This window comes from Dryobates pubescens, chromosome Z (genome assembly GCF_014839835.1).
Source record: "Dryobates pubescens isolate bDryPub1 chromosome Z, bDryPub1.pri, whole genome shotgun sequence".
Taxonomy (NCBI): domain Eukaryota; kingdom Metazoa; phylum Chordata; class Aves; order Piciformes; family Picidae; genus Dryobates; species Dryobates pubescens.
The window spans coordinates 58,223,719-58,295,807 of NC_071657.1; the positions used below are offsets into that span (position 1 = coordinate 58,223,719).

Sequence of the window (72,089 nt, forward strand, 5' to 3'; positions counted from 1 at the left end):
CCCCCAACATCTCCTGCAGCACCTTTCCTCCACAGACTCAAACTGTCCTGGGGTGGTGCTGCGAGGGGTGTGGTGATATAATTCCTTTCCTCTTCTCTCTCACTCCTCTCTCCCCTTCTGATCCATCCACTTTATGTAATAAAGAGTCTAGCTGTTAGTATTTTGGCCTCGTTTGTGCCTTGAGAACAGTTTAGCAGCATGGGGATGCAGGGAGGGGAGTAGGAAGGCAACTATTACCACTGCTTGCCCCCAACACTACCTCATGTCTTTCCTTTGCCACCAGGACTGCAGGAATGAAAGTGTTAAGACCTGGAGACTGGAGAACAGTTTGGGAAGTTTTAAGGGTTTGAAGATGAAGTGTGAGAATGGTGTTTTAACTGCAAGTATTTGTAGGTACTTTGGTGACTTTAAGAAGTAAGAAAAAAAGTCACAATCATCAGCTGATTGAGACATAGGATTTAGCTTGCATTCTTGAAATAAATGCTGCTTCTAAACTGTAATACTCACCTGTATCTGTAGTCTTAAAGAGTACTTCAAGCCAAGGGACTTGAAACAAATTTCAAGTCAAAGCCTTACGAGCTTTCTTCTTTGTGAGGACACTCTTGCCTCTCAACCTTTGAAGAGGGAAACATTCAGACAAAATCAAAGATTCAGAAGCAAAAGTGCAAACAGGTTTCTGATGGGTTTTTTTTGCATTTACAAAAGTTTAAGGCTAGGGGTGGTCAGATCCTGCATTCAGTGGGCTAAGTAGCAGATTACAGAGTCCCAAAGTAGTTCTCTTTGGAAAGGACCTCTTGAGACTACTGCAAGCAGTCACACACAGCAGGTGTGCAAGGGCCCTGTCAACTCAGATTTTGGTATCTCAAAGGATGGAGACTTCACTACTCTGATCCAGTGTTTGCTCTCACAGTTCAAAATATTTTGTTTAAATAAAATGTTCTAGAGTCCAGTTTGTGCCCACTGCTTCTTGTCTAGTTTCTTGCTTGGCCCCACTGAGAACTTCTCCATCTTGATAACCTCCCACTAGGTACCTGTACACAAGGCAAGATCCTCTCCCACTTCCCCTTCTCCAGGCTGAAGAATTGCAGCTCTCTCCAATCCCTCAAGCATCTTCATGACCAGGTCAAGTTTCAGATCTGCAACTCTGGAGTGGAAGTCAAGCTAGCAGCTTTTGTATTCGTTTCCTAACTTTGCTTACTTTGTCTGATAGAGGCTGTGCTTCTAGATATACCAATTCCTCTCCTCTTAGAGGCTATTCTGCTAGTTTACCACATTGCCTCATCTAGACTTAACTTACTATGCTTTCTACTTCTTTGGGCAGTGACAAGTGGTTTTAAACCATGAAATGGTCACAAGCCTGTAAGCTTGGAAGGAGACCACTTTGTCAAAACAGATAAGCCACCACCTAATTTCTTGTGCAGTAAAAGGTAAAGTAACAAGCAACATGAATGGAACGCTTCTCTACAGCTGTCTCAAGAAGATTGCTACCTTTTGTGACTGGTGGGTTGAACAGAGTTACTGCACTTCAGATATTTTAATGTCCACACTATGGCATTTCTAGCTGGCTTTTCCTCAGCAAAATGTGTTAACAACTGCAAAGTTTACATCATCTTGCAGAGTCAGTATGAACAGCAGAATGCATGCTGTAACATTCAGCATAACCTGTGCTAGAGGCTTCTTTAATAAAAGTCTCAGCAACAGGCTACGTACAGGAAATTGTTTCAACTGAGAAATGATTTCTCAGTTAACTATTTTTGAAAGCTCCTTGGTAAGAGACAGACTGTAGAATGATGCCAGTTCTAGAATGAACTGGACTACTTTAAAATCCATCTCACGTATAGCACAAAGGACTCCATATATGAAAAACACACCAAAAATAATCACAAAATAGAAGTTTAATTACTACTTCAAAACATTTTGAAAGCAGCCAAGACAGTACCAAAAAACCCCGAGAAACCTAACACAGTAACAAGACTGAAGTACAATATTTTAGGATAGCAAGACATATCTCATTTATAAACAGGGTATCATTAGTTTATAAAACATCTAACACTACATTTGTGGAAAAAAAAATCTATAAGTATATCCCCTTGTAGTAAGATTTTAGAATGGTCACTTAAAGCAGAGAAGCTGAAACATAGGCTCATTTGTTGCTATATTTAACTGAGTAGCATTGATGACACTGTAAATGATAGTCTGATTACTGACATCTACAAATGAAATGGCAGAGAAAAGCAACAAAGCAAAGTCAGACATGATTTTCAAATAAGTTAAAAGCACTTTTGAAATAAGCCATGTACACAGCTTCATGTAGAGAGCTATGAAACACTGATAACAGCAAACAAGGGTTTGGCATGAAATGGAAATGGACCAAAACAGGATGGAGGGGAAGCAAAGCAGCTCCTGGTAGTAATTAACAAGCAGTACAAGACATACATTGCAACAAATGCTGGATTCAAATACAAACCCATCTGCCGTTTGAGTGCAAGACTGAAGTCACAAATTAATGTTCTTGAAATTCTATTCCTAGGCTAAATGAATCTCAAAAATAACACTGCTTGCCTTCGTTGTATGCATGTATAGCCACAGCCTGTGGTAATAGTATTTGGTACAAACTTGTATAAAGTTGATGTTTCAATCATTGGTTGCTGGTGCAGTAAGAGCTTAAAAATCCTTTTAAGAGTTTGGTGGTAATAAGAGACTCTCCCAAAAAAGCTGTCCAAGCCTGAAACCCCGATGGTTTTGTCAAGGCAAAACTCTTCAGCCAATACAGTTGTCATCTATGTTGCCTTGCATGAATGTAACAAGAGGTACTGACTATTCCAACGGGACACTCAAGACAGGAACAAAAAATATCATTGGAAGTCAGTATTTTGATTTTTGCTACTCTGTGCTGACTGCCAGATGACTGATGCCAAAGTCCTTAAAGAAATAAACATCACCCTTCAGTACTGCTGTGAACAAAATTAGAACAATGTCCAGTTTTCAAGACTGCACTGCTTATCACAATTGCCAATTGCACCCCAGCTGCCTGTATTCTGCATGTAACAGTCTTGTCACCAGTTACTATCTCAGGTACCCTAGATTTACAGTCTACCCTAGGCTGTACTTAGAGATGTGAATTAAGTTCAGTATCTAAACCTGACTCCCTGAAAGGAGATCAGAAAGCTGACTGTTCTCAGTAGACATCAAGAGCAATCTAATCTAATAATCTTGTCATATTTATGGACTCAGTATGCAAATATCTTAAAAGATACTGACTGAAATCAGTTCCGACTTAGCCATGAAAAGTAAAAGCCCAATGAATGACATTGCCTTCTCACAAACACTTTTTTCCAGTCTCACAGGGAATAACATCCATAACCATACATACCGAAACTCCACCTAGAAGTAATTGAAATAACTGGACTCACTTTTCATAAGCCAAAGAATCCAGAACTTTCTGCAAGTGGGTGTATGATTATCAAGTGAAGCATTCAGCAGATTAATCCTTAGTAAAGATTGCTTTAAAAATGGAAGAGAAGTCAAGTGTTCTGTATAGAAGCCCCCTCAAGAAAACCTGAAGAAAGGTGGTTAACCCTAAGAGGAAGTCCAACCCAGAAGTTTGAACACGTGTCCCGTATCCCATATGGTTTAATTACACACTAGTGTTCTGCACAAAATAACTTTCTTATAAATAGATTAATTAACAATCAGTATTGCATTGTTAAGATGGCTTTCCTTTTTTCTTAGGTGGACCTTTGTAGCCTTTGGCCTTTCTTCGCAAGTTTCTCCGATCCACAATGGGTACCTCAATTTCCGCTTCCTCAGAGCTGCTGTCAGCAGCCCTCTCCATTGCTGTCTGCGTGTACTGATCCATGTACTCTGCAGACTCCTCTGAGTGCTCTTCCAACTGGTTCTTCTGCCCTTCCTGTCCAGAAGGCTGTTGAAAAGAAACACCCGCGACTTCAACCATTGTCAAAGAGCTCTGACTTAAGGCACCAGGGGGCTCCTGGGAGTTGTACCCTGCTTCCTCATTTTGGTCTTCTAATGATGAAGCTGTTTTGGGTGATACGTTTTCTGAAGCAGATTCTTCTACTTCAATTCCCGTAGACTTGGGCAGATCATTGTCAGAGAGCTCTTCCTTCGACGCCAAAGCAGCTGCACTTTCAGTAGTGCTCTTTTTGGATTCTTGCTGTTCTTCAGTGCCCTCCTTCTCCACTGACTTACCTTCTTCAGTCACCACTTCCGAATCATTTGCGTTTAAAACCTATAGCGGGAGGGGAAGGGTGCCAAAACAACCATAGGGACAATTAAGTGAAGACTGAAGAGGATGAATAACTCCTCCCCCTGGCTATCAAACTCATGATATTCTGGCATTCAGCAGTTTTTGATACTGTATGTCCAGGCAACAAACAGTTCTTCCCCCCTTTCCATACAAGACTTTTATGAATTGCATTTGATACCTGGAGTCGCTCTCCTATTTCCAGTTATTCAGAGTAGTTTTTATTTAGGTTATAAACATTCTGAAATTAACCCCAGGGGATGAAAAAAACCTTGTGGTTTTTTTAATTCTATTTTAGACACGCACTGTTATTTTGCAAGCATACAACAATCTATTTTTGCACTATAAACATTAAAAACCCCAGTAAGGTCTATGCTCCGGACAGGTATTTTACCACTCATTCATTTTTTATGCACTTCATCAGGGCAGAATTAGTAGACAAACAAGGAGGTGGCTTTCACTCGCATCCAAGCAGTATTTTAGTAAGAATGAGCTGTTTCATTCCTGCCAAGGCAAACTGGTGCAGCATTACCTTATACACACCTGCCCTGCTTCTGCATATGACAACAGACACGTTAGTATATTCTCTTAATGGATTTACATCATTGCTTATCCCAAGAGTTTCCTGTGAAATTCTACTTTCTACCTGTTACTTAATAGAAAAAAACCACACAGTATGTATACTCTGAAGGCAAGATGACTCCACATTTTGTTTCAGTTCTCACCTTCTCTGAGACAGTGTCTTCTGAAGGTTTTGCCTTAGACTCGAGGATTTTTGGTAAAAACAGCATCAAGGGTTTTTCTGGATTCTCAAGTTGCAATTTTGATTCACCACTTAGAACTTCATTTGCTGTTTCCACTTCATCTGTAAGCACGGTCTTACCAGTGTCCTCTATCACCTCACCATTAAAAGGTTCTGACGGAGTTTCCTGGAAGATTACATTAGTAAGTCAAAATTATGCCCAGCTATTTTCCCCCAGCACGAGTGGGTGTATATCTGTGATCTAACTTTGCAGCTTCAAGTGAGAAACAGGTAGTTCAGGTACCCAGAAATGTGTATTAAGAAGGCAGACTGTAGTGCAGAGTAGCAAACTTAATCAGCGTTACTAGCTTGGTTTTGTCATCTGCACTAAATGTCTGACCATAGTTTACATGGTTAGGAGCCAAGCTATGCAGTTTTTGTGCAGTTCACAAAGCATACAGGATGCAGTCATTCCAATGTTTCAAAAGAGTAAGATTCACTTTCTCAATAAGAACATAAAACCCTGGAGAAGGTCTTTAGGCACAAAGAGAACTCACAGATTTAAACTCCACCAGTTAACAAGCTGTAGTTAAAAGCTGGATTGAAAAATCAAAGAGGCAGCCTTTAGGTGAAGAAGCAGAAAGAGCCAGCAGTAGTCACTATAACATAGCAGTTACTGGCCTCTTCAAAGAAACCTATCTTTTAAAAACTTAAGAGATACTGGATCAGATCTTGACCATACGCCAGGCCTCCAGAATATTTGAGCAGAAGTCAAGAAAGAAAATTGGGTTGGTAGGCAAGCTAGACATTCACCTTATTGAAGACCCTATGAACTCTCTTATCCCAAGTACATCCAAAGGAATATTCCTCACAAGTAGTTCTATGTTAACCATAACTTCTTAGATACACTACTCAACAAAACATTGCTATGAAAATCAAACAGTTGATAGCCACATGGGTCAAGGCAGCAAGGACCAAGGTTATAAAAGAAACTAACGGCATTCCAAACGTATCTGCTATTGCCACCACATCCAGCTCACCTCCTTCTCACTTCCTTTCTCAGAAGATGGTACAGGTGGCTCCGCTTCAGGTACAGACTGACTCTCATTTGCAACAAGCATTTTCTCATCCTCCAGAGAAGAGCTCTCCTCAGGTACTTCTTCTATGGCCTCTAAGGCTGGAGCACGAAATTCCAGCCTGCAGCAGGTATTAAGATACATCCTTTACTCTTAGAGTAACACATACATTTGGTCATCTAAGCAGGGAAATTCTTTCATGACAAATTATAAGCGCTCTATCATAAGCTGGCCACAATAAGAATACTGAAAACTAAACACATCTAAAATGGCTAACTCCTCTCTAGGAAAAAAACAGCAACTAGGAAAAACTGTTTTGGCAATTATAAAATGCAGACATCCATCTCACTTGCATTTTGTGGCAATGAAAGTAAAAAATGGGTTATTTTAAATTTAGAACGCAGTAATCTGTTGCATATTTACAAGTCACAAAGGGGTGAGGAAAAGTAACTTCCTCCACCCGGGCTATAGAAACAGTTCACAAGTATGGAGTTACAAAAGCAAATCTGTTTGTGGCATCATTAAATGTATCTATATAACGAAGACCACAACTGGAAAAGAATTGAAGGCAGTAAATGCACCGTGCCTGAAGAAGACTCAGTCAAGTAGAAATTAAATTAACAAACAGGTGAAGATGAAGCTCTGATGCCCCTGAGAGGTAGCAACAATCTCAAACGTTTAGTTTATAGAACCACAGAACATACTGGGTTGGACAAGACCTCTTGAGGTCATCTAGTCTAATCCCCCTGCAGTAAGCAGGGACATCACCACATAGATCAGGTTGCTCAGAGCCCCATCAGGTCTGACTTTGAATGTCTCCAGCAATAGGGCCTCCACCACCTCCCCTGGCCACCTGTTGCAATGTTCCACCATCCTGAGAGTAACAAACTTCTTCCTAATGCCCATCACTAGTTTAAAACCATTGCTCCTAGTGCTACAAGCCCTTCTAAATAGTCCCTTCCCCAACTTTCTTGTAGGACCCCTTGAACTGCAAGTACGGGATACAAGCACAGAAGAGTACATGCAATAGATTTGCAGAAGGCTGCCTCAAGATCTCATAGCAAAGGTACTATTGGAAGGTTTTACCCAGATGCCAGGCTTGAGATGAAGGCACACCCTAGCAGAAGGTCCCTGATAGAAGACCCTGCTGCACTTGTTAATGTTCATGGAAGGACGGAACCAAGCTGATATCCTGTCCTGTTGACAAGAGGATTCCCCTTAGCTCTGCTCACAAAACCCATGGTGTGCATCTTGTTGAAAGGAGCAGTGGGACCTTGCTGTCTTCCATTTTGCAAGGCCCCAAAGTACTGCTACTCGGTAACAGGCTAGTACCCTCACAGCAATTAGAAAGCACCAACAGTAACAGGGCAAATAATTTCTCAATCTGTGGCAGCAGTAAACCATGTCATTTAGCCTGACTGAACCAGCTTGGGGTAACACAAGGACAGCGCAGAACAGCAGTGCTCTCTCTCTGTAGCCCCACAGTTCAAACACAAAAATCAGGCTGTATCTATCTGGTTGACCTCCGCTTCTTGTGGAAAAAACCCATCTGAACAACAATATGATAAAATGAAACAACCCATTTGTTCAAAAGAAACCTAATGGAACAAGTTTGAGAGATTTCCTAGAAATCATCAGGTTATCTTCAGTGCTTCAAAAGAGGTTTTTTGGGATTGCACTGAGCTTTTTGGAAGAGAATGAGAGAGGAAGAGAGGCGTGTAAGAAGAGAGGGGCAGTGTGTGTCTATGTGCATACACATGCTCACACACAAGAAAGGGAGGAAGGAGCAATTAATTTTCTAATTTTAAATAGCTACAGCTCCAATTCCTGGGAAGCCAGTGCAAATTAATACTTCAGGCCCTGTCTTGTATGAATTGTTATGACATGCAAGGGGTACAGTTCTTCACATCCCCATCTGACAATTACTAAACAAAACAGCATCCTTGAAGTGGAGACAACTCTATTTTCAAAATGTTACCTTTGGATATAATGTTCTTAAATTAGAATCTAGCTAAGCAAAGTGCTGTACTTTGAAGATAGGTGGATCCATATAACTCTTCTCTTATTAAGTGACAAGCAGTAGCTAGCTCCCAAACTAAAGGGTCAGACTATTTTACTGCAATATGCCAGCATAACAAAGAATCAGAAAAGACACCTCTCCAGTTATATTGTTGCAAGACAGTGTGCAGTACGAGGACCAATGTTTTACACTCATGCTGACTAAGTTATAGCAGAACATCCACAGCCCTGACTATTTTCTTACTATTATTTCCAGTATCTGCTGAGCTTTAAGAGATGCTATATTTTGCTGCAGTCCCTCTTCAGGTGATGTCTCAATTTTCCTTCTAAAAATCAGGCTTGATTTTTAGTAATTTTGAAATCAAACAAGTAGGAAGAAAGAAGAAATACCAGGCAGCACACTATGAGGCACTGATATAGTCTGTGACAGGCCCAACAAGAAAACAACACATTAGTAAAATACAGGCTCCTTTACCTGCTTTTTGACCCAGGAAGACTTCTTCCCTCATCTCTGTAGAAAGTCTCACATGGATATTCCTGGGTTTTTCCAGTCCTGGCACGTTTGAAATGACTGAATCGCATCCAAGAGGCAGCTGGACTTACAACAGGGTCGTTGGGTAAAAAAAACAAACAAACCGACATAGACACACATGAGACTAAAATAGATGCATTGAACAAGTACAGTTTAAGATCCACGTATGATTGCCCCCTCCACCATGTCACTAAAGAACCTGAGTGAACATAAACTGTACCTGAATACGGCGCCCAGTTTGAGCACAGGCACTTGTACCTCACTGCGGCGCCCGGTCTGAGCACAGGCGCGTGTACCTCACTGCGGCGCCCGGCCTGAGCACGGGTGTGTACCTCACTGCGGCGCCCGGCCTGAGCACGGGTGTGTACCTCTTTACCAAAATTTAAAAATAAAAATAAAATATTATCCAAAGTTCTCTAAAAGGCTTCAGTCAGCCTCAGCACTTTAGAGAAGGGCATGTTTTTATATACTTTGCCATGAATACACTCAGGGTGAAAGCAGTCAAAGAGCCTGAGAACCTATTAATTCACAGCAATGACTATACTGATAACCAAGCTTTAACTTACCTTGAGAAGTGCTTGCCTGGGGAGCTACTGATTGCTTAGCTTTTTGAGAATCAGTCTGTGAAAGTACAGCAAAGATCATGTTATTCCAACACCTCTGAATGACTGAAGTATGTTTGTTTCCTTATCTGTGGCTACATTTTTCTAAAGCACTAAATGGCCAATGCCAATGGCATCCTGGCCTGGATCAGGAACAGTTTGGTTTGGGAAAGATTGTTTTTCTCAGCTGGGAAGAGGGACAGTTGACTTATTTTGAATCTTAAATTTAGATACTAATAGTTGGGAACACCTCTTCAGCCCTTATGTCCTATTAATTAAAGCATCAGCTTCTGTGGAAGTATGGTCAATAGTACAGACAGTCCTGAATTACACAAATTCACGTTTCAATGTATTTGGAGCTACGAGCTACCCTCAAGCACCTTGTGTGGCCTCAGAACACAAATGAGAAGGAATACTATGAACTTGTTCCTCCAAGACACAAATGTGCACAAACACATACGTATGGAGCTGAAATCTGGTTGATATTTCAAATACATCAAAAAGATGCTTCAGTTCTTCTGAACACAAATTCAACACTTATACTTCCATAATCATTCTCTCCCCGCTTACAATGACACTGCTCAACAGCCTTTCTAGAGAGTTTGGTATCTAAGTCAAATGAAATACTCTCCCTTTTCTAATCTGCTGGCAAACAGCTCAAGTTGTAGACCCTGAGGGCTGTGGCACAGACCTATACATTCACAGGGACAACCTACCCACGTCTCTGAATAAAAGGTGCTTTAAACCCCAGCTCAGTCATGGGTGTTACATTAGTGAGAAGTGTAAGGTCCACTCAAAAAGTAACAAAAGCATTTCTATTTTGTATATAGTGCACGCTTGAGCCAATTTAATTGTCGTGACATAGGCAGAAAGCATCTCCCAGACCCCGTCTTCTAGAAAGTTAAAAAGCCGTCAGAGCTACTTAGCCTTGGGGACGCACGTTTTGTGCTGCTTCTAGCTCGACATTCTGTCTGCTGGTTCCAGCTACAGCTGCAGACTGCTGAGAATCATCCACTGCTTGTCCACTCCCAGTTTTGTCTTCTGAAGCCTCTGTTGCAAGATTTAAAGAGAAGGAAAAAACTCAAACCAACCAAAAAACAGGGAAATGGTTACTAGCTTTAGATAACATTTGACCATTCTAAACATGATCTCAGGACAAATTAAAAAAATCATCTTTCTGCGAGTTTCCACAGGCAGTGTTAACAGCACTTCTGTTATACTAACTTCTAAAGTGTCAGAAGACAATGAAAGCACATGTACCTTGTTTTTTCAACAGATAGTGAATAGATTTCCTCTGATACCAACGTCCTGCTCCTTCCACTTCCCACAAACGGTTACAATCCTCAGGATACTTCTTAATATATTGCTTACAAACTGAGTAAGGAGAAAAAAGAACACAAACCACTGTACTGTATGTACATGCACAATATACTTGAATGGACCTTTAAAGTTTATGTGAAACCAAAACCAATTTGCAATTATCCATCATATACAAAAGCCACCAGCAAAAGAACTGTTCGACAAATAGTAGACTCTGCAATAAGCATGATGTTGCTTTATTCTACTGATGCTTCTCAACAAATCCTTTCTTTGGGATCAAATACTTTCTATAACTATCTTAAACTACAAGCAAAAATGGATGGGATTTTCTTCTTTAAGCATCCACTTGAGTTATATAGCTTTGCTTCTCACTGTCCCCATCAATCGCAAGCCCCAGCCCAGGACGGAAAGGCTCATAGGCAGAGGACAGTCAAGGGATTTTGGTCACCCCACGCTATTATAGGTTCTTGTGAAAAGCTTTGGGAATGTGACTGTGTTACCATTGGCAAGAGGTGCTCCCCTAGCTGAGAAAGAGAATCTGGGAGGAACACACCACAGCACACTGTGGTTTTCCTTGTGTGACTCTGGGGAAGACATGAGTAAGAGGGATGGAAAGCCCACTTCAGTCCTGGCTGCCCAAGTCTGTGAATTACAAGGACATTCTTCCCTGAAGAATGCTGCCTCCGTTTGCAGTACAAAGTCACTCCGAAAGATTAGACAAGCTGATACTGCTTCTGATGCTCCTTAAGGGACTCCCAAAGCATCTGCACAAGATGCAAATGATTCCAGTCACAATTAGAGGGGCCCTGCCTCCAAAGACATGGAGAAGAGGGACAACTGGGCTTATTGGACTGTATGCAACCAATGGCTTCAAAAGCTGAAGGGGTGGAACTCAACTGTATTTCTGGTCTGACAGCTAGATATGGTGGAATCTGAGCACTGGAATGCTCTAATCAGGAATTACATCAGCATCTTAAATTAGGACTTTTCACCCTTCCCTGAGAAGCAGAATATTCAATACAGAAAAACAAATAAAAGAGCTTGCCTCCGAACATGAAGGCCGACAGTGGGTATCGTACGCCAAGGCTTTTTTCATTAAATGAATCCACAAAGTCTTTCAACATGAGTAGTCCAGAGCCTTTGTCACGATATTGCTTTCTTACAAAGAATGAGTCTAGCACTGTCACATAATAATTCTCATTAAGAGGAGCATAAAAAGTACTTCCTGAAATAGGAGAGGAAAAAAATACACATCAGTACTTGAGCACTGACATGCTGCAGCACAGATGTTAGCATTATTGAAATACTTTTAATTTATAAAAATTATGCCAAAGTCATAAAAAGTTCAAACTAATTTAGAATGTTCATTAAAAATAATTGTTATCAACCATTTATCAGCTTTGGGCAATCTTCATAAAATTGCCACGATACATGAATAGATATGTTAGAAATAGACATTACATAAACAGATACACTAAGACATGTGGACATGGTGCTCAGGGACGTGGTTTAGTGGTGGTGGTTTAGCAGTATTGTGGGATTCTGAGCCCTAAGAGACTGGTTGGATTTGATGATCTCAAAGGTCTCCTCCAACTCTAACAGTTCCATGATTCTATGAAAGTCTGTAGTACCAGAAAGGAATAGGATAGAGGAAAGGCTCAATCTAACAACACACTGTGCAATTCCAGAAGGAAAAGTATACTAAAAATCAAGCTGAAATAGGGAGGAGAGAAAAGGAGAAAACAAAATCCTTAAATTGCAGTTGTGTAGATTCCATCACTCCGCAGGATAAATATGAAGACTACAATTCAGCTCTTGTTTAAAAAAAGAAACAAACATTCTGAATTGTAAAATAAAAATCTACAAAAATCCTAGAACACTTGACACTGGAATCCTCACAAACAAAACATTAAAGATGAAACAGATTGTCAAAGCACACAGGTACTTCAGTGTCAGAGGATTCAAAGCATAGCTATAAACTCAGTGGTTTCAAAAAGATGCTATAAAATGGCATTAAGATAGACCATCAACTATCCAAATCCATTTTCAGAGTCATTTTGAGAGTTGGTGTAATCTATGCTCAGAAGTTGCCTTCTCTTCTAAAAAGACCCAGGAGGAACATACAGCTCTCTATATAACATAGGTTTTGCAGCCCTTTACTTTTGGAGACAGTAAACACACTTTTCCATTTTTCAAGCACGGAAAATGTGGGCAGAGGTTACATTACTTAGGTACCTTTTAGGACAACAATCAAGCTTCCCCAGTTTTAACTAGTTATCTATTTCCAATGCTGTCTTTCTCCATGGAGACTACTCATTTGGAGAATATAGCACACAAACACAGACAAAATATTGTTAATGCCTAGAAATATCAGCCTTCAGTGTTTGCTAACTCAATGTAAATAATGAAGTCATGAGAAGGATTCAAATATTGGTATTATACAAAGTGCTATCAGTGTGCTAAACAGTCTACCAGAACACTAAATTTTATTCAGCAACAAACAAAAAGCACTGTAATTTCCTTATAGTTACTTTGGAATTTAGTATGTTTTAGAAAGAAAACCAGAAAATCTGTAACACAAATTAACAAAGGTGTGAAAGGGAACTGTTTTTATCACCACCAGACGTAGCTGTATCACATACCTGTAACCAAAGTTTATGCTGTCACGCTATAAAATGTTTAACTTATAATGAGACCTTATTCTACAATAATTTCAGATAAAAAAAGATTTCTGTGTTCTGGAGCTAGGTCCAAAAAAAATTTTAAAGAATTGAAAACCCACCAAGAACGGTTCAATCCAACTATCAATAGCTCTATGGAAAAAAGAAATGTGCTTTTGAGGACACTTCATCTCTACAGTTTAAAATACCTTTTGTAGAATATGAAGAAACCTGAAAACTTTTAGGTTGGTAGAGCATAACCATTTAAGCTAGGAATTTTAACAGCAATCTGACCTCTTACATTTTCAGGAAAACACCAACTCAGTAGGGCCTGCAAGAGTTAAAGTCTACGAAACACAATATTCCTAAAAGTTCCCTATCTACCCACCACTACCCTGCCAAACCCCACAACAGTTGCATTTTACCTTTAGGTTTAACAGAATAGAACCCAACAGCTTCTCCTCCTTCCCACAAAATCTTAGCATAGGCATTGCTAGTATGACAGAGAAATGGAGTCTCATCTTCTTCTATTTCTTGCTTTCGATAGATAATCCGATTGAGAACATAGAGGACAATCCTCTCTCCAATAGAGTTTACCTGAGGAAACAAAGAATATTTCAGAGGAGTTGTCATGCTAATTAATATTCATACATTAGGGACCTTATTTTTCAAAGCTGTCAGTTAAAACCACTCCAGAGTCAAAAGCAGCAGTAAGTGCTAAAGCAGGACAGAGATCAGAGTTCGAGGGCAAAGAAACGCTTGGAAGCCATAGCAACAGGTTAAGTAAAACGCTACCAGAGGAAGATGGTATTTCATTACTTCAGTGTTACTCATAATCCAACGGCTAAAAGCTGAAAGCAGTGCTAGGAGAGGGGCAGTGGGAGAAAGTTTTGATTTTAAATCTGGGGTTTAAGAAACATTCACCAAACAATAGCAATACAGCAGCCTCAGACTTCCCAGCTAGCAGGTAAATTGGAGTCCTAAAAAGGGTTCCTCCTGAACGGAAGTTGTAGTGAGGCTGCTATTGGTCTCTTCTCCCAAGTTACTAGCAATAGGACAAGAGGAAACGCAGATACCAGGCAACTTAACTTTCCTCAAGCCTCATGTACTTCAAGTGAAAGCCACCAGCCCCAACACACCTCTGTCAAACAGGTTTTCCAACACAGATTTCAGCTTACTAGCCTCCTGTTTAGATAATAAATAGTGCTATCCTACAATGCACCACTCTGTTTCAAGACAACCAGACATACAGTGTTCTAAAGAGCAAAGAAAAAAGAACTAACATCTAAATGGCTTACACATGAAGCTACTGTATGAGGGTCACCCTAGTTCTAGACACTGTCTTCATTACAAGTTGCCTTCCCTCCAGTACCTATTCTTCTATTCCCACTGACATTATCTTTGACTTGAGACAGCCAACTCATTTCTGAAATGAAAACATGTAGTATCTCACAGAATAGCTACTTGCCACTACTTACCATTATCCTGAAGGGTAAGAATAATTGCTAAGTGAATATTTCAGCACTTTACCTGACAAATCCCTTGTCTAGTGGGGACAGATGTTCTCACAATTTCATCTATTGACCACCACTTGTCAGCAAGATACAGGGCTGCAGCTTGAAAGAAGTAGAAATAAAAAGTTAGCGAATGTTTCTTTCAGAATGGGAAGAATAACTAAAGCTGAAAAGTCAACTAGGAACAACACTGTGGTTATCAGGTTAAGCATCTTCTAATTGGTACTACATTAAGGCAGCTCTTACTATCCTTGCACAACACATGTTGTGCTATACACCCCATCATATGCAATGTTCTCTAGCCCAAAACTTGTTCAAAAGCTAAGAATGATAAAACAAAGTGTAGTTTTTTTGCATGGTATGACACATAGGAACAGTTTCTCAGACATAAGCACTATCCTTCATCATTGTGCTCTAGCACATGTTTCCATTAATAACTGGGCCTGCCAAAAGGAGTCTTATTCATACAGGTATTTCAGTTTGGGGTTGCTAATGGAAATTGATGATATACAAGTTTTAGGGGAGTCAGATAAATATAGAAAGACTGATGGCCATGTGCCTAGCAATCAGGAAGCATTTGATCTATGGGCATTTGTGGCAAACTTGGCATTAAATGAAAAAAGAAGGAAACAGAGAACTCAAAGGGAATGAAGAAAAAGAGGGGAGAAAATTCCCAAACAGGGATACATCATCTTATTCAGAGCTATGTTAGGATCTAAAGCTAATGACAAGTTTACAGTTGACGGTCTTTATTAACAGTGACTGATAAGCATCTAAATTCATGGGCAAATTAATGCATTCAATTAATTCCCTCTGGAGAGACATGTACATGAAGAGATCAGCAGATATACATCATACTTGGATTTAGACAAGCATCATGTTATTTTACTAGATAGCTTCCCAATTCAGTGGGACTGGTTCTACTCTGATTAGCATGCAAAGCTCTATCTCTTGTGTATATGAATCCACAAGAAACAGTATGAAAACAAGAACACAGTGAACAAATGCAAAAGTGGCAAAGTTAAGAGTTACACTAGCATGGAAAAAGCAAGAGCCTTTTTATAAGTATTTGCTACATTAAAAACAGCAACACAGAAATTTAAATCTTAAAATGGAACCTGTGACGAAGTCCTGTGGTGAAAACAAAGCAAGAACTTTGTATGACTGATCTTCGCCATAAAGGGGAACGAAGCCCACAGACGACAGTTTAATAGGAACCTGAAACAAAAGTGTACAATACTTCAATAGTCTTGCTAAAGCAGCTTTAGTTCAATATTCTGAGACTGTTTAGCAGGGTAAGCAAGATGAATGTCAAAACCAGAGTACTTAACTGTAAGGAGAAGCACTGGACCTTGTCTTCCTAAAGACAGACTACATTAGAAGTTCTAGTAGATTTAGCTACAGTAATTTATACTGTTACAGCTCATTGTTATAAACAGTTTCCATTTATATGTACAACTGAAGTAAGCTGTGCAGAGAGGGAGTAGTATATTCACCTTAACCATCTCAGCTATGCAAACTGTCAAAGCCAACTAAAGAATGAAGCAGACGGTCAGACACAAAAACAAAGTGGCACAGAACAAACAGGGCTCCCATTAACAAACAGCAGTGTGCTGTGGTGGGAAGGTTGGATTCAAAAGTGTTTTCTTCCCTTGAATTGTGCACATTTTAGAAATGCCAAAGTTATCCACAGGATTTCCCCTCAGGACCAGTCAAATCAATCCACCTTTCAGGACTTCACTACCTTTGCAGAAGTGTATTTTGATATTTAAATTCACGTGTTTCCAGTAATTGGTACATAAAAACTAGATGTTTGATTTAACATCCTTATTTGTGGCATTTAGGCATACAGCACCTGCAGAAATGCACAGAAGTACTCAAGACTGCTTCTGCCAGGGAATCTTGAAGCAGCAGCCATTTGTTCCCACAGAATCCTCTTAGCCTCACTTACTTTTCATTAAAGCTATATATCATAGCTTTTTGGGGTACTAGTTCAAACAGAAATGTTCATCTAGTCAGAACCAACACTGATCAACTTTCATTACACACAGAGTAAACATTTTAAACAAAAGGGTCACAGTAAGCCTCTGCAAGAGCTCCGAACAACAGCAGAGAATCTCTATCAGAAAGAGCACAACTAGACATATACAGTCCAGGAGGCTCCCACAGAACATTGACTTTGACATAAGTGGTGGAAGAGCCAACAAGGAGGAATGTCCTGCTGAATCTTGCACTAGCAAACAAAGATGCTCTGATTTGGGATGTGAAAGCTAGTGGCAGCTTTGGCTGCAGTGACCGTAAGATGCTGGAGTTCAGGATCCTGCATGGAAGAAGCAGGGCAATAAATCACATTAGAACCCTGGATTTAGCAGAGCAAACTTTGCCTCCTCCGAGACTTGTTTGATGAAATGCCATGGATTAGGGCTTTAGAAGATAACAGGATCTAAGCGAGATGGTTAGTATTCAAGAACCACTTCCCCCAAGTTCAAGATCAGTGAATCCCCATGACTAAGAAATAAAGGAGGCAGGAAACCTGCATGGATAAGCAAGGAGCTCCTGGAGGAAAAGAGAATTTAAAAAGTCCCAAACTCAGATGGAGGAATGGAGTTTACAGAACATGGAAAAAGGGACTGGCCACTACGGAGGAATACAGGAACACTGCCACAGTATGTGCAGACAACAGGAAAAGCCAAGGCCCTCTTGCAAGTAAATTGGCAACGAATGTCAAAGACAACAAGAAGGACTTCAAGTGACGGCAAAAGGAATCCCAGACCCTGGAGGTAAGAGTGAAAGACTGGAGGAAGGAAGACTTGTCTTTGGTTGAAGAGGGTTGTGTTACAGATCAAGACAAACTGGATAGCCACAAATCCACAGGCTGTGATGGGATACAGCCACAAGCACTGACACAGCTGGCTACAGTTATTGCTAAATCACTAACATTTTGTTAAAATCATGGAGAACAGGAGAGGTGCCTGAGGACTGGAGGGAAACCAGGGTCATTTCAGTCTTCAAAAAGGGCAAGGAGAACCAAGGAAACTACAGGATAATCAGCCTCACCCTCCATCCCTGTAAAGGTGATGGAACACTTCATTTTGGAGCTCATCTCTAAACATAGAGAAAGAGAAAGTTATCATGAATACTAAACAGATTCACAGAAGGGAAAATTGTGTTCAACCCATTTGATAGCCTCCTATGATGGTAAATGAAGTGAGTGCAGCCGATGTTGTCTACTTTGACTTTAGCAAGGTTTATGATACTCTCTCATAACATCCTCCCAGGAAAACTAACGGACTTTGGATTAGACGAGTAGACAGTGAGGTGGACTGAGGACTGGCTCAGAATTGTGAGCAGCACTGCAGGGTCCTGTTGGAGACCTGTAGTTAGCAAGGTTCCTTGGGAGTCAGTACTGGCTCCAGTCTTGTTCAACATTTTAATCAACAGTGAAGCAATAGAGCATACACTCAGCAAGTCTGCCAAGGGTACAAAACTGGGGGGAATGACTGATATGGCTAAAAGACTGTGCTGCCATTCAGCAGGACATGAACAAGCTGAAGAACTGGATGGAGGGGAACCTAAGGAAATTCATCAAGGGCAAGTGGAGGGTCCTACATCTGGGGAGGAATAACCCCCTGCAGCAGTAAGGGTTAGGATTTTGCCTTCCAGAAAGTGATCTGCAGAGAAGGACCTGGGAGTTCTGGTGGATAACAAGTTCACAATGAGCCAGCAATATGCCCTCATAACCAAAAAGGGCAGTGGTATCCTGGGCACACTAACAATGTGGCCAGCAGGTCAAGGGAGTTTCTCCTCTCCTTATTCTCTGACCTAGTGAAGCTCCATTTGGAGTAATGTTTCTAGTTCTGGACTCACCAGCTCAACAGACAAGGAACTACTGGAGAGCGTCCAGTGGAGAGTTACAAAGATGAGAAGACTGGAGCATCTCTTATGAGGAAAGGCTGAGAGACCTGGCAAAGACTGAAATGAGATCTTTTCAAGGCTTATAAATATCTCAAGGATGGGTGTCAAGAGGCTGAAGCCAGACCCTTTTCAGTGGTGCCCAGTGACAGGACACGAGTTATCAGCTGAACATAAGGCAAAACTTCTTTACTATAAAGGTGACAGAGCACTAGAACAGGCTGCCTAGGAACATTGTGAAGTCTTTTCTGGAGGCACTTTAAAACCTGCCTGAACATTCATTCATACCTACTTTGGGTAAACCTCCTTTAGCAATGGGATTGGACTAGATTATTCCCAGTGTGATAGTTACAGGCTGCAAATTCTCTAGCTGAATAGTTGAGTGTAAAAAAGAAAACAAGACAGATAATTCTAAACAAATTTCATTGGTCAGATGAGTGGGATGTAGTTTTACGATCTTACATTTTTGTCTGTCTCACTCCATCTCTTTCTGCTGGCATGCTGGCTGCTTTACTGAAGCACTCTTATCAGCAAAAGTAGAGATAAGCATTACTAGCTTTCTAATGATGCTTCTGAACTAGCTGAAATTCCCCTAACATCTCTCCTTTTCTCTCTTCTTCTAATTAACCAGAGGAAAAAGGGAGGGAAGAGGTTGGGAGGGATTGGGGCAGAATCCTCCTGCCCTGTGCTGTCTTTTTTTTTACAAATACTTGTATAATATTGTAAATAGTATATATTTTTGTACATATTCATTGCATCCCATTATTGCTTGTAAAATACAGCTTTCCATTTCACTTCCAAGACTGCATTCAGCTGAGCTTTTGTTTGATGTGGGTGGGTTAAACAATCACATTGCACCCAGACCTCCCTTTCAACCCTTAACATGCCACTGTTTCAGATAAGAATCACTGAAACTTGGTCAAGTGTTGAATCCAACAATGAAGTCCATAGGAGTGAGGTACAAAAATAGCCAGTGAGCTTCAGTAAGTCATGAACCTACAGAACGTAGTTACTGATGCCCAGATTTAAACCCAATTTAAAAAATAAAATAGTAGACCTTAGCACAAACAGGAACTCAGGAGATACAAAAGCTTTGCTAAAATAATTATGCAATTAAATACTTATGGACTGGGTATAGCAAGTCTTTTACATCTACGAGTATATTGAGAAAAGTGGGACTAAATAATTTGATGGATCTTACTTGGGTTTGGTTTGGCAGGGGAAAGAATTCAGGACTGTCTGGATTCCCACGCAAAAGTTCAGCCATACACCTCCGTCCTGAGGTCTCCAAATCCTCATGAGTGCAGTTGTTCAATATATCCACAGGAAATGGCATCCTCTTGAGAAATCAATAATGTTATTACTGTAGGTAGTTAAATATGATGCAGTTTCACACATTCCTACTAATCATGTAACTAAGGCTGCTGAACACCCACCTTCTGCTGCTCTCTAGTTCTCTATATCCAAGTCAGAAAGAAGTGCTCCAGACACTTAATTAGGGTGCTGCCTATTAACACCCAAGGCTGTAAAACATACAACCCAAATCTGTGCTATGATGTAAAAAAAAAAAAAAGGATTTAGCATATAGGTTCCCTAGGTCCAAACACAGATTACCAACATAAAATCACTGAGCTTGCAGCACATGTACAATAGACCACATGCTGTCTTGAGGTGACATGCTCAGCTATCTCCGAGACACAGATTAAGCAGCAAATGCCCAGTCAAGTAAAACATAAGCAGCCCAAATAATAACAAGAAAAGGCTTTATTCTGGAGACTTTGCATCTGAATCTCTGACAAAACCAAACAGAGCTCTCAACAACTGGACACTCCGTGTGCCTACCAGCTGGCTGGAGATTCTCCAAGCTGGTTAAAAACAAGAGCCTACAGCAGACTGAACAGTTACTTCAAAAGAAGTAACAAGACAAACTAAAGCACTTAAGACCAACCACAACAGCAGCAGAACCTTGAAAGCTCTTAAAGGTTCAAATCGTCATTGCCAAAGTGATGTCAAATTAAGGTGAACAAGAGCTCCTGGAATACACTGTAGGGTCCTCACCTACATTCCATTTTAAAAGTTATAGACAGAGGAGACACAAACTCCATTAACTCAATCTCACAAGCACGAGCTTCTACAAGTTCAGGAGAACCTGTTCTGAAGGAACACAGGGATCTTTTCATCTGTGTCAATCATCTCCCAGGAGCTCACCCAGCTCTCAAAACCAAAGCTTTTCATTGGGGATTTACAATTCCCAGTCTACACTACAGAGTGCCTATTTTTTAATAATAATTAAAAAAAAAAAAAGTTTAAATCCTAGTCTTTAGCAATTTCCTTCATTCTCTAGTGCCTTTCCTTCAATCCACCATTTAGTGTGCCACTGACATGTAAATAAAAAAATAAAATTAAAAAAAGCTTTGGTTTGAACTATCCAGCAGCAATTACAGAGTCTGCATTTGAAAAGCCTTAGCAGCAAGAATTCACTACTATTCACTTGCCTAAATAGATGAGGGATTTATTGATAAAGAATGTTGTTCAGATGAGGCATTTTTTTCCTACAAAGGGATTTTTTCCATTAAAACTGAAAAACAAACTTGGACATGACTTTGTTGTCATTTACAACTGCTGAATACAATTTAAAACTGCTGATGACAACACTGGATGCTATTATTTAGACATACACACACACTGCCCACAGCAATTTCCTTTCAAATCCCACTCAACTCTTCCCCTTAACTGTTATTTGGATTGTCCCTTGACTTCTCTTCCAGTCTCTCACATTCTTCCTGATACTGCTCACTGCCCCTTTCAGATGCTTAGTTGCATCTTTTAATTCTCCACCTGTTTCTTCCCACCTTCTGGGGTGCTGGCCTTGATACAAGGGCAGAAGCTGGCAAGAGACACCTTACACCAGCCAACAGAGTTTGTTCCTCCTGTTCAAAAGAAGGGCCTCCAAGAGCCAAAAAGGTGAGGCAAGCATGCTTTTCAATGCCACAGCAATAAACACCAGCACACAGCAGTCAGAAGAGCTGCTGACAGAGAAGGAGATTCATCCAACAATGGTCTCCTCTTCTCTAGCATTTAAGGGTTTACCCACCCATAATAGAGCTCTGAAATAGCTTGATGTTGCAGGACAAACCTAATGAGAGCTTCAGTGTGAGATTGCATTTCACTGCTTGTGTAAGAGGGAGCCTTTAGCAGCCAGTTAGCTGCAACAGGCCAGGTAAAATCTGTTTAAAGGAGTAGAGACACATGAAAACCACCAAATTTAACTTTTGATATGCTAGCAGAAAGGGAAAACCCCCTTCTGCTATCAAAGAAATACCTAAGCACTTGGAAAACTGACAGTAAGAGACAAATAGAACTAAGCTTCTGTTATTACATGATAAACAAGACAAGCTACAAATGAAAGCCTCTAGGTAGTAATTCCTGACATTTTTTTGAAGAAGAATAATGCAGGAAACAAAGTAGAAAACATGCAATAAGAATTCAGTAGATTATCTGAATTCTAGCCACTACACCACTGTAAAAATACAAACAACCATATCTTTGCTTATAAGACCAAAACCTGTTTTCTGCTAATTAAATTCAATGGATCACCCTAAAAATAATTTTAATGAATCCTTTGTTTAGTTGCTAGCACTTTCACTTAGCATACTTTGATTTTATCTACCCTCAACTTAGTCACTCTTGACTTTATCGTGTATCATTTACAAAGAATTGTATACAGAAAAAACAAACCAAACAAAAAAATCAATACACAGCAATCCCCGAGACTGAGCCAAAGGAAATGTACTTAGTATCCCTGCACCACCTATCATTTGTACCATGCAGTAGATTAAACATATAAAGCAACAACCTCTGAAACACGTCTGCTATGACTCAGTCTTGATGAGATCAGAAATACTTCACAACATAAATTCACATTACTCCTGAAGAAAACAGTAATTATACAGAAAGTTATCAAATTACATCAGAAGTATTAAACAAGTGATGAAAGGAGAAAGTCTCATGTTAATCTATAGCAAAACAGAGAAATTGTTCAACAGTTCAAAATGCAAACATTTTCATTTTGGAAGGCAAAATAACCTACTGAAGACAAACAAAATGACTTTCAATAGTAATAAATTAATGTATTTTTCCCTAACACAACCATTTTGTCAGTGTCCTTAAAGTAAAAATACAGACAGCCCTACATCTAGCCAGTCTCAAGTAATGCAAGAGAAACTGGAGATAGCTAGCTTATCAGTTTTGACAAAAGCATTACACAATTCTCTCAGCAGAAGCAGCAGGAACAGCCACAGAGGTCTCTGCCACACAGTCCCTCATGCCCCTTTCTGTTGATCTAAGCCTCCACGAGCTGCGTAACTCTAAAGCTGTCAGGTCAAATCCTTGTCATGCATTGCAGCACTGGTCTGCTCATGTAGTGCCACTCCAGTTGGTTAGCAAACAGTCTGGTTAACTCTAGCCTTCAGCAATCAAACTCATCACAAAAGCTTGTACAAAAGGCATATTAGAAGTGTGTTGTTTGAAAGCACAAATAGTTGGTTTTTTTTAATAAGCAATTTAGGCTTTTCACATTTCAAGTGAAAGGAAGTAAATCTTACACTTTTCATAACCAGGTAATTTCACATAACAGTATCAGCAGTCATTTGTAATAAATTCACATTGCTTTAATATGGAATTGTATGACTTTCCCCTTTATAAACATTATACAAGCTCCTATGCAAGGAGTGGCACGTTCTTTTTCAGGAACAGCTGCAGTACTAGAGGGTAACAGGAATCAATTCAAGGAACCTCAACAAAAAAACATTTAACAGGATGAGTGAACGTGTTCCTGTGCAACCAAGGCACTTCCTCATTCACAAAAAAAATTTTCTTTATTACTCTAAGCACTAAGTACTTTTCTTTAAAAAAAGCAGAATAAGTGGGCAATGATGTAAATTGATTTAATTAAGAACGATAGCTGTAGCTGCAACTCCTATTTAACCTCAGATGTGAATGAAGAAGAAATGCACAGAACACATAGCTTCTAGCTCTCAAACTTCATCAGGAACTGAGGTATCTGTTCATCCCCTTGGAGACCCTCAATACCAAATGCCATGAAACAGCAGAAAGATAAACCAAAAGCTCTACTGGTTCTTATAGAATGACAGAGGGCTTAAATACAGTTTAAATCTAGTTTTCGCTGCCTTTATCTTAAGTGAACTTAAGCCTAAGTGGCGAGGCTGCCAGCCAAGGATTTAGAGGAATTGGGATGAATTTCCAGCTCTAGCACAGACTTCATGTGAGCACAGACACCCCACTCAATCTGCCTGAACTCCTCATCCACAAAATGCAAATCATCATCTCAGTGAAACCAGAATGACAAATACCAAGATCATGAAATACCTACCTGTCAAGTTTTGATTCAATTCATATTCAGGGACTGGAAGTCAAAAGCTATTTACGCAGCACTATTTAAATGCACGTTTACTTAAAAATATCACTACAAGAAGGACCTTTCAACATAAAACAAATGGGACAGATAAACATGCCTGGTATTATATGTATGTGAAAAACTAAACCAATGGCTAGACAGCAGCTGAACAACCTTCTGATTTAAATTTGCATTTACAGTAAGTAATTGTAATTGGGGTTTGTAGTTTGTTTGCTTAGGCTTTGTTTAGTTGGTGTTTTTTTTTCCCATTACAATCTGAAGTTTAAAGAACAGACACTGCGGTACTCAAGTTATAACCTGAAAAACTTTTCTGTAAACCCAGGACAACTAATCCAGCCCCGGACTGCAGAATATAAGAGGTCCAGTACTTAAATGAAGTATTGGCCTGCTTTGACAAGTACACCACAGCTTTAATCTACTTAAGCAAGCGCTCAAGTACTGGATCACAGGACTCCAAGGACTGCCACACATTCCTTAAAAATATAACATTATTGTAATCTTATTATATCTTAAAAATATAATACTACCATAATCTCTCAGACCAGCAAACAGTTACACTTGGGATAGCACCAGGAGATGAGTGCATCGCCATATATACACTAGCTGCTGATGTTCCAGAGACAACCAAGCTGCATCCACAACCAGATCTCATGATGCACCAAACCAGTGATTTTCTTCTCAGTCTGAGCAGCATGAAGATAATTTCCTTTTGCTGTGTTCATTTCTTGCCTTGCAGTGTCTTACTGCTGGTTTGGTGAAAGGTATGAAACTACATAAATTGGGAGAATAAATACTTTTTTTTAAGTAGTATTTTTACGCTTCTAGCTTCAACGACCAATAAAACCAAAACCATCCCATCTGACATTTCTAATATTGACATTGCTAGTATTCTACTAATATTAACAAATTATATAAATATTACTTTGCTTAAATTGCCACTTGTCACAAAAAAGTTACTGTTGCTCTTGTATCCTCTTTATTCAACACAAAATACTTCATATTTGGAGGGGTTCTTAAATGTTTGTTCTTAATTCCAAGAAACATCTGTTATGCAAATACATCCTGAAACATTTTTAAAAAAAAAACAACAAAAACACAGGTTGTTCATGCTTTTCCAATGTAAAAAAAGTCCATTTTAAACCTATGCTAAGATAATTATAATTTAATTATGTATAGAGTGCACCCATCTGACTTACTAATTTTAAAGTAGACAAAAACCTGTCCTATAATTATCAATTTAGGCCACTACTGTAGCAAAGCTTTTGTGTTTATTTTAAAACCCTTAATTTTAATTTGTGTTATCTGTGAACTGTGGGAAGAGGAAGATATCTTAGGAAGTATTTTTAAGAACTGCAGTGTAGAATTTCTTGAAAACCATACAGGCTGGAAGAAGCAACAATACACTACTTGATCCACCACATTTAAGACAACTCAAACTCTAATTCAAATAACTGTATATTTAAAAGTAGGTTTTCTAGGGTGGCTAGAAAAAGTTTGATTTGTCTATTCAAAAGTGGCCTTCAAACTATTATCCACATTATAGTAATAAATCATATAAATACTACTTCCTGCAGCATGTGTTTTTTTCAAATTTTCAGACAACACAGAAATGTGAATCTTCAATACAAACGTGTGTAAACTCATAAATTTGTTTTGGTTTAGAATATTAGGGTCTTTTTTTGTAAGGAAAGAAGTCTTCATTTTTTTTCAGAGAGGGGAGAGTTGCGGTTGTGGGGGGTGGGCAGTGGGGTGTCTGGTTGGTTGGGTATTTCCGGTTTGGGATTTTGGGGGTTAGGTTTTGGTTTCCTTTTTTGTGGAGTTATTTTTAAAAAAACAAACGTGTACACACACACACCTCCCATACCCCTGAACCTCCAAACACCAAATAACATAAATGCCATAAATACCATCCACACACACTATATGAAATCTCCAACAGAAAGTTCTTAAGGAACAGTGTTCCAGAAATCTTTGTCAACACCCACCAAGAACTGTGGATTAATATGTCAACTGCATTACTGGTAATCTGCTTGAAGCAGCTTATGTAGCTCTGGTTTCCTATCAGAGACACAAATCAAAACTGTTGATTTGAACACAAATTAAAAAAAAATTTTAAAAAAATCAGTCTTTTCCTTTGTTGAGTAACCACCACAGTTTAACTTTCCTGTATAACAGAATTACAAAATCTATACAAGTGATCCAGTTACGCAGTCCTGATACAAAGTAAGTGCAGCAGAATCAGCAAGAATTATGGTCAACATGTCCCTCACAAACAAGGCATAAATAAGTCCTCCACATTAAAAGAAAAATGAATTAAATTAGGAAAGAAAAATGGCAAAATTTATGTTAAATTCATTAAAACAAACAGTCTTAAAAATAGTATCCAAGTTCATTCTACTACCCAGGATGTTCTATCATGCAATTAAAAAAAAACACCCAAAAACCTAATATTCGATAGTTCTAAAAGACTAAGCTCAACCAAAACACACTAACATAAATCTAGATACTCTTAAAGTTTAACTAATACACTGGAAAGTATTTGTAATCAACTGGTGGTTAATACAAACTCTGCTAAGAATGACAAAATCATACGGTTTTAATGAAAACAGGACAGAAAATTTACTAGTTATCAAAACAGATGACAGAGTAGTATTAGGAGATTATTACACAACTTCACTCTCAAACCCACCTTAGGTAGGTAAGGTTCTTAAGCATATTCCTGATTAAGCACCTGTGTAACACCACTGGCATTTTGCTCAAGTGATTAAAATTAGGTATTTGATTAGGCAGCCTGATGAAAGACTAAGTTCTTGGGTATGCAATCCACTAACCTGTTATTTACATTGTTCTATACAGTCTCACATTTTCATAAGAGTATCATCTGGTTTCTTGATGAACACTTTCTTCAGTACAGAATTTGAAGAAATTAATATGCATAAGTGTTTTCTACAAGAATACCAGAGATTTACCATATTAAAATTGTATCTGAGCTCAAAATAACCAAAACTAGTAAATATAAGATTTCATTAATGAAATCTGTCATGCTTTCCTTTTCACCTTGTTGCACTGAAAGAACATGTACCTACACACAAAATGAAATCCATTTTAGTTTTATTTTTGATAATTATTTACAAAGAAATAAGACTACATGGGATTATTACTTCCTGCATCAGCCTTTGACATACCTGATCTCTCCTGTGCTCAGCACTCACTCTTCTTTCTAATCTCCCACATTCTTCTATCTCCCCCTCACTATACAAGACAAAGTTGCTTAGTATCTTAAGAAGTAACAAACATCACACAGATCCCCTTAATGACCCACAGCCCTTCTCTGGCAACTGTTCTTTCTTCCTTCCATGCCTCAGCAATTTAGAGCAGCTGTGAGCACCACCCTCACCTCCCTCCAATTCTACTCCTGCATCTTATACATGGCAGCATCCACACTTGAAGATCTTGAAAACATTCCTATAAATAGCACTTGCAGCCCACACAGCCTCCCTTCTCAGTCTGCTGGCCAGCCACACATCCAGCCATGCTGCTCTTGCATCTTCTCATATTCCACAACTCAGAATCCCTAGGTTTGTCTTCTGCTTCACCAGGCACCTCTTCACAAGGCAGTAAGATATGCCTCCTCTCTGATTTTCTGCAGCTTTAATTGCTGCTTGCTATCAGAAGAACATTACCCACACCTGCTCAATACTGGTTTCTTGATACCTTGTTCATACCTTCCTCTAACATCATCCCTCTTGTTTGGAGGGCCACCTCATAAACACAAATACTGATTTCAGAAATTAAAAAAAGCTCTTCTCTTGACCATAAAAAAACCCCACCAACTGAATCTGGTTAGACAGGTGGTGGACTCTGAGGTCTAACACAACTAACCTAACCCAATAGTGAGATTGGTGTTGCAGTAACACAGGCATTGGATCCATTTTTAAAGTGCTTTCTTGTGCTGTTGTCTCCCTTACCTTCACAAACGAGGCAGATTTCACAGCTGCAGAAATCGATCAGCCAATTTCAGACAGTAGCAGTCTAATGAATTACTGTCCATCAACAACTCTTTAAGGCTGCTTCATGAATATTCTACATGCAAATTCAAATGTAACGATGACCCTGATTCCTAAAGGTGAGCAGCAGGTCATTAAGCTTTGCAATCACTCCTTCAATACCCAGTTATGCTACTGGAACAGTTGTCTGAGCTACAACTGTGCCACAAGAGGTCCATGGTTGTTATGGCTTTCAGCAGAAGAGCTGAAGAAAATCCAAGGCTTTAGTATTTTAAATTCTGTAGGTATTTTTGTTGGGTTTGCTTTTAAAGTCATTTGCAGCAGACCTATAACTGAAAAAGCAGCAAGAGCCATGGTTTAGTGGGTGACTCAAATGAAAATGCAGGAAGGGAAGGGTAAAATTAATACGGGATCTTCCCAGGAGTGGGAGGAGTACATTACAGAAATGAAGTGGGAAAAGCAAATAAACAAGACTAACAACAGATTGCTGTCAGACAACCCTAAAGCCTTCTTGCAGACCATCAAGCACACAGAACTGGGCAGTCCAAGATTCTGACTGTATGGCCCTATAGCCCATTTATAATAGCCTGGGAGTCAACACTACAGTAAGTACAGCATATTTGGAGAAGTAAGATTTTATACCTTATTTCAGGAATTTGTTCCAGAAAGGGAATAGGCCAAGCTGTCACCTCGTGGCTTGGACAGCAACACTCTGCACTAGGTTAGGAACTGGCTGGAGGGCCAAGCCCAGAGAGTGGTGGTGAACAGTGCCACATGCAGCTGGCAGCCAGCCACTAGTCGTGTCCCCCAGGGATAGTGCTGGGCCCCATCCTCTTTAGTATCTTCACTGATGATCTGGATGAGGGCACTGAGTCAGTCATCACAAATTTGCAGATAACACCAAGCTGTTAGAGGGCAGAAGGGCTCTGCAGAGGGACCTCGACTGACTGGACAGATGGGCAGAGTCCAACAAGATGACATTTTAACAAATCCAAGTGCCAGGTGCTGCACTTTGGCCACGGCAACCCCATGCAGAGCTACAGGCTGGGGTCAGAGTGGCTGGAGAGCTGCCAAACAGAAAGAGACCTGGGAGTGCTGACTGATAGCTGCCTGAACATGAGCCAGAAGTGTGCCCAGGTGGCCAAGAAGGCCAACGGCATCCTGGTCTGCATCAAGAATAGTGTGGCCAGCAGGAGCAGGGAAGTCATTGTGCCCCTGTACTCAGCACTGGTTAGGCCACACCTTGAGTCCTGTGTCCAGTTCTGGGCCCCTCAGTTTAAGAAGGACATTGAGACTCTTCAGTGTGTCCAGAGAAGGGCAACGAGGCTGGTGAGAGGCCCTGAGTACAAGCCCTATGAGGAGAGGCTGTAGGAGCTGGGATTGTTTAGCTTGGAGAAGAGGAGGCTCAGGGGAGACCTTATTGCTGTCTACAACTACCTGAAGGGTGGTTGTAGCCAGAAGGGGGTTGGTCTCTTCTCCCAGGCAACCAGTACCAAAACAAGATGACAAACTCTCAAACTGCACCAGAGGAAGTTTAGGCTCAAGGTGAGGAGAAAGTTTTTCACTGAGAGAGTTGTTAGGCATTGGAATGGGCTGCCTGGGGAGGTGGTGGAGTCACCATCCCTGGAGGTGTTCAAGAGGGGATTGGACGTGGCACTTGGTGCCGTGGTCTAGTAGGCATGAGGTCTGTGGTGACAGGTGGGACTTGGTGATCTTTGAGGTCTTTTCCAACCTTGTTGATTCTATGAAAATGGGGTGTTGAATAAAAACAAATTCTGAATGTTACCTGCTATGTGCTCAGTGTTCTAAAGTAGCATATTCTCTCATCTGCACACAGCTGAAGGCTTGACAATGTACAACAAAATGAACTTCACAGGCAGTGCAGTTTCTGGACTTCACAAAACAGGATGGGATCAAAGAACACCAGTAGAACTACAGACACAGGTAACTAGAAAGATTGTGACCGTGCCTTTCTCAGGGGAAGGGCAAGGTGGAAGTCAGACAATACCACAGAAATCAAGAGCAGCATTCACAAGGAAGTAATCAGGGCTTTCATACACCATGCTTGGGTCTCAGGCATGACAAGAAAGCCATTACTGTCAGTCTGAGCCCAGTCATTCTTCATTATGCTATCCCAGGTGACAGACACCATTCTCACCAACACAGTGGCAGGCATACATATTTCTGTACACCCATGAGAAACAGCTCCAGCTCTTCTTCACCTTTACTAAGGCCATACACACTACCCCAGGTTAGCTCACAACTGGACTCAGCAGTGAATATATCTGGTTTTATCTTGCCCTCAGAATGAAGCAAATAAAGGAAAAGACACATGAAATACAACTATAAAATTAGAAATAAACTCCATCCTTTGAAAGATAAGCACTCAAGAAACAAATTCAAACTTAGTATCAATATGACTAAAGATAGAGAAGAATCAGGCATCCTGCAGGCTATTCCAGATAGAACTAAAAATTAAGTAGCAAGACCTAGTATTTCTTGTTTATGTAGAAATCCTGCTCTCAAAAGAAAAAAATAAAACATAAGAAGACTATTATTTTCTCAGACCCCTCAAGAATCTCTTCAGACATCAGCTACCCTGTATCCTCTCCAAGCTTTCCAACAAGACCCACAAATGAACAACAGCTTAATGCACATTATTTTCCCCAATACAAATTGCTTCTCTTCACAGTTCCTACCTTCCACCACCAGAACCAGTATCCTGCAGCCTCTTCAGCACATAGAGCGCAGACCTGAGCAGACCAGTGCTTGCCTGTGCTTGCAGCTCTCCTGTATTTATAGCTGGTTGGTTTGTTTCCCACAATTGGGCACAGCTGCTGCTGGTTTAGTTCCACTTACCACAGATGCAGTATAGGAAAGATTTAAGAGTATTCACCAGCTATCACCAAACACATTACCACAGGTCTGAAGTTGTGTCTGAGAATGTCAGCAAGAACAATAATTTCCTCTGATAGTGAAAAAGAAGTCACATACAACTTCCTTTCATGTCTCTCCCTGTCCTCACCTCCACCACTAATCATCCTGGCATCCTTCTGGGAACTTAACACACTTTTGTGAATATACTGTGTTTCCCTTGCTTCTCACTGCAATAAATATTTGTAAGTTTCAAAATCATAAGCTCCCAGTATCTAGGCTATTCTGTTAAAGATGTACTTAAACTGTTTTTTGTTTTTTTTTTTTTAATGCTTTAAATATTCCATAACTGGTCTCTAGAAATACAGACATTGCTTGCTTATTAGGGGTGGGATTAGAATACAGAATAGAATAGAATACAGATTTAACCAGGTTGGAAAAGACCTCTGAGATCATCGAGTCCAACCTGTCACCCAACACCATCTAATCAACTAAACCATGGCACTGAGTGCCTCATCCACTCTCTTCTTAAACATTTCCAGTGATGGTGACTCCACCACCTCCCTGGGCAGCACATCCCAACAGCCAATCTCTCATTCTGTGAAGAATTTCTTGCTAAATTCCAGCCTAAACCTCCCCTGGTGCAGCTTGAGACTGTGTCCTCTTGTTTTGTCACAGGTTGTCTGGGCAAAGAAACCAACCCCCACCTGGCTACAACCTTTTGACTCCTTGTACTAACCTGGCACCAAAGATATGCAAGTTTATCATACCTCTGAACATCTCACCACACCATACAGGTTGAGTGCCTGTGGGTGAAAATTAGAGGGAAGACCAACAGGGCAGACATCCTGGTTGGAGTCTGTTATAGACCACCCAACCAGGATGAAGATGTTGTTGAATCATTCTATAGGCAGCTAGAGGCTGTCTCAAAGATTGCCAGACCTTGTTCTCATGGGCGATTTCAACCTGCCTGATATCTGCTGGGATCTAAATATAGCAGAGAGAAGGCAGTCCAGGAGGTTCTTAGAGTGTATGGAGGACAGCTTCTTATCCCAGGTGCTGCATGAGCCTACCAGGGGTAAGGCTATGCTTGACCTCCTCTTCACCAACAGGGAAGGGCTGGTGGGTGATGTGGTGGTCAGAGGCTGTCTACGGTCCTGCGACCATGAAATAATAGAATTTTCAGTATTCGGTCAGTCTAAGAGGGGCAGCACCTAAAGCTCCACTCTGGACTTCTGGAGGGCAGAAGGTACCTTGGCAAACAGCTCTTAAAAACAAAGGGGTCCAGGAGAGCTGGACCTACTTCAAGAAAGAACTCTTGAAGGCACAGGAACAGGCTGTGCCAATGTGCCAGAAGATGAGCCGCGGGGGCAGACCGCCAGCCTGGATGGGCAGTGAACTTCTGAAGGAACTGAGGGAAAAAGAGGTTGTATCATCTTTGGAAAAAATGTGAGGTAACCCATAGAATGTTTAAGGATGTTGCTAGGTCATGTAGGAAAAAATTAGAGAGGCAAAATCCCATTTAGACCTTAGACTGGCCACTGCTGTGAAGGACAACAAAAAGTCCTTCTATAAATATATTAATAGCAAGAGGAGGGGCAAGGACAACCTCCACTCCTTAGTGGACACGGAGGGGAACACTATAACTAAAGATGAGGAAAAGGCAGAGGTACTTAACACCTTCTTTGTCTCAAATTTTAATATAAGGATAGGTTGTCTTTGTTGTGAATATGCCCTCAGAAAATGAGCGGCAGATATACCAATGAAAATGTGTGTTAAATTTATTTTATATATATATATATATATATATATATATACAAACTCTGTAATGGGGTATTTACAGTCACCCTTCACGGGTATCAATATCCAGTTAGTGAAACAATCTTTACAGAATGTTTATGTATGGGCAATTGAATCAAACAATTCACGGAACTTAGAATCGAAACTAATTCAGAAAGCAGCAGGGGGAGGGGTTGGTCGGTGACCAGCAACCCTCCACCCGGAGAAATCCAAATGCTACCTTAACTGGAAACTCTATAAAGAAAGGCTTGACTTACAAGCTGAGAACTTTGTGAGGTCTCCCCCTTAATAATATTTATAGTCCAGAAACGTGGCACGGATGTGCCGTAAGACGGAGACAGGAAATGGTGCTGGCCACGTGGCTGCACCGCGTGGCTGCTGCTCCTCCCAGGACACAAAGGTCTCCCACTCGAGGGGGGGGCTGTGGCAGGTCAGCGACGCTGGCTCACACGGGCTGCTGGCGTTTCTCCTGCAGCAATGGATCGTGTCGTGGTTGATCCCACGGGATACTGTCCACGGCACCGCACGCAGCTTGGTGACGGTGGCAAAGGAGCATGAGGTCTCTTGGGGCACTGGCTTGAGTCTCAGGCAAGGTGGACCACAGCAGCACTGGCATGCACACACTCACAGGCTCCAACACAATGTGGGGGGGCTCATTTACCAAACGACCCCTATTTACCATTTGCCCCAGTGAATACTGGTCCAATGAGCATTCTCCTGCTAATGCAAGATTAACCAATGGACTAACACCTACCAAATACAGCGTAAGTATATGCTATACCCAGGCTGTTTACCTGGACTCAGTGGCGCCAGGATCCCCCCTGCTCCCCCCAGAAAGGAGTGGGAAACAAAGGAGGGTTAACACTCAGAAGAGTATGTTCCAGAAATGTTTGGGGCACAATCCTGACCATAAGCATCCTTCACTACAGTCTTCCAGACAACTGGAATCCTGAGCTGGCAGATGGAGGCAGGGAGCAGTATAGTTCCCCTGTGATCCAGGAGGAAGTAATTAGAGATCTCCTCAGCCACTTGGACCCCCAAAAGTCCATGGAACCGGATGGGATCCAGCCTAGGGTGCTGAGAGACCTGGCAGATGAGCTGACCAAGCCTCTCCATCATTTTGCAGCAGTCCTGGCTCACTGGAGAGGTCCCAGATGCCTGGAAGCTGCCCAACATGGTGCCCATCCACAAGAAGGGCCAGAAGGAGCTGCCAGGGAATTCCAGACCTGTCAGCCTGACCTCAGTGCCAGGCAAGACTATGGAGCAGGTCATGTTGAGTGCAATCACACAGCACTTACAGGATGGCCAAGGGATCAGGCCCAGCCAGCATGGATTTAAGAAGGGCAGGTCCTGCCTGACCAACCTGATCTCCTTCTATGATCAGGTGACCTGCCTGGTGGATGTGGGGAAGGCTGTGGGTATATTCTACTGGGACTTCAGCAAGGCCTTTGACACCATCCCCCACAGTGAACTCCTGGCCAAGGTGTCAGCTCATGGCTTGGACAGCAGCACTCTGTGCTGGGTTAGGAACTGGCTGGAGGGCCGAGCCCAGAGAATGGTGGTGAATGGTGCCACATCCAGCTGGCAGCCAGTCACTAGTGGTGTCCCCCAGGGATCAGTGCTGTGCCCCATCCTCTTCAATATCTTTATTGATGATCTGGACAAGGTGATTGAGTCCATCATCAGTAAATTTGCAGATGACACTAAACTGGGGGCAGGTGTTGCTCTGTTACTGGGTAGGGGAGCTCTGCAGAGGGACCTCGACAGGCTGGACAGATGGGCAGAGTCCAAGGGCATGAGATTTAATACATCCAAGTGCCGGGTTCTACACATTGGCCACAACAACCCCATGCAGTGCTACAGGCTGGGGGCAGAGTGGCTGGAGAGCAGCCAGACAGAAAGGGACATGGGGGTAGTGGTCAATGGTAGGCTGAACATGAACCTGAAGTGTGCCCAGGTGGCCAAGGCCAGTGGCCTCCTGGCCTGCATCAGGAACAGTGTGGCCAGCAGGAGCAAGGAGGTCATTCTGCCCTGTACGCTACACTGGTGAGGCCACACCTTGAGTACTGTGTCCAGTTCTGGGCCCCTCAGTTTAGGAAAGATGTTGACTTGCTGGAATGTGTCCAGAGAAGGGCAACAAAGATGGTGAGGGGTTTGGAGCACAAGCCCTATGAGGAGAGGCTGAGGGAGCTGGGGTTGCTTAGCCTGGAGAAGAAGAGGCTCAGGGGAGACCTCTACAACTACCTGAAGGGAGGTTGTAGACAGGTGGGGGCTGGTCTCTTCTCCCAGGCAACCAGCACCAGAACAAGAGGGCACAGTCTCAAGCTGCACCAGGGGAGGTTCAGACTGGATGTTAGGAAGAAATTCTTCAGAGAGAGTGATTGCCCATTGGAATGGGCTGCCTGGGGAGGTGGTGGAGTCACTATCATTGGAGGTGTTTAGGAGGAGACTTGATAGGGTGCTTGGTTGCATGATTTAGTTGATTAGGTGGTGTTGGATGATGGGTTGGATGCGATGATCTTGGAAGGTTTCTTCCAACCTGGTTTATTCTATTCTATTCTATTCTATTCTATTCTATTCTATTCTATTCTATTCTATTCTATTCTATTCTATTCTATTCTATTCTATTCTATTCCACTCCACTCCATTCCATTCCATTCCCAACAGCATTAGCAGTGCTGTTTTTCACTATTAACTTTAAACTAGTGCTCAACTTTAAGCCTCAGTTACAGAAATCCAGTTATTACCTCCTACATCAGATAACTCAGTTTCACAGAAGAGGTTGACAACAAAGTTTCCGTGCTGCAGTACCAAAAGAAAGAAATACTTCAACATTTTAAAATCCTCTTGTCTGTGCTGTACTGTAATACATTTACATTGTTAACATGCCCAACTACATCATTATCAGCTCACAGATCATTCAAATTCCCCAAAGTTATTATTACTGTTGGCTAATTCTAAAACAGCTGTGAAATGCTATTCAAGATTTCAAGCCCTGCTATTTGCAGGATTTGCTACTTGCAAAAGAGCTAGAGAAGATTTGTCTTCCAGCAGCACACTGGCTAAACTATACACATTTCACAGCTGTGTATTTGGTATATTTGAAGTATAAAGTGAATTAGGATTAATGCAGCATTCCATAACATCCAAAGTTCACTAATAACACAATGCTTGGCAAAGGCTGGCGCAGCAGCAGGCTCATCATCACTGCTACTCCCAAGCTTCTAAACAGGATGTGTTCTTCTAACACTGGCTCAGGGGCTACTCACTCTACTGAGACCATACCTTTATCAATTATTCTTACTCTTCAATGCTCCACAGGATCCAAGAAACCTATTTAATCACAGCTTACATGTATTGTGATAAAGCCTTGAAGAAAGTGAATTCACCTCACCCTGGCCCACAAGAGAGACAATGGTACTGTGAATAAAGTGTCTCCTGTTCCACACTAATAATAAAATAGTAAGTTATTGCAAAACTTCTAACAATAATAAGTTATAACAAAAGTACAGGACCAAGAGAGGATCAACTCAAATTTTAGAGGTCTGAAGAAAAAAAGACCATGAAAAAGCTAAAATGATGTTTTGAATAGATGTACAACAGTTCTGTACGCAATTCAGACAAATGTATCTTCCCAGATTTTCATTTCAAGGAATCATTTTTAGTACATATAGCTGTATTTCTTAAAAGACTGCTAGGTTTTCCAGTTAACTGTGAAAACAAAGAGAGATGCTAGTTCTGACAATCCTTAATAATTTCAGTGATTTTTAGGGAAGATTTGAAACCTAAGCACTCTTGGGACAAAGTCCTCTTACATATTTTAGGCAGGTATCTAAGAGCGTCTTTAAAAATCTGTGGCTCACTGAAGAATACTAACATATTCTATAATGATAAAATAAATATATGGCATCACAACACATTCTTCAAAAAAGTCAGCAATAGCAGACAGAACTGCAAGAATGCCAAAGAAGAGCTATCAAGACAGTACATATGCAATTTCAGTCATATTTAAAACAACACACTAGAGGAAACACATTAAAGCAATGTTTTCCACTCAGAATTGTTTAAGCCATACTGTAACAGTTAAAAGCTAAACGTTTGAGAGAATGCTTGGATTTTGCTTGACTTATATATTTTTTAAAACTCATTTCTATTGTATAAAAAAGGTTTCTGTTTCTAAACAGTTTGTGGAATTATTACCCAAGAAGCATTTATTGATGAAAGCACTCCCAAAGAAGAGCTTGCACCTCTGCTACAACTGCTCCAAACTTTACACTCACAGATCAAAGGGTGACTATGGATTCATGGAATGTATAGCAGATACAATTTGATTACTATGTTCCAGCCTCATGAGTCTGGAGGAGGGTATTTTAATTGTGAGGAAATAAGAAAAAATGTCACAAAAGCCCTGTGTTTTTATTACTAAAATGAAGAGACCTATCTACCTTAATATGCATACAGAAGACATTAAGAGTACTTTCTAAGTAATTTCTCAGGGTAAAGATTCTTGGTAAAGGAGGTCGCTATGAAACACTCCAAAAAGACTTGGTACTATGTTTGATGATGCATTGCTGGAAAGAGTGTCTTGAAGAAGTACAGCAGAATCCAATTTAATTACCCACCTTCCACAACGGTAAAGAAAAGCACTGTAAAACAGTCACTTCCATACAGAGCAGATCCTTAGAAAGATCACACTGGGGGAAGCAACTTAAGAGCCCATCTGCTATTTCAGAATCCTCATTCATAAAACAAGGTTAAAACTGAGATTATCATCCAAGTCAAACACCCAAATTTAACCATTTATAGTATAAACCACACTCCACCCTGATGTTTTCCCCCTCTATGAAACAGGCGCTAAAATGTTTTATTACTAGCTACCATTAAGACATGAAGCAAGAAGTTCTTCAGTAACTAAATCAAGCAGAGGTAATTAAACAAGAAAGATGTCAGTGTGGTTAAGGAAATAGAGAGGATGCACTCAAGCTCCTTGTGGTGGTTTTATTTACTCATTATTACAGATATTGTTTTAGATGGATAGTATTAGCAGCCAGTGAAATTGTTTAGAAGGGGTGGATTGTGGTGGGTTTAGGCTACGCCTTTAAAAATAGTTGTAGATTTCGAGCGGAAAAGTAGAACAATATAAATAAATCACTACTGGGTGTACAAAGGAAAACAGAAGATTATTCTAAACAAATTCATTGGGTAAATATCTAGAATAAGACAAGCTGTACCATAACAATTCTTTCCTTTTTCTCCTCTCTTCTGATCTCAGCTGGTTTTGCTTCATTCAGGAGAGATAATCTGTGTGCTTTGGCAGGCCTTGGCTAACTCCTCTGTTCCTTTCTCTTGTCCCTTTTACACAGAGGGGTAAAGGGAGAGGTGCGGGGGAGAAGCTGGTAGCCTTTCTTGGTCCTTGGCCAGCGGGGTCCTTGTGTTTATTAACTGTAAATACTGTATATTTTGTATATATTCTTTGCATTCCATTGTAGAGTGTAGTTTTTGCTTGTAAATACAGCTTCATTTGCTTCCATCTGAGTTGGTCTGGCAGAGTTAATGTTGGGGGAAACTTCAACCCACCACACTCCTATAGGAAGAGTTTGAAGTAGAAGTGTGACCACAGCCACGCTGCCCTGAAAGCAATCTTTTATCAGGTCCTTCAGAGAGGTAGAATTGGTTATACTATACTGATCACTCTGTCACAGCGCATATTATCCTTACAAACTAGTGAGTTATATACCAGGCTATGACCAGAGGCGCAGCCCAACACCTGTGTCTGCACTTAAGTACAAAGATGGAAAAGTTCCCTCCTCTTTCCTGCGCACATACACGCAACACCCCACTCCCCACCTCCCACCACCCCAAAAAAAAACCAACCGAAAAACCAATCACCAGCTGGCCAGCATCTCCACACCACAGGCTAGTTCTTCAAAATTTTCATTGCTAAAACTGGAAACTCCACAGCTTAGAACAGCTTAAACATCACTCTCTACTGGTTTTCTCTAAACAAGGCACAAATGCCTGTATAAAATCAGTGTGCTAGTATGTATGGTTTTCCATTAATGCTAGTAAAACCTTTTGCTGTAGCTCCCAGACTAACCCAGTTTCTCAGGCTGGATTTAACCTCCATAAGCAGGATAGCAGTGCTACATCAACAGATCTCTTAGGCAAGATGCTTCCTCTGGTTTTAGAGAGGGCTGAATCAACCTTACCTCATCAAAATGCAAGAAATTCATACATTGCATATAGGAAAACAGAACAGCATGTGTGTGACTGTGCACATGCACATGTATTCATACACAGATGCACACACAGTCATCTTTTGTTGGACGCATCCATTGTAGCATCGTAGTTACTATTTTCATATATACGTGTAAAAATAAGTACACGTATAGCAGATCTTGTGCGGCTATAATACATCAATGACAAAGCTACAATAGATGTCCGTCCCCCAATATGTCTGGCAAACATGGAGTGGCCTGGGCCGAAACTCTCCCCGAACCTGGCATCACGCAATCCCTGGCCAGCACCCCGCGACGGTCTAGGCAAGGCGAGGGGCAGGGGGCCCTGAAGGCTAGGGCAGGCCAACCCTGCCGCGGGAGAGCCAGGCCAGCCCCACCGTCTGACACGGCCGTCTCCGCGCCCCTCTCGCGGCCTCAGCGCAGCCACGCCACCTGCGACGGTGGCGAGGGCCGGGCGCTGCCCCCGGAGAGGGAGCGCGGCGCCCGCGGAGAGCGGCAGCCGGGATGCCTGCGGACACCTGGCATCAGAACCTGCCGCAGGCGTGGACATGGGGCTGCGGGGCATCGGCTGCTTCGGCCCGCACGCCTCCCCATGGGTAGCACGCCCCACGCCCACCGGCGTGGCATCCGGGGCGAGCTGAGCGAGTATCCCTCTCCTCGGCCTCTGCAGGCGGCCGCCGAGTCCTCCCACCCACCCGGCCAAGCCCGACTAAGCTGCTCGGAGAAGCAGGTTACCCCTCACACCCCGCCGCGACTCACCTCAGCCGGCCGAGCAGGAGCGGCGGCGTCACAGGGATAAACAGAGGCGACAGCGGTCACTAACCGTACGTAGATCGTAAGGCACGGCCTCACAGCCCCACCTATGCCCAGTGCTGATGCCCGGTGTCTGATATATCCACTGTCGGCCTCCCCGCCCCTCTTCGCTGACGCATTCCAGATGCTACGCCTCGAAGCGCCGCCGCCGCCGCCGCTGCTCTCTCGGTGCCGCCTGACATGGCGGATGCCGGGTCCCCAAGGCCATTCCCCACCCCGCCACGGCGGCTAGAGTGGTACCTGCTCCATCGCTCACCGTGGAGGCAACCCTATTCCATGGTCAACTTCAGTGGCTGAGCTGATACTCGCGCCATCGCTCATCATCGTGGGCGTGGCGGTACCTGCCCTGTGGCTCCGGCGCTCGTTGGCAGCCAGGCGCTGCCTTGGAGATCGATGATGGTACACGCAGGGAGGAAGGAGCGAGGTCACGCGTAGTCTTACAGTGCGGGGCAGTTCACCGTGAGGCTGGGGGTGAAATATCTCTACAAGAAAGGGTTACCTCCCGATTTCCAACAGACACCCACCCACCCCACGCATCAGCCCGAGGCCCAACAGCTGCTCTTCACCAAACTGCGGGGGGGCTGACTGAACAGGATTTTTGCTGCAGACAATGGCTAGCACTGTTCCCAGCATCAACCACAACTGGCTGTGGCACCTCAGCGTCTGCTCACAAGAAGACCTGCATGCTGGGGAGTTGAAGAATACCTAAAGCAAGGGTTCTTGCAAGAGGACAGAATGCATCCTTGACTCAGGCTATGCAATATATCTTTGCTTTGTCGCATATGATCCTTTACTCCAAGATGGGGATGTACCAGGCTCACAGCTGTGATAACATCGTTGGCACAGAGGAGAGTGGGCACAAAATGCAGTCACTGGACAGTGTAGGGGACAGCAGTCATTTCATAGACTTCTTCAGTGCTGCCTGCCAAAGATAGGTTTGTCTCTCCTGGGGCCAGAATAGGGGTTCAGAGCATTAATAGTGATGTGTCTAACTAGTATGTGTCTAAAATAATGTAATTTTGCTGAAACTATCATGTAACGAGGACTTTTGGGAGCCTTCTTTAATTCAATGATTACCTTTAAAACCCATTTCTGACCAAGCTTTTACCAAGTTCTGCTGTCTGTGGAAAAAGGGATTAATACCAGCTCCCTCAGCACTCATGGGTGTTGAGGAATGGCTTGTAAAGACATGGTTCTATGGAACAATGGTTTGAACAAGAGCATGTAGGCCGCACTCCATCTTGTTATTTACTGCTCACAGTAAGCTAGTGTGTTGATGCAGCCAGGCCACCATGGCCTTGTAGCTGTGCTTGCAGCTGCCTGCAAAGGATAACAGGATACCAAAGCAAGGTCACTACGCCCTTACAGGCGATAACAAGTAAAGAAGAATGTAAAACAGAATTCTTGTGATTATCTCATCAGGATGGGAAAGCAGGATGTTTAACCGCAGAAGGTGGGATCGGCAGCTAGGCTACTGTATATAAGAAGTGTCTGATGCTCAATAAAGTTGGATTTCGTGGATCATATTGATCGTTGCCGACCCCTTCTTGCGACAAGTGGCGCCTGGAACAGGGACCCCACAGAGAGGGTTCGACCGGGACCCCACAGAGAGGGTCCGACCCCACAGAGAGGGTCATAGACTCACAGAGAAGTCTGAAGGTTCCTCGAGGGTTAAGTGTACGGTCGTGAGCGCGGAGGCAAGAAGTACCGGCCCGGGATAGCAGTACCGGAGGCTGTTCGTTGACCCACGGAGAGGCAGAGAGTTCGTTGACCCACAGAGAGGCAGCGAGACGACAGCCTGGGAGCCGAAGACGTTGTAACCTGGAACTGCTTGGGAACTGTGCGCACAGGTACTAATGTATGATGGATAGGCAGGCAACGTATGATTTACTTAAGTGCTTTTTAGAAAAGCGGGGCTCTAAGTTAGATGTTAAAAAGGAATTGGAGCCTTTGTTGGAATGTGCTGAGAAGTTGGGGTATTTCGGGGATCCCAACGATGTTTTTGATAGACTACGGTGGAAGGAATTAGGACAAGATTTATGGATGAAAAGTGTAGACGATGATAAGGCTGCTAAGAAGAACAGTAAGCCATGGAGAGCGGTTATGGTAACATTCGATCAGCATGCTGCAGAACAAAAAGCTGCTATTCAGGCATGGCAAAAATTATCAGCGGGCCTGAGGAAAGGAGCAGCGGACACTGACGGGTAATGGATCGCGGCAGTGAAGTTTGCGGCCGTCGGTGAATATGGAAGGAGAGGCAGCGCTCTCCTTATTGCAATGCTTTTTAGAAAAGCGTAAGGCGCAGATATCGCCCGAAGTAATTCCTGGGTTTTTGGCCCATGGATCCGCTTTTAGGGTATTTCCCGAGCGGAGATAGTTGTTTTGATGACACTTGTTTGGACTATGGAAACAGACTGGGGGACTGGGTCACTATCAAGCTGCAAAAGCCGTGGCGAGAATGCATAAACTGTATTAAAAAACGAGATGCAGCCCTAGGTCTATCTGAGTTGCAGCCGGACGGTGTGTTTCAAAGTATCGGCCGATCGACCGGGGCCGCCCCCGATACATCTTCGGCGGCCACATCGCGTTTTGCCAGCTGCCACCACATCGCATTTGCACCCAGTGGGGAGGGAGCCGAGAGGGGGCAGCTCGGTGCGTTCGATCTCGTTCATCAACACCTTCCTCTGATATCGCCAGCGAGGGCTCGGATTCGGAGACAACAACACCGCCAGCGAGGAGTTCAAGCAGCGTCGACTTTGTTTTACGGCCCCTCTGAGAAACAGCGGAGCGCTTGGGGGCTCGCGGTGATGGCGTTCTTACCACCGCACCCCGCCCGCGATGGCTCCGACCAAGGCAGTACCGACTGACGCACCACTGATACCGGCACTGACAGCAGCGGCAGCCCAGTGGCGGCCGCTTGCCCGGCCCCCACCTTTTCCCCCGGAGAGGCTCGCACCAGCGACCCCCCTTCCCAGCGGCTTCAGCCGCGACTCTGCTCTGATTTAAAGCAACAGTGCTAATTTTCTCATTCCTGGTTGTAATGTCTTTCAGAGATTTGCTGTTTAGAGTTTTGCTAAGCTTTTGTAATAAGAATGGTGAACGGTACGCATTTGGTACTTGTGGGTGGTTAATACATAGCGATTGTGCTAAGGTATGAAGATTTGTTATTTAGAGTTTTGCTAAGTTTTGTAATAAGAATAATGAATAGTAAGCATTTGGTATTCACAGGTACTTAGTACATAGTAATTGTAGCAAGGTATACCTACTTAGTAATGAGTTCAAATTATAAGATTTCTTTTCGGTTCGAACCTTCTTAGTTGTGTGCCTTGGCATTTCAAAGGAGCTCCATGTAATATTGTAATAATGTTAAGGTTTGTAGTGAATAGGTATTCATTTTCTAAGGTATTCTTTAGCTAATGTAAGGTTTTTAGATTTCTTTCTTAGACATAGACTACAAAAAAAAAAAAAAAGAGAAAAAAAAAGGTGTGAAAAAAAAAAAAAGGGTAACAAGTGCAAAGAACAAAAAATTTTAAAATGGTAAACAAAAAGGTGACAAGTGCAAAGAAAAAGTTTAAACACACGAAAAATAACAGGTACAAAAACTCTGGATACAAAAAATAGAGTACTAAATAACAGAATAAAGTACTGAATACCAGAATAATAAACAAGAAGAGCAACAATAAAAAAAAGAATATTAAAAACAAAATATGACAAGCTAAAAAATCATAAGGATTGCTGACAAAATAGCTGTTAATAAAAATGTAAGGATTGCTAGTAATAAATAAAAAATAAGGATTATCAAGACTACTAGGTTAAAACAAAAACTCTGTAAAAAGAAGACGTCAAGAAAAGTTAAAATGCACAATAATAATAAAAGGAATTAATAGAAAAGTAGGTTACAAAATATAATAAAAAAGGCAAAGATACAAAATAAAAATAGAAAATAGATTAAATGAACTAAACATGCAAAAAAAAAAAAATTGAAGAATATAAGATCAAACAAAATAAAGGATTAAATACTGGATTAGAAAAAAAAAAAGGGGGTTAAAAATAAAAGGTGATTAGAATAACAAATTAAAATACAGATTAAAAACTGCAGCAAAATACAAATAATAATTAGGAAAGTAAACAAGAAATAAATTTTAAAAACAGATGACAAGTAGGTCGCCTCAAGCTTTCTTTCCTGCTACCTGTGATCATCGCAATAAACAACAGCAGAGGAATCAAGACCGTGAGGACACAGCACTGCCCATGAAGCTGAACATCGATCATCTGGGATCACAAACATCATTCAGAAGAATGTACCATGGCATCATGTGAATTAGGACTGAATATTATGGTTGTTTGATAACTTTGTCTTCTCTCTTGTTAACTAGGGATAAAGTTTCATCTTTACATTTTGCCAAAACAAAAAAAAGGGGGGAAAAGAGAGAATACCCCCATAGTAGAAAAAAAAAAATAATTAAAAATTAGCTCATGGTTACCCTAGAAGTGCTGTAACCCTCTCACCACAAGACACACAGCGCAACTGTCATGAAATGACAACCAGCAAATCTGCCTAGCAGTGACCTCGACTGTCACAATGACCCAAGATGTCAACAGAAAGCATCTAACTTCTAACTGAGTGTCGTGACTGCTTAACTGTTGTGTGAATGTGAAGAGATCAGAATTACTAGGATGAGCAAAAACACGTTATTTTGTGTAATTTTATATTGGGCAAAGCAATGAAGCTCTTTTTGCTCTTGCTGTTTTCTTGCAGATTTCTGTCTGTGAAGCTAGAGCCTGGCCAGATCTACCTTTACAGATTAAAGAAATCTTGCTGCCATTAAGCAGTTGATGATTTTTGACCATCCTAGAGAAAATAAAAATGCAACATACCCCTAAAGCAGATTGTAAAAGAGTGCTAAGGATTGCATTTGTGTCTTAATCTCTGTGTGCAATGTGTTCAGGCATAATCAAGTCTTCTCTGTCAATAAGTGAAATGTAAAGATTGGAACTATTAAGATCTAAGTTCTTCTTTACAATGTCTGTTATCTTTGACCATGGATTATGCCAACGCTGTTAGAACATTCTAACCAGTTCAACTTAAGCACCGTGCCTTGTATGAGTGACATGGGCCAACATGACAGGCAGTAACAAATTGTGTTTGAGCTTATAGACAGTGGGTTATACAATTGATAGAAGAAGTTTTAAGGTTTTTAGGTATCATTGTATTAATTTTGATTATTGATAAGCCTGAATGTATTGTGTAGAGTTATATAAGGCCTTATTTCTATTAAAGAAAACGGGGGAATTGTTGAGGAATGGCTTGTAAAGACATGGTTCTATGGAACAATGGTTTGAACAAGAGCATGTAGGCCGCACTCCATCTTGTTATTTACTGCTCACAGTAAGCTAGTGTGTTGATGCAGCCAGGCCACCATGGCCTTGTAGCTGTGCTTGCAGCTGCCTGCAAAGGATAACAGGATACCAAAGCAAGGTCACTACGCCCTTACAGGCGATAACAAGTAAAGAAGAATGTAAAACAGAATTCTCGTGATTATCTCATCAGGATGGGAAAGCAGGATGTTTAACCGCAGAAGGTGGGATCGGCAGCTAGGCTACTGTATATAAGAAGTGTCTGATGCTCAATAAAGTTGGATTTCGTGGATCATATTGATCGTTGCCGACCCCTTCTTGCGACACATGGGTGCATTCCACTGGGGCCCATGGGTTTGTGGATGTCTATCCTGTCTAGGTGGTCTATATTTTACACTTGCATTTCAAAGTAAGACAAAAAAGGTTTGTTAACATCATGTTATGTAATAAAAACTGTTCTGCAATATGTAATAATAGAAAACAAGAAAAATGTTAATAAGATTGGAAGTTAATTGTGTCAGGAAATTCTTAAAATTATTAATTCCACTATCTGTATTTTTTTGTTTCATGACAAATGAAGGAAAGAATTTAGTAACTGGTTGTAGGTTCCTGTCTTCATGTTTGCTGATAGCTTCATAGAAAGACCAAGAACCTTTGGACCTACTTTCATGGAAATTTTTTTAAGCAGTTTTGGTCATGGTTATTTACTAGATACTGTAAAGGTTATAAGGAGACTTCAAAATACACTACGTAATTTAATAGATATATTTCACCTCTTAGCTGCTTAGGATATTGGTGTGCTATTAAAATCCTGGTCATGAAGTGTTTTAGGAAAAGAAATGTAAAGACAGATATGATCTTAGGGCAGAAAATAAATCCAATAAATTATTGCCTTCTCAGGTCACCTCCAATATTGTTAAGAAATAGATTTGCATTATCCCCTACCACCCACCCACAACCCCGCTTTTTTCCCCCAATTGTTGTTCTTTCATACCATTTTTTATGACTGAAAGAATCTCCATGGAAGATCCACAGGTAAATACCCACTTTCTGCTTTCTCTTTAACTTAGGTTGTGAGGCTTAGAGAAATCTTGACAAAAGATGCTTAGCCATAGCCCCTGATCTTTTGGATAATCATTTTATTCTCACTGTGAGTTTGTGTGTTCGTTCCTTCTCTCCTACATCACGCTTACACTGTGAATTTTTGAAAGCACATTCAACGTTACTGATATGATTACTTACACCAGTAACATTAAAGATATGCAAGTAGGTATCTTACATATTACATTACATAGTTCTAGGGTGATTCCCTGAATATATGTGCAATAGATTATACAGGCACACATGTTCCTACCTGCCTCAAGAGGCCTTTAGATGTCCTTCAGCATTTTGGGTTGCTGTATGACTTTTACAGTAAAGGCACCATGCCTCATCACAGCTGTGACAGTGTACAGGAAAAACAGATGCTCCCACAGCTCAATACTTTTGTAAAACATTTCCATTAAAGAGAGAATGTAGAAGTGGAAGGTCTAACATCTTACTCTGTATTTTCACATATTTTGTCTGTGGCGTCTTAGGACCAATGATGCTTTAAAAGAAACGTCAGATTGGTAGGAACCTCAGCAAATTTTCTGGTTTATTGTGCAATGAGGCAAGACCAAGGCTGGGAGATTTTTCTCTAAGCTGATTGTTCTTAAATCTCCAATGAGGGAAATGCCCATAGCCTGCCTAAGTGAACTTCTAGATTCAGATTATCCAGTAAAGAAGAAGTAAAAGGAAAGGTAATAAGTTTTTATGGCGTCACATTCATGGGTATCATATGCTAAATGACAAGCACACTATGTAGCTTGCAAAATACAAGCATGCAATGCAGCTACAAGATACACATCTGCCCATCCATTAAGTGCTTCTTCTGCAACTTGTATTCCAAACACGTGTTCCAGTGACCTAAGATGTACTTAGAATCTTAGGATCATTTAGGTTGGAAGGAACCTTTAAAGACCATATAGGGCAACTTCCTTCGAAAGAAGCAGGGAGGGACATTTCTCAGCAGATTAGGTTGCTCAAAGCCTCACTGAACTTGATCTTGAACACTTCCAAAGATGGTGCATCCACAACTTCTCTGGGCAACTTGTACCAGTGTCACACAACTCTCATCATAAAAAATGTCGCTGATGTATGTTCATTACCAGACGTTGCAGATAGTGATAGTGGGACACTTACCACTAGAGAAAATCAGGAATTTAACAGGTAAAATACTGTGGTTTACCAGTGGGAGACATGGGTTTGATAAGAACTAGTGGCAGATATTTCTGGAGAAGTTCTGGTGGCTACACACCTGTGGCAGTGCACAGGTAGGGTCATCAAGATTTGGAAGCCAATAAAGAATTAGTTTTTTATTGTTACTTGTTTTTATTGCCCTTTGCAAGATTTATAGAACATACAAAATCATAATATACCAAGCATTTCAAACAAGCAATACCACAGCCACTGACAATCTTGATATATCTCTTTCCTTTCACATCTAGAAAATGGCACTCTTAGGGGTGTTACTAAAATATAAAGAGAGAAACATAAAGAAAGAAGCATACATCTTGCACTTCTTTATAGTGACAGGTTCTTTTAGAGCACTTCATGTAGCTATGTCAGGTACATCTGTCCTCCAGCTTTCTCTTCTTTAACCTCTCCCAGCACTCTCCACAGCATGGACAAACGCATGCTTGGCAAGAAGGCTGGAGAGGGACTATTTACAAAGGCATATAGTGATAGGATGAGGGACGATGGTTTTAAATTAGAAAAGAGTAGATTTAGACTGGGTATTAGGAACAATTCCTTTACCACGAGGCTGGTGGAACACTAGAACAGGTTGCCCAGGAAAATAGTAATACCCCCATCCCTGGAGGTATTACAAGTCAGGCTGAACACGGCTCTCATCAATCTGATCTAGTGGAGGATGTCCCTGCTCACTGCAGGCAGGTTGGACTAGATGGCCTTTGAAGGTCCTTTCCAACACAAACCGTTCTATGCTTCTGTGATTCTGTAATGAGAAATAAGAAAAATCTTATAGCACCTTTCCCATACCTCTCCCCTCTTTCTGGACTCAGCTTCACTCCTGACTTCTCTAACTCTTTTCCCTGAGTTGTGCATTTTATCTTCAAGAACTGTATGAGATTTGCTTTTCTACACAAAACATTTTTTTGCCTGAGTCCTACTCTTTCAAAGACTCCATGTTCTATCTCATAGTATGAAAACATTTTTGTGTGATTTTATAGTAAGTTTGACTAGGAAGTGAGGATTTTTGGAGTATTTCAGGATTAGTTCAAAACCTTCTTTCATCTGAATCTTCCATTTCTTGACAAATCTTAATCCCCAGTTACAGAATGGGCATTTATAAAGAAATGCTGTAAATGAGCCAAACAGAAGTCTTTCTTTTGTAAAAAAAAAAGGAAGATAAGAATAAAATCTAGGAAACTCCTCCTTACATTGTTTTGAGGAGTCATAACATATGTACAGAGATCTCCTGACATCACACAAGTGTTAACTGCAAGTTGTGGAAGACAAGTAGTGTAAACTACAAACACAGACCTTCTCTTGTGCCACATCGATTTGGCAGTAAGATGTGTGATTGCCACACAGGCAGACATACCAATGCCCATACAGGATGCAGGTCTTTAACCACTTCAGCTCTGCTATTCATACCAAAAGCACATCATCAATGCATAGTCTTATGTGTTCGAGGAAGATGCCACATGGAATTGTAGACATAGAAAGCTCTGTAGGAGGGCTCTGCTGTCACAGAGCAACACAAGAGAATATACTTCATAAAGGCTGAAAAAAACAGCTTTGCCATTCTAAGACTGCCCAAATTTGCTTGCTCAAACAGGTATATTCTTCACATCTTCCACTGTTAGGACTGCCTGAGTCTGGCCTTTGCAAGATGCAAATCCCCTACCCCCTATCTCCCTGTACAATGCTTTTATTATGCAGTTAATTTGAAACCTGGCCTTGTGGCCCCTGTCCTCTTGTTGGCCCCGTGACTTACTGCTCCTTCTGGCCCCAAGGCTTACAGCCCTTTACAGCTTTCCTAGTGTGAAATGAAACACCACAGTGGTCCCATGTGTTCTGTGCAGCAAAAGTCAGCCAGATATTTACTAGTCACAGTCTTTGGAAATCAGAGAGGCCCTGTGCAGGGCACACATAGGAAGAAAGAGGGGAAAACACAGATGGAATATTTTGCAATTAAATTGCACTAAAAAAAAAACTTAATTGGTTTTATGAGATAATACTTGTATGGTAAAGAGAAAAAAGAGTTAAGGTAAGTAATGTCAAATTATCTTTTCTCAATGTGTAGTGACAAGAGCAAGTTAGTGTGTGGCAATTAGTGTGCACACTCATTCATAAAAGGAGAACTTCCTACTCAAGGGTACCCAAAAGATCACTCACCCATTTCTGGGTGAATAGCTCACTCAAGGGTGTACCCAGAATAAATATGTACTCACCAAAGTGAGGGTGAAGATTTACTCAGTCCAATCTAAAGGGGTATCCTTAGATGGTGTAACAGTCAAAGGGGAAGGTTCAGGACTGCAAGGCCTGCTTTCTCTGAGGGCAGTAACTCAAAACTAGACACTCTGGTTGGGGACCTTTTCTATCCTAGTGTTCTGAACTGTGGTCATTCTAACTAGCTGCGAGCAAGCCTGTGACAAAGGCAAGTTAAGAGCCTTGACCCTGAAATTTGATGGCCTGAAATGTCAAGTTCAACTATATCAGGTTTCTGACAAGCCCTGGCTTTTGTCAGGTGTCTGTCAGTGTTTTGTCTGACAGGGTGGTTGCACCTGCCACACTCTGAACAGGAACCAACTCCCAGTCACAGATAAAACCATCCCTCATCCATGGCAAGATTAACATTTTATGGCGGAGGAGAAAGTAGGACAGTCTTCATCCTAAAATACCACACACAAATTACCACAGACAAATGGTAATCCTGAAGCCAGGATTTCATCCCTTGGCATCAATACATCTGAAAGAACCAGAGGTTGTTGTGCATGTGACAGGAATATTGCCTTATACTATGCTTTTGCAGGTCAAAATTTCTCATAGCCTTATCTATTTTCTTGTCTACAGCAGTTTGTGATGACTGAGGATGGTGGATAGATAGAGGATAGAGAGATAGATAGAGGATTTCTGAAGGATAACTGAAGAGCAAATTAATTTTCCTTAGACTGTATTTTGCTATATAGAAGCAAAAAGCAGAGGACTACAGTGTGGGAAAGTGTGAAAACAATTTCTCTATCCACACATATTCTTTCATCCTCAGATATCTGTGCATATTTTTTACTACAAATATTAATTTGGTAAAGTGTTATCTTTAGCTCTCAGCATTTTATTTTCTTTGGTGTTATTTTCATATGAAAATAAGCATTACAATGTACTAGGCAGACGTATTTTCAGAAGAATAATTATTTTCAGTTTTTTTCTCACAAACTTCACAGCAAAAATTAGTTCTTAAATTCACTTACAGCTCTCCCTATGTACTATTTGTTTATATAGAATAGAATAGAATAGAATAGAATAGAATAGAATAGAATAGAATAGAATAGAATAGAATAGAATAGACCAGGTTGGAAAAGACCTTCAAGATCATCAGGTCTAACCTATCATCCAACACCACCTAATCAACTAAACCATGCAACCAAACACCCTATCAAGTCGCCTCCTAAACACTTCCAATGGTGGTGACTCCACCACCTCCCCAGGCAGCCCATTCCAATGGCCAATCACTCTCTCTATGAAGAATTTCTTCCTAATATCCAGGCTGAACCTCCCCTGGTGCAGCTTGAGACTGTGTTCTCTTGTTCTGGTGCTGGTTGCCTGGGAGAAGAGACCAGCCCCCACCTGTCTACAACCACCCTTCAGGTAGTTGTAGAGAGCAAGAAGGTCTCCCCTGAGCCTCCTGCTTAGCTCCAGGCTAAGCAACCCCAGCTCCCTCAGCCTCTCCTCATAGGGCTTGTGCTTCAAACCCCTCACCACCTTTGTTGCCCTTTTCTGGACACATTCAAGCATCTCAATGTCCTTCTTAAATTGAGGGGCCAAGAACTGGACACAGTACTCAAGGTGTGTCCTAACCAGTGCTGAGTACAGGGGCAGAACGACTTCTCTTAATATAGTCTCCTTCCCCAGAAGCTGGTGCACAGGATAGTTCAACACTCACTGCTGTGTGACTGTGCCTGTGTTGTCTCACTCCGGAGAAATTGTCCACATAAGGAGGGGGATGAAGAAACACACCACAGCTCTAATAATGGACAGTAAGTGGTAAGGTCACAGAGATGAAGCACTGAAGACCTTTGTGGCTGTGAAAGAGGGCAAGAGAGAGACTGTCAGGCAACTTAGTATTATTTTTATAGAGTTTTGGTTTTTTTTTAGTTCCTATCTAATAGTAGGGAAGGAGTTGCCTGGAGCAATTTGGGAAGAACATGGGCTGCAGTTCTTCATGAACTGCTCCAGTGTTTGTCTCTTCCACAGGATGCATTCCTTCAGGAGCAGACTACTTCACTGTGGGCCCTTGTGGGACCCACCAGTCCTGCCAACAATTGAGTTCCAGAGTGGACTCCTCTTTCCACAAGTCCTGCCAGCAAATCTATTCCAGCACAGGCTTCTCATGGGGTCACAGCCTTCTTTGGGTATCTTCCTGCTGTATGTGAGGTCCTCCACAGGCTGCAGGTGGATAATAGCTCCACCATTAACATCCATGGGCTGCAGTGTGACAACTTGCCAGCCCATGGTCTTCACCATGGGCTGCAAGGGAATCTGTTCCAGCACCAGAAGTGCCTCCTCCCTCTCCTTCATTGATGCTTGGTTTTACCCTTTAAATGTGTTATCACAGAGATGCTAACACAGTCACTGGTGGGATCAGCCTTGGCCAGCAGAAGGCCTGTATTGGAGCCAGCTGAGATTTGCTCTGTTGGACATGGGGGGAAACTTCTGGCAGCTTTCCACAGAAGCCATCTCAGTAGCCCCACTCACTACCAAAACCTTTCCATACAAACCAAATACACATGGGACTAGAAGGACCCCCAGTCCATCCTTTCTTCATAGTAGCTTGTATGGGCTTATGTTTTGGATTTTTGTTGAAAACAGTGATAGTCCAGGGATGGTTTTGTTATTGCTGAACATTTCTTACAGAGTGTCAACGCCTTTTTGCTTCTTACACGACCCTGCCAAAAAATAGGCCAGAGGTGCACAAGAAGTTGGGAGGGTACACAGCTGACCCCAATGACACCAGGCATATCCCAGACCATATGATACAAGAAATAAAAAGCTCGGGAGAGTAGTTAAGCACCATGTTCAAGGTTATGCATTTGTAAGTCACTGTTACATGTGATAGAGCCCAACCTTGCTGGAGATCATAGCATCATAGTATCAGTCAGGGTTGGAAGGGACCACAAGGATCATCTAGCTCCAACCCCCTCTGCCATGGGCAGGGACACCCCACACTAGATCAGGCTGACCAGAGCCTCATCCAGCATGGTCTTAAACACCCCCAGGGACGGCACCCCAGTCACCTCCCTGGACAACCCATTCCAGGGCTTCACCACTCTCATGGTGAAGAACTTCCTCCTCACATCCAGCCAAATCTCCCACCTCCAGCTTCAGTCCATTCCCCCTAGTCCTATCACTACCTGAGATCCTGAGAAGTCCCTCCCCAGCCTTCTTGTAGGCCCCCTTCAGATACTGCAAGGCCACAATTAGGTCACCTCAGAGCCTTCTCTTCTCCAGACTGAACAGCCCCAACTCCTTCAGTCTGTCCTCATAGGAGAGGTGCTCTAGCCCTCTGATCATCCTCGTGGCCCTTCTCTGGACACGCTCCAGCACATCCCTCTTGTAATAGGGGCTCCAGAACTGGATGCAGTACTCCAAGTGGGGTCTCACCAGAGCTGAGTAAAGGGGGAGAATCACCTCCCTTGACCACACTTCTCTTGATGCAATGATGCATCTCTTGATGAGATGGCTGTCCACTGTTTGCTGATGAGTAGCAGTACACTAAATCCTTAATTTGCTTTACATGTGTATGTGGCTTTTTGCTTTGCCTACTAAACTGTCTTTATCTCAGCCCACAACTTTTCTCAGTCTTACCATTGTATTTCTGTATGAACATTGTTGTCATGTCATTAATTTGTTTATAATAAAGTTGTATATCAAAGTGCGTTGACTGGGTGAGAGCTTGGCTTCTCATTCCAGTTTAGACAAAAATAACTCCAAATATGGATTATTTCAAAGGGGGAAAGTAGTTCCTCATCACTAGTGTCTTTGAGAGGCCCTGACAAGAAAGGTTAATAAAGTTACTAGAAATTTTGCATTTGTATGTGCTTGTTAGGCTATACATAAATCAGAAAGAATTGCCTTAGACTGAACAGTGCAAACAACCCTAGCATACAGTTATGAAGCACTGGCATCTGCACATTTGATAATTTCAAAAGGTCCATAATGACCTGGGGAGAATATCCTCATTTTACCTCATTCACTTATGCTGCAATTGAAATGTTGTCCTAGTTCCACTGCAATTAAGACTCTGCTCATTAGTCCCAGCAAAAATGTCTCTCTTACAACACTCCTTGTGTACTATAATGAATGAGGAGCATACTGCTCTGATACTGTGTTTCTATTGAGTGTGGACTGATAGCACTGTGGGATGCCCAATATCTTCCTGTTTCTGCTGGAGATTTAGACCACAGTGAACGCAAGCAACAGTTTAGGACAAGAGGTGTTTAATGTCCTGTCCAGCAGGAATTGTAAGGTAGAATTTAGGCAGAAATCAGCTGTCCAAACTGACATCACAGTGGACCAGTAAGAGGGAAAATAAGCTTTTGCAAAGATTGCAAAAAAACCCAAATTTAGATTTTTACAAAACTGTACAGATTTAAAAAATTAATGCCAGCATGAAACAGTACTTAAAAATTTCAGTTTACCATTTATAGAATTGTAAAATGCATCAGGATGTTAGGGAGCCTTGAAAGTCATCTTGTCCAACCACTTTGTTGTAAGCAGGGACATCTTTAACTTGATCTAATACTCCATCTCAAGCTCATCTGAAAGTCACAGCAGGCTGTCTAAAGAGACTGATTCAAAAAGAATTATCTTAACTAAAATAAATTGCATTACAATACAGATCTCTACCACCTGATAATTAAGGCATGAGATTTAATACATCCAAGTGCTAGGTTCTGCACATTGGCCACAGCAACCCCATGCAGAGCTACAGGCTGGGGTCAGAGTGGCTGGGGAGCAGCCAGGCAGAGAGGGACCTGGGGGTGATGATTGATGGTAGGCTGAACATGAGCCAGCAGTGTGCCCAGGCAGCCAAGAGGGCCAGTGGCATCCTGGCCTGGATCAGGAACAGTGTGGCCAGCAGGAGCAGGGAGGTCATTCTGCCCCTGTACACTGCACTGGTTAGGCCGCACCTCGAGTCCTGTGTCCAGTTCTGGGCCCCTCAGTTTAGGAAGGAGGTTGACTTGCTGGAACGAGTCCAGAGAAGAGCAACAAAGTTGGTGAGGGGCTTGGAACACAAGCCCTATGAGGAGAGGCTGAGGGAGCTGGGGTTGCTTAGCCTGGAGAAGAGGAGGCTCAGGGGAGACCTTCTTGCTCTCTACAACTACCTGAAGGGAGGTTGTAGACAGGAAGGGGCTGGTCACTTCTCCCAGGCAACCAGCACCAGAACAAGAGGACACAGTCTCAAGCTGCACCAGGGGAGGTTCAGACTGGATGTTAGGAAGAAAGTCTTCATAGAGAGAGTGATTGGCCATTGGAATGGGCTGCCTGGGGAGATGGTGAAGTCACCACCATTGGAGGTGTTTAGGAGGAGACTTGATAGGGTGTTTGGTTGCATGGTTTAGTTGATTAGGTGGTGTTGGATGATAGGTTAGACTTGATGATCTTGAAGGTCTTTTCCAACCTGGTCTGGTCTATTCTATTCTATTCTATTCTATTCTATTCTATTCTATGCTATGCTATGCTATGCTATACTCTGCTCTGCTCTGCTATGATATGCTATGCTATGCTATTCTATGCTATTCTATGCTGTTCTATGCTGTTCTATACTATTCTATTCTTTCAACTTGTACAGTTCAGTGCTGATGTGGTGGTTTAGGCTGGGTGCTGGCCCAGATGCCACTGCGCAGGCCACACCTGGGAGGTCCCAAGGGGTGGGCCCAGCCCAGGGGGTGGTCACAGGGACCAGGTATTCCATTCCCATAATGCCCTGCTCCCCTATAAAAAGGCCATGCGGGGTCTTCACTTCCTCTTTCGTCCCCTGCTGCTGCCTAGGTAACATGGCGTGAGCCGCCTCCCTTGGGCCTGCTCAGGCCCAAGGCTGGGTTGGGGGGGGGAGAAAGAGCCCTGGGGGGGTTTGGGTGTACCCCCAGGTGGGGATGGGATGTTCTGGGGTATGTTCTGGGATCTCTCTCTTTGTCATGGTGCTTGTGGGTCTCTGTAAAAACTTTCATTGTTGTTTGTTATTGTTTTTCCTATTTAAACTTTCCATCACTTTTTTGCAATCCGTTTGCCTGAGTCGTTATTTCTGCCTGTGGTGGGGAGGGGATCTGCCCCAACCCATTACATTTTGGTGCGCCAACGTGGGGCCAACTGCAGCTCGGATTGCAAAAGATGGAGAGTTTAAATTTAGTTCTGGGCGTCGGTTTGGGTTTGGAAAGTTGGGGCTCAGGTTTTGTGCTACCGGGGCGACTGTGTGAACTCCTGTGGGCTGCAGAAGGATAGCTGGTGCGTGGCTGATGGCATGGAAGTCCCTCCTGTTGTTTGGGAACAGCGAGGGGTGGTTCTTTCTGTGACTTTCTGCCCAGGGTAGCTTAAGAATGCTCGAGTAGCCTAAGAAGGCGAGACCTGCCTTCTCCTCGTTCTCTGCGGAGCGGCAGGGAGCGGAGGAGGGGCAGCGGCAAGCAGAGCGTGGTCGGCCCGCGGCCGCTGCGGGAGCGGACACCCGCGGCGAGCGGGCAAGCGACTGCTGGAGGTGACTCGGACTCTGCATCGCGGCGACAGAGACGGCGGGGGCCGGGCCGGGCCGCGTTCAAGCGGCGGCGGCGGCACCGCCCGAGCCGGGCTGCGTTCAGGCGGCGGCGGCAGCTGTAAATCTTTCCCTGGTGTTTTCGGGCATGTTCTGAAAACGGCGCCGAGCACCTGGCTCCGCCTCCTCCAATCTTCTCAGCGAGCTGTGCTGCAGCCGCCCCCTCCGGGGGAGGGCTGTGAACCGGATGCGGTGATGCCTCGGTATGTGAACGCCCCGTGGGGGGGCGATGTGCCTGCGATGTGCATTGGTGTAGCTTTGGACTGGCCAGAAGCTGTCGGTTGTGGTTCCCTGGAGGGATGGAAAAAGCGGTCGTGGAGCCTGATTGCTCCGACCGGCTTGCCCCAGGGGTGGAAAAAGCCGCTGAGAAACTGTAAATGCAGATAAAGGCTTGGCTGAGAAGTTGTGAGGTGTTTCCAGGTGACCAGGATGTCCCAAGGAGTCCACAAGGAATTCACACTGCAGGAGAAGGACTGCGTTGCTGGGAGGTTCCATCATATGAGGAAGAACAACTGGAATGGACTGATGCTTGAGCCTGAATGAGAGACTGTGTGGAAGGATGCCCAGAAGAAGACATGGACTGTTGCTAGATATGTCATAAGAAGAGTTCTAATTTGATGATATGTTCTGGGTGCAGGGATTATGGTATGGAATAAGGGGTGGTGTGTGGTGGTTTAGGCTGGGTGCTGGCCCAGATGCCACTGCGCAGGCCACACCTGGGAGGTCCCAAGGGGTGGGCCCAGCCCAGGGGGTGGTCACAGGGACCAGGTATTCCATTCCCATAATGCCCTGCTCCCCTATAAAAAGGCCATGCGGGGTCTTCACTTCCTCTTTCATCCCCTGCTGCTGCCTAGGTAACATGGCATGAACCGCCTCCCTTGGGCCTGCTCAGGCCCAAGGCTGGGTTGGGGGGGGGAGAAAGAGCCCTGGGGGGGTTTGGGTGTACCCCCAGGTGGGGATGGGATGTTCTGGGGTATGTTCTGGGATCTCTCTCTTTGTCATGGTGCTTGTGGGTCTCTGTAAAACTTTCATTGTTGTTTGTTATTGTTTTCCTATTTAAACTTGCCATCACTATTTTGCAATCCGTTTGTCTGAGTCGTTATTTCTGCCTGTGGTGGGGAGGGGATCTGCCCCAACCCATTACAGCTGATAGAATGAATCCTCAAATACCAAAAATGAAAGATAAGTACTGATACAAAGTATTAGTCTGTCTTAACTTTGTCCAAACATGATCTTTTAAAGTAGGTCAATATTTCTTAATTGAAATTTATGAATCAAGCATAATAAAGTTGTCTTTAAGACTACGAACAGATCTAAAATTAAGCTTTCATATACTTATTACAAAATCTTGCGTAATGCTTTGATATAACTTTTGTTGATTTTGGTACTTTTCTGATCATTCCTGACTTCAGTTTAGCTCTTAAGAAATTGCCAGAGATTCAGGATAATGTAGTGCTTGTAGTGTGATAACCTTTTGTCATGGGTTGAAAGTGACATACATTCCACCCCCTTGAAGCTGTCATAATTTCAGATTACTAGAGCTCATATTGGTGAAGTGATGTTCCTTACATTGAGGGAAAGAACATTACTGGGTGATATATGTAAATATAGGCTTCGGTACAGGGAGGTACTTTTTTGGTGTGATGTGACTAGTTTCACAGCTGAAATTGTTAATCATCATCTTGAAAGACAATTGGTCATCTGCTATGGGTCTCTGCACTAAAGCCAAAATAAATACACAGTGAATTGTGAGCACTCTCCAGGATTGTATAGGTCACTTTACACTGTGCATAAGTAACAATCACAGAATCACATAGAGCATTTGGTCTTGGAACGGACCTCAAAAGATCATCTAGTCCAACCCTACTGCCAGGGCAGGATCGCCTAGAGTAGGTGACACAGGAAATGTGTGATGATGATGGAGGGAGAGAAATTTAAAGTGCCATAGAAAATAGACTACTTTTCCACATCTCTCTTGATGATTGCTCCTTTCCACCCCAGAAGGTGCTGTGGGCACAGGCATGTTGAATTCATGTTTCTCAATTGGCAGCCTTGTGGCTTCATACTCTGTGGGTTATCCATCCAGCAGAACACACTATTCTCCATTTATAACACTAGTTTACCAGTGTTCTTAGGCATGCATTACGTATTACCTTCCTCTGTGATTACCTTTCAATGCTCAAGAAACAGCAACAAGCAAGGTTGTTTGCCCTTTGACACTGATTTTTTTATTTGTTTGGGGTTTTTGGTTTTTTGGGGTTTTTTGGGTGCTGGTTTGAAGAGCAACCACCTTTGACCCCACTCTATTGTCTGGGGACAAGAGGGAGCTTCAGGGAGAGGTCTTGTCTGTTGCCTTAGATTATACCTTTGCTTAGTGCATGCAAAGAGCTTCAGCCTTCATTTTGCTCTTATCTCTGCCTTACCCATCTCAGACAATTCAGCCATGAACACTGCAAAAGAATTCAGGAAGCCAAGAGTGTTTTGAGACCCTAAAAACCAACATCACTCATCACAGCCCTCTGCTCATCCTCTAGCAATCCCTAATGCACTTCTCCCCATGCACCATTAGTTAATGAAAAGGTCTGTAGCTGAGAAAAAAAGGTGTCAGTGGCTAATAATGAGAAATTACAGAAGACATTACCACTAACAAGCTCCCTGAATGTCTCGATATGCGTTGAAGTGACTTGTATTCCCATGTCAGGTTTCTGTAAGTCTGACCTAGGCATGCTGTCATCAGAATGCTTGGACAGGAGAATGACAAATGCTGCACGGGAAGAGATGCAGAGCAGACTTGGTCAAAGGGACCATTTTGTCATTTGGGTGCCAGAGCACAGACACCACACAGGCTCCAATTTCACAACTGTGCTGCAGTAAGGTAGCCACTGCAATTGCTCTCTTTTATGTAATAAATGATCATGCAGCAGTTTGAGTAGTGTTCTGGTTTTGCTGGGACAGAGTCATAGGTCAGTCAAGGGCTGTAGGCCATGGGTAGTTTCAAGACAGCAAGGACAGCTGACCTGAGTTCACTACAGACGTATCCCAGGCTATAAATATTATGTTCAGTATAAAGGGGAGAGTTTGCTGAGGATGTGGGCTCTCTCTCCTCTTCTTCTCAAGGGTCACTGTCCCTGGAAGGGCTCACTTATCATCCTGCTTCTGAGGACTGCTTTCCTATTTGCTTTGACTGCTGTATGTTCACTGGCCTCAGTAAGTAATATGCTTTATATTTGCATTGATACTAGTTTTGCTGCTTCATTAAATCTGTTTTCATTTCAACCCATGAGTCTTCCCTCATTTTTTAACTCTTCTCAGCTGAAGAAGAGTCATCAGGTGATAAAGCAACTGCTATAGCCCTGGACACAGACTGAACAGTTTATTTGGCACCTGATGTTTACCTGGAAGCCAACTTAAATAGCTTACCTGGGAGAATCACAGAGCTTTAATTTGAAAGTTTCAAAGGACTGAAGTTTTAACTGATTTTATGAAATCCTCAAGGTCATTCATTATATTGGTGAGCATGAAGTGGCTGCTGAGTGGAATTCATGGGTATTTGTTTTTAGGGATGCTTTTGGAATTTTGGGCAGCTTTGCTGCTGTTTGTTCTTGGTTTTGTGTGGTTTATTGCTTTTTGATATGATGTTAATGTGTCCAGAGGAGGGCAACAAAACTGCCTGGTGAAGGGCCTGGAGAAGAAGTCTTACAAGGAGCAGCTGAGAGATCTGGGATTGTTTAGTATAGAGAAGAGAAGGCTGAGGCAAGACTTCATTGCTCTCTGCAACTACCTGGAAAGAAGCTGTAGTGAGGTGGGGGTCAATCTCTTCTCCCTAGAATCAAGGAAATGGGCTGAAATTGTACCAGGAGAGGTTTAGATTGAATATTAGGAAACATTTCTTTACTGAAAGAGTGGTCAGACATCGGAATAGGTTGCCCAGAAAGGTGGTGGAGTCACCATCCCTGGAGGTGTTCCATGTGTGGACATGGCACTTTGGGACATGCTTTAATGGCCATGGTAGTGTTAGGTTGATGGTTGGATTCAAGGATCTTTGATTTTTTTCCCAACTGAAACAGTTCTACGAATAGCCCATGGGCTGGTTCAAATGGCTATCCTGGGTGTGCCCCCTCCCAAATTCTTGTGAAGAAAATTAACCCTATCCTAACTGAGCCCAGAATATTATCCATCTCTTATTCTAAACCATCTACATCATGCCCAACAGAAATATTTACCAATTAACATTATGCAATTTAATTCACTGGCTGTTCTCATACCAAATTAGATTGCCTTGTGGTACACAGTGGACTTCTTCATGCCCCTTCATCTTCACCATGTGCACCCTAGTCCTTGGTCAGAAGCAATCCCCTGGATGGGTTTGCCTTTGACTGAACTGAGCCTAACCTAGACTGTCCTCCCTAATATATTGTCCATGTGCACTATGGGTACTTAATCTTTTTCTACAGTCCCTGGGAGTTTTGATTGGATAGGGCCATCTCAACTGGCACAACCTCTGATGTTCACTAACCAGGCGGCTCATGCTAAATGCATGTCCCAATTTTTAAAGGTCCCACCCCGCATTGCTTTGAATGTAGCTTTTAGAGGTCCATTGTAGCATTTGATCCTCTTAGGGGCTGATAGGTGGTAGGGGATGTGCTATGCTCTTTGTCTTTTCACAAATGAGTCCTGTTGTCTGACTCAGTTCTCTCAGGGGTGCCATGTCTTGCTTTTCATGGCCCAGGATGGTGTTCCAGGCAGTAGCATGGTGCATGGGGTAGGTTGCCAGACATCCATTGGCGGCTTCCTCCACGTAAACACATGTTGCTTGCCTTTGCAGCTTTGTGGAACTGTGATGTAATCAGTCTTCCATGCCTCTTGATATTTGTATTTCAACTATTGTCCTCCATACCACAGAGTCTTTAACTGCTTGGCTTGCTTGTCTGTAGCATACATTTCATATTCATGTATAACCTGCCCAGTAGTGTCCATGGTTAAGTCCACCCTCATGATGTTGTATCTCTTCTTTGATGACCTAAGGTGTCATGGATCCACGAAGCTACAAATAATTCCCCCTATATTGCCAGTCCACATCCACTTGAGCCACTTCAGTCTTAGCAGCTTGATTCACTGGCTATTTTGATGTTCTTCAGTGGCCCATCTCTAGGCGCATGGGCATTCACATGACGTGCTTTCACCAAGCTCTCTACTCAAGCAGCAATATCTTACCATGGGTTTACCTCTGTGCTGCTAGCTGCTTTTCTTCCATTGCTGTAACCACTGCCAGAGGGCATTTACCATCATCCTTGAGTTAGTATAGAAGTAAGTTAGTATAGAAGCCACCTTTCCTGCTCAGCAATTTCTAAAATCCATTGCGTGGTTTTCAGCTCTGCAACATGTTCTATTCACCTTTTCCCTACATAGATACACATCATGTAAGACTCCACACAGCAGCCTTCCAGCCTTCTACCTTTAATGTTTTCCCACAATGCAACAGGACCCATCAGTGAACAGGACATATAGCTTCTCATTTTCTGGCATGTTGTTATTTGATGGGGTCTCTTCAGCACATTATATTGTTTTCCTCCAGCAGCATCTCAAAATCTATGCCCTCTGGCCAGGTTGTGACCACTTTAAAGATCACTCTGAGACTAGGGCTCTCTAGCTTGTGTGATCAGTGCAACTCTCTTACTCCATGTGGCATCAATTGCATGGTGTGTAGAGGAGACTAGCTCTTTGAACATCCAGCCCAGCACCAGCTATCAGGTACCAACTACTTCCAAGGCAGCTTGAACTCCTTCATGTGCTGACAGTATCTCTTAGCCATTTGGTCTCAGATCCTTTGTATCCCTGACTCATAAATCCTAGAAGTCATCCCCGGTCTGCCTGGGTGCTTTCTGCCAGAGGCTCCAGTTAGGACCTTTCTTTCCAATGTTGGTGTAGAGCACATTTTTAACATCTTGTTATGCTTGAACTGGCCTGAGGGCTACTGAATTCACAAGCTCTTGTTTAACTTGTTCAGAGGCATATCGCTGCTCAGCCTCCCATTTAAAATCATTCTTCTTCCAGGTCACTTGGTAAAGAGGGCTCACAATCAGGCTGTAGTCTGGGATATGCATTCCTCAGAAAGCCACAAACCCAAGAAAGCCTGGGTTTCCTTCTTATTGGTGGTCAGAGAAATAGCTGCTATGTTTCATTGGGCTGTGGGGATGCCCATCTTGCCATTTTACCTGCAGAAACTAGATCTCCTGTGCAGGTCCCTTTACTTTGTCTGGTGGCAAAACCAGCTTTCTTCCCTTTCTCAAAAATTTCTTCCCCTGTGACACCCTGTTCCAAAGCTTCACCTTTCGCCAGTGCAGTCTGGATAAGTCCATGGGAAATAACAGGGTTGCTTCCACCCCTGGGGCAAGCAATTGCTGGTGTAATGGATGCTCTTCCAAGTGAAATCAAATTGTGGCCTACACAAACCATCTAAGTGTCCCTTTCTTAACTGTTGTGGTTTTAAGCTCAGTGGCAGCCAAGCCCCATGCTGCCACTCCCACAAGTGCCCCCTTAACCCCTCCCCACAAGTTTGCTGCTGATAAGAAACTGGGAGGACTGGCTGATACACTAGAAAGCTGTGTGGCCATTCATCAAGATCTGGACAGACTGAAGAGCTGGGCAAAGTGAGGTTCAACAAGAAATAGCTGTAGAGTCTTACACCTGGGGAGGAGCACCACTATGCACCAGTACAGATTAAGGGCTGATGGAGAAGAACCTTGGAGTCCTCATGGACAGTTCATTATTCATGGGACAGCAACGTGCCCTCCTGTCCAAGAAGGACAATGGTATCCTGGGGTGCATTAAGAAGAGTGTGAGCAGCAGGTCAAGAGACATTTGCCTCCCTCTTTACTCCATCCTGGTGAGGCCACATCTGGAGCATTGTGCCCAGTTCTGGGCTCCCCAGTTCAAGAGGGGCAGGGATATACCAGGCAGTGTCCAACAGATAGCTATGAGGATGATTAAAGGACTGGGACATCTGTGTGATGAGGAAAGGCTGAGAAAGCTGAGGCTTTTTGGTTTGGAAAAGAGAAGACTGAGAGGAGATCTTGTTAATAGTTATATAAATATTTGTAGGGTGAGTGTCAAGAAGAATGCAATCTCTTTTCAGTGGTGCCAAGTGATGGGACAAAGAGGTAACAGATACAAACTGGAACACAGTTAGTTCCATCTCAACATGAGGAAAAACTTCTTTACTGTAAGGGTGATGGAACACTGAAACAGGCTGCCCAGAGGGGTTGTGGAGTCTCTAGAGACTTTCAAAATCCATGTAGACATACTCCTGTGTGAGCTGTCCTAGGTGATCCTGCTTTGGCAGGGAAGTTGGGACTCAGTGATCTTCAGAGACCCCTTCCAACCCCTACCATTCGAATATTCTATTATTATAAATATTTATTGAGATTACTAGATATCTTCTTTTATAACACCAATAAAGCTAGAGAAATTACCAGGGTCTTACAAAAAGAAATGATGCCTTGATTTGGTATTCCAGAGAGTATCACCGCTTATAATTGTCTCATTTTATTGCAGACATTAAGTGGGAATTGCACACCCTCTAGAGGCCTTAGTCCAATGAGAAAGTTGAAAGGATGAATCAGTCTCTTGAGACAGATTTCTAAGTTTGATTGGGAAACACACCTGAAGTGGACAGAAACTTTATCCTTAGTTCTGTTGTGAATTCCAGTAACACCTAGCGTCAAGGAAGGAGTAAGTCCTTTTGAAATAATGTATGGGAAAGCATACCCTGCAAATCTAAAAGTAACAAGAGACTAAATGCATATAAAGGAATAAGATACAATTAAAGAACATTTAATCTCTCTTTCTCAGACTTTATCTTCACTACACAGGTATCTAAACCAAATGGTGTCTCTTCTTCTGGACACACTTGTTCACCTGTTGCAACCAGGAGACATTGTTTACATATGAACACAGATAGGCACACCACTGAGAGAGAAAAGGAAAGGAACCCATACCATGTTATTGAAGATATATACTGCAGTCAAGGTAGAGGAAATTAATTCCTGGGTCCATTATAAATGGCTGAAAAGGGCATTGAAGCCTTAAAAAGGCAAATGGACCTTCACACCAGTTGCAGAATTTAGACTTCAATTTGCTGGAAACCCTAAGTGGAATATGGGACACACCTATGTAGAATTTAACTGCCCTCCAGGCTAATTGTTTCTGCGAATAGGAACAATAATTTTGCAACCTATTGTTTATTGTTTAGGTACAGAATCAAAATTTTTTATTTCATTAAACCAATATGAGGACACATTTGGACAGTATTGTTAATCTAACCTTTTTGAGATTAAAGTGGTACATGTGATATTGATGTGGTTTACATTTGTCAGTTGTGAAGGAAATTTAGTTTTTGTGGCTTACCCACTAATTTGGGAGAACCCACGATAGCAATAGCATAACTGCATGTTTTTCATTGCCAAAATCTGTAGCAAGCCCCCTAGACTTGGGAATCCTGACTTTAGACCTAAATCAAACTTTTGAGGATATACTAAGTGATGTAACGGGAATTCTTAGGTTTAGTATAGGGACAGAAAATGTTTTTGGCCTAGGAAGATGGAGTAATGTTTTGGGTAATAATTCAATCTGTGTTGGCATGTAAATGACACCAAATATAAAGATCCCCATAACCATATCCCTAATATTACCAAGGACCTGGATGATCAACTGGACAAAATAAAACAACTAGCAAAATCGAACTGTGGCCTCAGAGCCACAATGGAAATGGTATGATTGAATAAAATATTACATGGGTTTGGATTTTTCCTTTCTGGATGGTTGCAAAGTTTGTTGCAGCATTTGATCTATGTTGTAATTATGATTGTAGTTGGTCATATTTTATTTGGATATATTAAGAATATAATAGCAAGACACAGTGATGAAAAGAAATTGTGAGACATATGAGACTCGTGAGAAAAGGTCTCATGGTCTCAAAGGGGAGTTTGATGTGAGAGCAACAGAGCAGCAACCTTTAGCTTATAATGAACTAGTCTGCAACCAGGATAGCATGAATGGAAGGCCTCTAAAACTAAGGACAACATGACCCCAAAGGTTAAAATAACAAGAAAAAAAGATACAGTATTAAAAGCAGTGTCTAAAGACAGAAAGATTCTGTCAACTTTTGTAGATAATGCCTTGTTATGGACTTTTGACATAAACCAGAGACAGATTAAGATAGAGATCAAACCATTGAGATGTCCCCTACATAACCTGTGGTGATTTTAATACTAAAGCACACACCTAAAGGAAGGTAATTTATATCTAATTGAAGAGCCATCTTAGTATAGTGTGTTAGGTAATTGATGGAGCATGTGTACAAAGAAAAATCATACAACCTACCATATATAATTTTTTTAATTTGCATTGCATATAAATGACCTGTTTGAGTTATTAGTATGCTAGCTTTATGGCACAACCCCTAGCACACTTTTCTGCACAGAACTGGAGTAAATAAAATACCTCTGCTTTGTGTGTATATTGGCTGCAGCACACCAGGTATACAACCCTGCTTTTAGAATAAACAGGCATTTCTGGTGTCATTCTGTTCTTGGTCTTCCCTAGTGTAAAACACTGGTGTGCAGCTGCATGTTCTGTTTGAACAGACCAACACACACCTCTCCACTCTTCTTTCAGGTAGTTGTAGAGAGCAATAAGGTTTCCCCTGAGCCTCCTTTTCTCCACCCACTTCTCTCAGCTACTACTCAGAAGACATCTTCTCTAGACCCTTCTTTGGAAATGCTTTAATACCTCAATGTCCTTCTTGTAGTGAGGGGCCCAAAACTGAACACAGTACTCAAGGTGCAGCCTCACCAATGCAGACTGCAGGGGGAAAACCACCTCTCCAGTCCTGCTGGCTACACTATTACTGATACAGGCTGCCATTGGCTTTCTTGGCCACCCCAGCACATTGCTGGTTCATGTTCAGCCACCTGTCAAATAACACCGACAGGTACTTTTCTGCTGGGCAGCTTTCCAGCCACTCTTTGCCAGGCCTGTAGCACTGCAGTAGGTTGTTGTGGCTGAAGTGCAGAACCCAGCATTTGCCTTTGTTGAAACTCATACAATTGATTTTGACCCATCTATCTACTCTGCCTAAATCTCTCTGCAGAGCCCCTGTACCTTCAAGCATATCAACACTTCCATCCAGTTTAGTGTTATGTGCAAATTTACTGAGGGAATACTTAATCCCTTCATCCAGATCATCGATAGAAGAGACTAAAGAGAACTGACCCTGGTACTGAACCCTGGGGAACACTGCTCATGACTGGTTACCAAGGGGATTTAACTCCATTCACCACCACACTTTGTGCCCAGCTATCCAGCCAGTTTTTAACCCAGTAAAGTGTAATCTAGCAGATGGTTTTGTTGTGTGTTACATGAGCTATTGTTACATAAATCCTTGGCCTTAACTATCTATTAAGCATTTTTAAAAGCATTGATTTCAGTTCTCCTCCAAATCTTACATTTACGACTTCAGTTTTAATGGATTTATTCATTGAGTTCTGAGTGTTCCAAACAGATCCAGATAAATCTTATATTTTAAATAAATATATGTGATACACTAAGTATACACTTTGTTACCCTGTCTGTTTCAATATGTTATGAACCAGACTCTTTCCCTATTTCTGTTTATCTTTTATAGGCGTAGCTGACTAAACTTGAATAACTTAAGGGCAGTGCTTACACTCTCCTTGATGAGCCCTTATGCTTGATTCCTTTCACAATGGAATTTGCTTCCAGTCTGCAGCGAAGTGGAATGTGTGCTTCAGAATTGCCTTCTGTGTTTTCCATGCTCTTTACATTTGTATTACAACTACTAGTTGTTAATAGCTTTTTAAAGGAGGAATTTGATATTTGGGGTTTTTTAGTTTTTTAGCTGGAAGAATCACAAAAATCTTTGTTTTATCGCTCTTTGAAAGAGCATCTTTACTACTCCATGATCTCTGTGCTAAGCTATTCCTTTAGATCAGAAGAAAAGGGTAGTTCTATTAACATTGAGCTGTCAACATGCAGATGCTTCTTAGCTCTTTTTCAAACTCTTCTTCAAAATGGCTCTTTGGCCATTTTGGTTTGAGAGCTGATTGGAACCGGCACTTCGTGACCGCTCCACTTGAATCGCAACCTTTCTGCTTGGCTTTTCGCCTTCCTTTCGGGGTTTTGTGGGTCGGGAGGACTCCTGGCAACCAGGGTGGTCTGGCAGGATTGTGCTCTTGCGAGCCTGCGCGGGAACGGGAGCGTTGACATCAGCTGCAGGAGGTTTCAATCCCGCCCAGCCTGTGCGTGGTGCCAGTTTGGCTTCAGAGCCGCTCGGCTGCTTGGAAAAAAAAATAAGATTTTTTTTTACTCAAACTTTGAACCATGGCTGTCACTTGGATGAAGGGTAGAAAAACAGCATCTACCCAGACAGAGGTGCTGCATCAGCATGCTGGAGTCCAGGCTGCCAGCTGCAGACAGTGCTGGAGCCTGGTACTTGGAATAGAGGGGGAAGGAGAGAACACCTGTGTCAGGTGTGACCAGGTGAGCTTTCTCCTCAGCCTGGTGGCAGAGGTGAAGGATGAAGTGGCTGAGCTGAAGGAGGAGGTATCTAGGCTCAGGTCAATAAGGGAAAGTGAAAGGGAGTTAGATATGTGGGAGCAGGCTCTGCAGATCTCCCCTGCTGAGGGAAGGGTCCCTGGAAACGGGGAGGGGTGGATACAGGTCCCTGCCAGGAGTGGCAAGAGAAATCCACCCCGGCCCTCTCCTCCTCTTCCGCTGCCCTTGCATAATAAGTATGAGGCCCTGCAGGCCAAGGGCAGTGGGGATGAGAGGGCTGAGGAGCAGCCATCCGGAGAGGAGCCTAAGGCCAAGCGGTCCCCACCAGCTATACTGACTAGCTCCACAAAGAAAAGGAGAAGGGTTGTAGTTGTTGGGGACTCTCTCCTGGGGGGTACTGAGGGACCCATATGTCGTCCCGACCCATCCCACAGGGAGCTCTGCTCCCTACCCAGGGCACAGGTTAGGGACATCACAAGGGGACTCCCAAAGTTAATCCAGCCCTCTGACTATTACCCTCTGCTGGTAATACAAGCTGGGAGTGATGAAACTGACAAGAAGGACACCAGGGTGATTAAAAAGGAGTTCAAGGCCCTTGGACAATTGATTGATGGGGCAGGAGCTCAAGTGGTGTTCTGCTCAGTTCCCTCAGTGACAGGGGAGTACACTGAGAGGAACAGGAGAACCCACACCATCAACAATTGGCTCAGGGGATGGTGCCAGCGGTGGAACTTTGGTTTCTTCGATCATGGGGCAACTTCTACTGCACCCAACCTGCTGGGTCCTGATGGGGTGCATTTATCTAGAATGGGCAAGAGAGTCCTAGCACTGGAGTTGGCAGGGCTCATTAGGAGGGCTTTAAACTAGGTCTGAAGGGGGTGGGTGAGGATATCGGGTCCCTCTGCAGAGGAAAGAGTAGGGCACAAGGTAGGGTCAACTGAGAGGTCGGGAGCCCAGCTGCAGTGCATGTACACCAATGCATGCAGCATGGGCAATAAGCTGGAGGAGCTGGAGGTCCTGGTCTATGATATAGTCACCATCTCAGAAACATGGTGGGACAACACGCATGATTGGAGTGCTACACTGGGGGGTTACAGGCTCTTTAGGAGAGACAGGTGAGGGAGAAGAGGAGGTGGGGTGGCTCTATATATTAGGGAGTCACTCTCTGCCACAGAACTTGAGGTGGAAAATGAGGGGATTGAGAGCCTGTGGGTTAAAATCAGAGGGCAGCCTAACAAATCTGACATCCTGGTTGGAGTCTGTTATAGAACACCCAACCAGGATGAGGAGGCAGACAAATTATTCTATAAGCAACTGGAGGCTGTCTCAAGATCATCAGATCTTGTCCTTGTAGGTGACTTCAACCTGCCAGGTATCTGCTGGGAACTTAATTCAGCAGAGAGGAGGCAGTCCAGAAGATTCCTGGAGCGAATGGAGGACTGCTTCCTGACACAGCTGTTAAGCGAGCCTACCAGGGGACAGGCTCTGCTTGACCTGCTGCTCTCCAATAGGGAAGGGCTAGTGGGAGATGTGACCGTGGGAGGCTGCCTAGGGTGCAGTGACCACGAGATAGTGAAGTTTTCAATATGCAGGGAGATAGGGAGGAGCACCAACAGAACCCTCACCTTGGACTTCCACAGGGCAAACTTCAGCCTGTTTAAGAAACTTATTTGCAAAGTTCCCTGGGTACCAACCCTCAAGAACCAAGGGGTCCAGGAGGGTTGGACCTACTTCAAACAGGAGCTCTTGAAGGCACAGGAACTGGCAGTTCCCATGTGCTGAAAGATGAGCCGGCGGGGAAGACAACCGGCCTGGATGAGCAAGCAGCTCCTGGAGGAATTAAGGGGAAAAAAGAGGCTGTATCACCTTTGGAAGGAGGGGAAGGCTTCTCGAGGTATGTTTAAGGAAGTGGTTAGATTATGTAGGAAAAAAATTAGAGAGGCAAAAGCCCAGTTGGAACTGAAGCTGGCCACCTCTGTGAAAGACAATAAAAAGCATTTTCACAACTATATTAACACTAAAAAGAAGGGCAAGAAGAACCTCCACTCCTTACTGGACCTGGAGGGGAGCACTGTGACTGAAGATGAGGAAAAGGCTGAGGTCCTGAACACCTTCTTTGCCTCAATGTTTAACAGCAAGGCAGGAGGAGTTCAGGATGAGTGGCCTCCTGAGCTGGGTGATGGGGTCAGGGAGCAGTGTGATGCCCTGGAAATCCATGAGGAATTAGTTTTGGACTTGCTGAGCCACTTGGACACTCACAAGTCCATGGGACCGGATGGGATCCATCCTAGGGTGCTGAGAGAGCTGGCAGATGAGCTGGCCAAGCCGCTCTCCATCATTTTCCTCCAGTCCTGGCTCACTGGAGAGGTCCCAGATGACTGGAAACTGGCCAGTGTCGTCCCCATCCACAAGAAGGGTCAGATGGAGGAACCTGGAAACTCCAGGCCAGTCAGCCTGACCTCAGTGCCAGGGAAAATGATGGAACAGATTATCCTGGCGGCAATAACTGCGCACCTGAAGGACGGCCAAGGGCTCAGGTCCAGCCAACATGGATTTAGGAAGGGCAGGTCCTGCTTGACCAACCTGATCTCCTTCTATGATCAGGTGACCCATCTGGTGGACGTGGGAAGGCCTGTGGATGTGGTCTACCTGGACTTCAGCAAGGCCTTTGACACCGTCCCCCACAGCAAACTGCTGTCTAAGCTGTCAGCTCGTGGCTTGGACAGCAGCACTCTGTGCTGGGTTAGGAACTGGCTGGAGGGCCGAGCCCAGAGAGTGGTGGTGAATGGTGCCACATCCGGCTGGCAGCCAGTCACCAGTGGCATCCCCCAGGGATCAGTGCTGGGCCTCATCCTCTTTAACATCTTTGTTGATGATCTGGATGAAGGGATTGAATCAGTCATCAGCAAATTTGCAGATGACACCACATTAGGAACAGATGTTGGTCAGTTAGATGGCAGAAGGGCTCTGCAGAGGGACCTCAACCGACTGGACAGATGTGCAGAGTCCAATGGGATGGCATTTAACAAGTCCAAGTGCTGGCTGCTGCACTTTGGCCACGGCAACCCCATGCAGAGCTACAGGCTGGGGTCAGAGTGGCTGGAGAGCTGCCAAACAGAGAGGGACCTGGGGGTGATGATTGACAGCCACCTAAACATGAGCCAGTAGTGTGCCCAGTTGGCCAAGAAGGCCAACAGCATCCTGGCCTGCATTAGGAATAGTGTGGCCAGCAGGAGCAGAGAAGTCATTGTGCTTTGTACTCAGCACTGGTTAGGCCACACCTTGAGTCCTGTGTCCAGTTCTGGGCCCCTCAGTTTAAGAAGGACATCGAGACACTTGAACGTGTCCAGAGAAGGGCAACAAGGCTGGGGAGAGGCCTTGAGCACAAGCCCTATGAGGAGAGGCTGAGGGAGCTGGGGTTGTTTAGCCTGGAGAAGAGGAGGCTCAGGGGTGACCCCATTGCCCTCTACAACTACCTGAAAGGTGGTTGTAGCCAGGAAGGGGTTGGTCTCTTCTCCCAGGCCACCAGCACCAGAACAAGGGGACACAGTCTCAAGCTGCGCCAGGGGAAGTTTAGGCTCGAGGTGAGGAGAAAGTTCTTCACGGAGAGAGTCATTCATCATTGGAATGGGCTGCCCAGGGAGGTGGTGGAGTCACCGTCCCTGGAGGTGTTCAAGAGGGGATTGGACGTGGCACTTGGTGCCATGATCTAGTCATGAGGTCTGTGGTGACAGGTTGGACTCGATGATCCTCGAGGTCTCTTCCAACCTTGGTGATACTGTGATACTGTGAAACATTTCACCAAACTGTCAGTGTCTGTGAGCCATGAAGGGCCCATGCAATCAGTCAAGTCAGCACTTCTTCAGATGAAACGTGAGATTTTCAGTACTGCATACAGGGGTTTCACTTCCAAACACAGGCATTCCGTGAGCTAAATAGCTCTGGATAAACTAGGAGGGACCAACCTGCATCTCCATCCCTCCAGCTTGTCTGGACTGCTAGAGAAGCTGTGGAGCATACCTGCTCCTCAAGGAAGAGCCTCTCTTTCCTGTAAAATCCAATAGGTGTTCAAACAGATGGCTGCATTTTCAATTGCTCTGTGCTCAGCAGCTTCTAGATCAGTCCCTGGGATGTGATTTGCTAAGTCTATATCAGGACATCTAAACTATGTGTTCTGGGGAAGTGCTGATGGCCTTCCTAGTCACACTGGTATCACAAGGGATTTCTCTACCATCCCCACTGCCAATACCTTGCCAACTACTTGGTTGTACTGTA

The 72,089-nt window shown here is 42.9% G+C and overlaps 1 protein-coding gene across 1 annotated transcript; it reads right to left on the reverse strand.

Moving 5' to 3' along the window:
- Positions 1 to 1,877: 1,877 nt before the first annotated feature.
- FAM169A (family with sequence similarity 169 member A) lies at positions 1,878 to 39,926 on the reverse strand. The gene is made up of 14 exons (XM_054178875.1): positions 39,758 to 39,926; positions 19,843 to 19,980; positions 15,848 to 15,947; positions 14,746 to 14,831; positions 13,641 to 13,812; positions 11,601 to 11,780; positions 10,496 to 10,609; positions 10,445 to 10,461; positions 10,176 to 10,283; positions 9,201 to 9,254; positions 8,577 to 8,713; positions 6,047 to 6,203; positions 4,990 to 5,193; positions 1,878 to 4,249 (listed from the first exon to the last, which is right to left on the reverse strand). The coding sequence occupies exons 2-14, from the start codon at positions 19,975 to 19,977 to the stop codon at positions 3,707 to 3,709; spliced, it is 2,007 nt and encodes a 668-aa protein (XP_054034850.1). The 5' UTR covers positions 19,978 to 19,980; positions 39,758 to 39,926; the 3' UTR covers positions 1,878 to 3,706.
- Between the last annotated feature and the right edge of the window lie 32,163 nt (positions 39,927 to 72,089).

Bases quoted from the DNA above. Each gene is read 5' to 3' on its own strand.
- FAM169A (XM_054178875.1), bottom strand. From the start codon at position 19,977: ATGCCATTTCCTGTGGATATATTGAACAACTGCACTCATGAGGATTTG. The intron at 11,781-13,640 runs GTAAAATGCAAC...CTCCTATTTCAG, and splicing joins CTATTCTGTTAAACCTAAAG to GAAGTACTTTTTATGCTCCT. The intron at 4,250-4,989 runs GTGAGAACTGAA...CTCCCGCTATAG, and splicing joins AAGACACTGTCTCAGAGAAG to GTTTTAAACGCAAATGATTC.